General features: G+C 44.7%; 2 protein-coding genes across 3 annotated transcripts; both read right to left on the bottom strand.

The window, feature by feature from the left end:
- Positions 1–36491: 36491 nt before the first annotated feature.
- On the bottom strand, positions 36492–39174 carry LOC125541632 (glycerophosphodiester phosphodiesterase GDPD2-like). Its single transcript, XM_048704988.1, has 8 exons — positions 38934–39174; positions 38646–38839; positions 38002–38061; positions 37793–37873; positions 37498–37698; positions 37308–37403; positions 36998–37194; positions 36492–36911 (listed from the first exon to the last, which is right to left on the bottom strand). The coding sequence occupies exons 1-8, from the start codon at positions 39013–39015 to the stop codon at positions 36665–36667; spliced, it is 1158 nt and encodes a 385-aa protein (XP_048560945.1). The 5' UTR covers positions 39016–39174; the 3' UTR covers positions 36492–36664.
- Positions 39175–62788: 23614 nt separating this feature from the next.
- On the bottom strand, positions 62789–66710 carry LOC125537678 (U11/U12 small nuclear ribonucleoprotein 25 kDa protein-like). Of its 2 annotated transcripts, XM_048700997.1 has the most exons (4): positions 66016–66710; positions 64471–65903; positions 63829–64032; positions 62789–63046 (listed from the first exon to the last, which is right to left on the bottom strand). In XM_048700997.1, exons 1-2 carry the CDS (start codon positions 66278–66280, stop codon positions 65845–65847), a joined length of 324 nt encoding a protein of 107 aa, XP_048556954.1. In that variant the 5' UTR covers positions 66281–66710; the 3' UTR covers positions 62789–63046; positions 63829–64032; positions 64471–65844. The 2 variants fall into 2 exon arrangements, with proteins under 2 accessions (XP_048556954.1, XP_048556955.1); XM_048700998.1 differs by lacking the exons at positions 62789–63046; positions 63829–64032 and having other exon boundaries at positions 64039–64563.
- Positions 66711–72089: the final 5379 nt, after the last annotated feature.

Here is a 72089-nt window from a genome sequence, read left to right as displayed (position 1 = left end):
CTAAATATCAAAATTGGGTCAGTCGATTTTTCAGAGCTCGCTGGAGTTCGCCGGTGCGAATGAAGGGGCTCGTGTGGGGACGGTGGTTTTGGCGAGCGGTGGTGGGGCCTCGCCGAACGAAGAAAACTCGACGCGGGTCGGGGCGGGGGTGGGGTGGTGGAGGAACACAGGTGGTGGGGGAGGTTCAGGGGAGGGCAGGGGGTCGGGGCCGGCGGCCCGTGCGGTCTTCTGTATGGGAAGAATCACGGACGACGAAGAAGAATTGTTAGGAGACGTAGGATCTTCATCCAACCACCTGAAATGGTCGACTGACCCAAATGACAAAAGTCACGCGACTTGCATGCAGACATGCCGAATATGCTTCATCTTCTGTTCTTTAACATGTTCCTCTTCTGTTCTTCTTTGGTAAGCATAGTATGTTCCTTGTCAGGAAGGGGAGCAGGGACATCTGCAGTCGACACCTCTACTGGGCCGGTTCTGCTAAATGATTTCGCACTTTGAGTTGGTTTGCCATAATACCCCGGAAATGGTGGGAGCCGCGTGGTCTTTGATAGACTAAACTGATAGTAACAGCTGTGCACCTTCAGATGAATAGAGCTGGCCTGTAGGTGATCGATAGGCTGCATATTAGTAGCGGCAAAACCCTATGTTTTCCAGCCAGTTTCGCTTTCCCTATTTATTTATGGTGGTTATGGTATACCCCTATTATCTACACTATGATCTGCCTACTGGCTCTGCGCTCTCGTTATCATGGTTTGGCAATAAACTTTCTATACGGTATATTATGAACCTATCGTTTGCCAACTATCCTTACATCTGGGGCCCCCAATAGGGAGCTTATTTTTTGTGTAGTTGTGCCAGATTATATTAATCTACTCACCATATTACAGCACACATGGGCTCTCTCATCAGAATCCAGTGATAGCACACAAGGGTTTACAGGGAGCCTCTATTATATTACAATATCCTCTGCATTACAAATATAATCTCACTACTATTTGTGTTCTCATGCTTTACAGATATTGTACGTAATCACAATGAATATAAGAATGCGCACATCAGAATAATATTGCGGAACAGTTCATTGGGTAACAAACTTGGCATCAAGGGATTGAGGTCCATTGTGGAAGCAATGAAACCCACATGCTCCCGACCTATAGATTCATATTCAGAATATGATCCTAATGACCATTCTGAGCTCAAAGAGTCAAAGGCAGATGGCCTATCCTGTTCACCCAATAAGGTGCATGTTCTAATTTGGCAAGGTTCTATTGGTTGCACATATCTTGCATAAGGTGTCTTGCATTTCTTTTGCTTCGTTGCACCGCCATCTGCTTAGTTTACTCATGATATATGTGAAGATGCCATGCCCATCCATTGTCAACACCTATTCCATTTGTCGTCATACCATGTTTTTCCATTCAAATATTGTTCTTGTGTTTCAGACATCCAAAAGGAAGAGGGTGATTGCAGAACCTGAAGGAGTACAAGCAAAGTCCTTGAAAAAGGTGGTGCTACCGGAGAAATCACATAGCACCCGACATATATTGGCGATAGAACCAGCGCAGCAAAACCTAGGATATCGCAACTATGCTGGTCGCTTCTTTGCTCTTGTGAGTACGTATTGTCCTATCACTGTCCTTACATTCATACATGGTGGATTATGTGACATCATTGTGCATTATAGCTTGCTTATCCATTGTTCGCTCCAAATTATCAGATCTATATTAATGCTTAAATTAATGTAAAATAAACTCAATGCCTATGAAGAAATTTAGTCATGCATTGTTCTTGTAAGTATTTGTTCTCCTTCATCACTGTACTTATATTTGTTAGCTAGTTCTTCATGTACACTTTGCAGCTTATTTTCCCTTGTCCTCCATTTTTCTACACATTAGATCTACATTTACTCTTGCTAAAATATTGAATAAAACCAATGTTACTGAAGAAGTTTAGCTCCGCACTGCTCTTGTCAGTGCCTTCTGCCTGTATGCTGTATTTACATTTGTACTCTGCATCTTAAGTTAAATAATTGCCATTTGTTCCTATATTTTCATATCTACATTTACTCTTAACAAAATGTAGAATAAAGGAAATACTCTTGAAGAAGAGTGTGCGGTAAACTTCTTGAATTGCCCCCCCCCCCCACCATCAATATGAACAAGGCCTTTATAGAGCCTGTCTTCACTACTAATGTAAGTTTGTCCTCCTCCAAACTTCAAACTTTGTTGTTTATATTTGGATAGCTATGAGTGCAAATGCTGTTTATTTTTGTCGTCTGCATCAAATTGCTTGTTCAAAGTTTATAAAGAAGAAGTACATAAACATAAGTTTGTCCTTCTCAATTTTAGTCTTTAGTTATACAATCTAGTTCCTTATTCGTACCATGTAAATTAAACTAAAAATAGCAAGTTATCTTCCTTAGCACTATGTGTATGCTTGTGTTTTTGATCTGTAATCTAGTGGTGTGGTGAGACTACCAACAACAGCACAATGTCATATCCTGCTATGTCTCAACTATGAACAATGCCATATTATATTAATGTTATTTAAATCGTGTTTCTTTATTTACCAATCTGAAATGGTATAAATTGACAGTGCACTCACCATTCATGCTTATACGTTGTTTAGAACTACATCTATGCTTGTGTTCTTGATCTGTAATCCAGTGGGCTGGTGAAGCTGGCCGCTCCTGCACAATGCCATTTCCTGTCGTCTTAACTATGAATAATGCCTATTATGTTAATGCTATCTTAAACTATGTCTCTTTATTTCTGACAAAGAAATAATATGAATTGACAGCATTGATGCTTATACGTGCAAAACATGCTATCTACCTACATGTTTCTCTTTCAGGGTGACAACACTGCTAAACTGCCACAATGATAGTGAGACGAACACATTGTTTGTCCCTCTAACACATATTCCAGAGGAGAAGGCAACACATATTGAGGGTAGGGATACAACCACGAAGTCACATCTTGATGTAGTGTCAAACTTACTCAGTGACACAAGCTCGATGAAGTCGTCGCCTGAATCTGTTCGACTTCTTCAGTCTGAAATTCAAGCAGAAATACATGCTTCTGCTCAAATACGAATGGAACTCCAATCTCTATGCAAGATTAACCGTAAGTACAGGACGTTTATTGATGCTATGCAGCTTAAGTTGGTGGATATGAGCGCCAAAGAAGCGCAGTCTCATCAGGTTGCTAAGCTGCTTGCGCTGCAGCTCCTGGGCCGGGCTAACCTTTCTTGAACTGTGTTGAAGTGATGTCGGTTCTGTCTATTATTTTGTCCACCTGTTAAGTAGACATGTAATCTGCTGTCTGGTTTCCCTTTACTATCACTTGCGGCGAACTTTGATGCCGAGAGGATGTAACATGCTGTAATTTCTTTGTTGTATAGTCTAGGTTTATTCTAGGTCAGTATGTTGTAATTTAGGCTATAAGGTTCAGTGGATCTCAGTGTTGTCGGTCTTTAGGCCGGCCCGTTACTCATATGGGCCAAAACCTGGGCCTATAATCATCTTCGGCCATTAGCAGGTCTAAACCTATAGTTGTTTCCTGCCTTTAACAAGCCGAGTAAAGTTCTGTCCAACTGGGCCAGAGAATACCATGGGCTTTTAACAGGCTAAAACCTAGATTGGGCTAGCGTTGAGCCGAAAAATTACGGGCCAATACAGGCCAAAACTGCCAAAGGCCCATGTTTAGCCCAATAGGACGAGCAGTTAACAGGCCTGTTTGGCGCAATAAAATTATGGGCTTTAAGTAGGCTGGTATCTACGTGGGCCATAGGCCTAAAAGTGTCATGGGCCATTATCAGATGGGTTGTAAGCAGGCCAGATTCAACGCGGGTTGTAATTAGGCCCAACTATTACACGGGCCATTAACAGGCCGACAGGCCAGTTGCGCTGAAATTTATCCACAAAGTCTACGGGCCGTTAAGAGGCCTAAAGTTACTTCGGACAAGAATAGCCCAGTTTCTGCATGGGCCGTTAAATGGCCTAAAGTTAAACCGGGCCGACAACGTCCCAGATGCACCATGGGCCGCTAACAGGCCGAAACTATTATCGGGCCGAACTGGTAAACGGGCACTTAACAGGCTGAAATATAACCATGTCTTAGTATGGGCCCAAAAGAACAGTGGCCTGTTAACGGGCCTGATTTGATATGGGCCGTAATTTGGTCCAAAACACGGCAAGCTGTGAACGGGCCTTATCTGATATATATGGGTCGTAATTTGGCCCAAAACACGACAGGCTGTGAAAGGGCCTGGTCTGGTATGGGCCTCAATTTGGCCCAAAACATGGCAGGCTATTAACGGGCCAGCCCACTAGTGTTTGAAAAAACATGGTGGGCCTTTAGCTGGGCCGGCCTTTTCATCGGAATGGGCCTCTCTTGGGACGTGCCACGTGTCGACGTATCATAGGCGCCTCCTATCTAATGAGTGGATGACATCTGTCCGAATGTTGAGCCGACACGTGTTTCCTCCGGCCAATCAGAATTTTACACGTGGAAAATTCCCATTGGTCCTGCCTGTTAACGGGTTATCGGATCCAAAACCGGACCCGATAACTTAACGGCGTCCCGTTACGGTGGATTCCACGTGTGGGTCACCCTTGAAGAAAGCACTTCTATGACGCGTGATTTATTGTCATGGAAGTGGACACTTCCGTGATGATAATTTTGGTAATGTCATGGAACACTTCTATGACAGCACAGGTCTGAATATCTTGATTCTGTCATAAATTTGTCATGGATGTACATGCATGACAAAAAATGTGACCTACTATGACAAACACGTATCATCACGAAAGTGTATTTTTTTGTAGTGGTGAGTCGGGGATGGTTAGGATGGTGCGGATCAACGATGGTCGTTGTGGATGTCCGAGGTTGAAGAAGAGTCGGTTAGTATGTTTTTCTTTGTTTTTCCCCTTCTCTTCTTGCGTTATTTCTTTCTTTCACTGTTTTACATTTAGATTGTATAGTAAATATATTTAGCTGCTTATGAAACTTAGGACATAAATATTAGACCATGCAATGACCTAGCACAAGAAGTTTCAAATATATTTGAATAGCATAAGTATTTGTTTATTTTAAGAGGTTAAATTAAACGTTGCTTGTTCCTGTTTTAATTATCTTAGAGGCATATAAACATTACCAAATTGTTGTTAGATGTTTGTTAATTTGTTAGTGAATATTTACAACCTTTTGAACATTTTTAATTCACTGTTTTATGAAATTATAATTTGACTTGTTATTTGAATTTGAAGTTGATCTCAGTTTGAAACAAATAGGGTTTAGCAAAAGTTTAATTATGATGACCTGTCATGATTAGCAAGGGTTTACTGTAGCTTAACTATTCGGGCATCACAATTCTCCTCCACTACAAGAAATCTCATCCCGAGATTTAAGAGGTGGGGTAAGGGAGAAAGTTCTGGTTACGAAATTCTAACGAATCTTCTCAGTCTTGGTTGCTCTTCTCGAAGAGGTTGACTCTTCTCGTTTATGTATTCATTTCTCTACTCCAGGTCATCATGATGAAGCCGACATCCTATCTTCAGGATCTCCATCGTACTTACGATAGAATGAGGGGGGGTATTCTGGGAGGACGGACCTACAAGGTTGACTATCTGGTAGCTAACATCGGGGGAAGGTGGCGGAAAGTAACTCTCAAATTGAAACTTAATAAATTATCGAGAGCAAAGTAAGGAGGTATCATGGGAAGTTTTGTGCGGCTAGGCAATCGTTCGATGCCTGTTACTGGGCGTGAAAGGGGTTCAAGAAACGGGAATAAGTATTGTCTCTGATACCAGAATTAACGATCTCTTAGAAGGTGGCTCGTGAATTACATATGAGGCCATGCGCAAGGAACAACCTTGGGAACAGGGGGTGTACACGAGAGTCAAGTTTTGATCCTGTGGAACTGTGGGTTATGGGCCCACGATGTGGGTTAAAAGTAGGAAAGCGGTGATGTCTTGCACGATCATGTAGGCAAGGCATGTCATAGGATAGCCTGTCAGTTACGCCGGCAACAACATCGGTACCAAGGTCGAGGGACGAAGAGAACCATTTTCCTGCTCGTTGAACGAGGCGGACCAATAGGCAAAGTTCTCGTCCATCGATGGCTACCGGAATGTCATCAACAATAGTAATAGGGTCTTACTGACAGAATTGTACATCGAGGTGTTTACATAAGTAGGAGAATATTACTACTTAGATCATTAGATCACAGGAAAGGTTTAAACCAAACAATGGAAAGGAAAATGTGTTTAAACACATATTTCAGGGGTATATCCTTTTCAAGGACTAGCAGAGCATGGTATCCATGACAGGATAGAAGTATAAAACCATTTAGGTAAGGGGAGAGGAATTTGATGACATTACCCAAACAATGGTGTTAGGATAATTGATAAAGAAAATTTAGCATTTGTGCTTCAAATGTTCTTATTGAAGATGGGATTACCATAGACATGCTTCGAGATAGCATTGACATGGTCATTGGGTAAAGATCGGGCTATGGATACACAAAGGATCCATCAGGAACAACCCATGGGATCAGCCTTACAATTTCTCATGGAAGAATGGTTAACCTTGCTAAAGAGGATACTATAACAATAGGTCCTCCGGCCAGGTGTGCTAGGCATGACATCACCTTACCGGGTTACATAACGACCAATGCTATGGCTTTTGGAAAATGTTCCAACCATCATATTAGACCGAGATTCAGTTCTGCTTGGTGTAAGGATACCTCAGACTCAGGATGCCTAAGAAGAAAAGATGCAACACAAATTGACGAGATGACATTGTAAGATTCTTGGGAAGTGAAATATGGAAGCGAGTTTCAAAACATGAGTTCGTCGTTAATCTAAGGAGAGGATGAGGAGGTGGCTGATGCACTTAGCGACAATTCATCGAGATTTTCAAAAAGATGAATTTCCACAATTATGTGAACAAAGAGATAACATTTGTCAGATCAAATGGTATAATGATGTATGCTTGAGTAAATCATACACCATTAAACATTGGTTGAAAGGTGCACCCAAAATATGGGCTTAGGTAGAACGATCAACGTTAGAATGATGGTTCAATAATCAATAGTCTAAGAACGAACGATTGACCATTAACTTCAAAGCAATAGGGTTGCTAGAAGGGCAGAATCCAAACAGCACAGTTCACCTGTTGGCATCCCGGTTAGAATCAATACGAGAACCAGGAAATGGATGGAGATGGCGAGAAGTATTACTATATCAATAATTAATAGTTGAGGTAATTCCCTCAACATTCTTGACATAGCATATGGTAATAGTCCAAGAGAGAATCATAATATAAGTTGGATAGAAAGGAAACTACACAAAACATGACCAAGTTTTGTGTTGGAGGGAATGCGAGAATGTTGTTGATGTTAAATAAAAATCATCGAGGGGGCGAAGATGGTATTACTCATCCTGAATTCGACACACGACTTGGAAGAAGTCAAATTGTTGACAATAGTCACGAAAAATTTGTCAAGAGGTTTCAAGAAGATGTAATCGATCAATGACTTCATCAAGCAAAAGGACGGATGCAGTGAAAGATTATTGGGTCCACGGATATGACGCCAACTCGGAATCAAGCTTGTTGTTCAAGGTGGAATGATAAGACGAGGAAATCGACGTAAGCTTAGCTCAACGTCAAAAATTGTGCTCCGGGAAGAAGGACCAGGTAGCACAGTTAAATTTAGCACGATAATGGTGTAGCCGATCAGGCTAGGAATGACTTGAAGGATTATTAAACTCACAAGCAAAGAATATTGCTAAGAGTTGTAGAATTCGTAGCGCGGACTCGACTTAGTTATTAGTTCTCTCAAGTGACTAACAACACAAAACCCATGGTAAAACTGAATTAGTGAGAAGCAATACTTGACGAAACCTCATAAGTATAGCTGTTCTATGATATTCTCGAGGTACCATAGGGTATTATTCGAAGGTAGAGCATAATAGAGGTTGGACAGGTGGATCAATCTATAGAAGACAAGTACTTTAACTTTTCCGAGAAAAGGAATCAAGGAATAATATTATGGCCGGAACCATGATTGCAAAAGACCAGATCCAAGATATAAGATGAACTTATTCCAAGGAAATAATTACTTTAAGAGAAGCTTCCATGATAAGATCTACATAGTGTCCATGGGCATGAACTCAAGTTCAAGGTAGACTCCCATTTCTCCAATGCACAACTTTTCATTCACTTCTCACTTTCGAAGAAGTGTTAGTGTTGAAATTTCATCTGACGAAAAGCCAGCAGAGTATAACTCGCATAACTTACGAGTTCACACATATTAGGGAAGGCATAGGTTTAACCCATCTGGCATATTAGGAAGATTTACCATGAACTTCAGGATCTGTTAACACATGCTCGAAGCAGAGCATGGTTGGCAAAGGCATAGGATATAAGTTACCAAAGGTAGAAGACACAATTTACCAAAAGCATTATGTATCAGGGGAGAAACTCTCAAGGTTATTGGATATGAAGGACACTGTTAGATACTAACCAAGCAATTGGTCTCGCAAACCACAAGGAATCTAATGTGAGTATCCTTACTCAATCAGAAGGAGAAAGAATGAAAAGGCATCAGGTCATAGAAACAACTGACTAATTCGAAGCTCAAATGCAAAAGAATTATGATTTCCAAATCAATGGATCAGAAGCAAACGCTCTGATCATGGATCGATAAGTTGAGTAGGCTTAGGGGTACAACTGATGACAAAGATTGGTCGAGATCCTGCTCATGTTAAAAATGACGTCTAAGCCAGAAGGATGAATTCTAGGATCTGATTGAGGATTGCGAGCATTCGCAACATATTGAATCAATGGACTCAAAATGATACTCACAAAGGATGCCAATAAGGTTACCATACTTATGGGATTAATCATAATGCTAGCAAGCAAGAATTTCAAGAGCATTAGGATGTCGAGGATTTTTAGAAGAACGAATGGTATTTCGAAGACTTTTGTGAAATACATGAATCAACTGGGGGATGAGCGGATACTCGATAGGTGCAAGAAATTATCCGTAGGGGTATACATGTGGCAAGGAACTGCAAGGCAGTAGGCACAAAGTATTCTCGGAACAATAAAGAGAATTTCAGGGTATCTTGTAATAACAAGATCAACGGGGAATGATTGTAAGAATGGCAAGTGTACGTGGTTATCCATAGGGGTTTATCATTGGAAGGGAATTGCAATAGCGATGGCACAATGTCTTGAGAGAATATCGAAGGGTATCTTCGGAATCCTTTGATGCACCAAGCAACCATCTGGAGTGAGGGTCTCTTTGGGAGGAAGTAAATACGACAACCTAGAGTTATAATTAGTAAAATTATTTAACCCGGATAGAAGAGAGATCAGAATCCCAGAGTATAGACGAGGAATAAAAGATCCTAATACCACCTAATGGCGACGTGGGCCCGTAAGCCGCACATCCATGTTAGTAAAAAGTTTAGCAATATCTAGACTCGACTTCAGCCAAGGAGTGTGGAAGGGGGATTCCTACAGGCAGTCGGCTCTGATACCAACTTGTGACGCCCCTAATTTGACCGTACACTAATCATATACACAAACGTGTACGATCAAGATCAGGTACTCACGGGAAGATATCACAACACAACTCTAAAAATAAATAAGTCATACAAGCATCATAATACAAGCCAGGGGCCTCGAGGGCTCGAATACAAGTGCTCGATCATAGACAAGTCAGCGGAAGCAACAACATCTGAGTACAGACATAAGTTAAACGAGTTGCCATAAGATGGCTAGCACAAACTGGGAGGGTACAGATCAAAAGAGGCGCAGGCCTCCTGCCTCGGATCCTCCTAAACTACTCCTGTTCGTCGTTGGCACCCTGCACGTAGTATTAGGCACCTCCGGTGTAGTAGGAGTCGTCGTCGGTGGCGTATGGCTCCTGGGCTCCAACATCTGGTCGCAACAACCAGGTATAGATAGGGGAAAAGGGGGGAGCAAAGCAACCGTGAGTACTCATCCAAAGTACTCGCAAGCAAGGATCTACACTACATATGCATTGGTATCAATGAAATGGGTAGTATCTGTGGACTGAACTGCAGAATGCCAGAATAAGAGGGGGATAGCTAGTCCTATCAAAGACTACGCTTCTGGCAGCCTCCATCTTGAAGCATATAGAAGAGAGTAGATGGTATGTTAACCAAGTATCATCGTATAGCATAATCCTACCCGGCGATCCTCCCCTCATCGCCTTGTGAGAGAGCGATCACCGGGTTGTATCTGGCACTTGAAAGGGTGTATTTTATTAAGTATCCGGTTCTAGTTGTCATAAGGTCAAGGTACAACTCTGGGTCATCATTTTACCGAGGGACACGACTATTCGAGTAGATAAACTTCCCTGCAGGGGTGCACCACATTACCCAACATGCTCGATCCCTCTAGCCGGACACACTTTCCTGGGTCATGGCCGACCTCGGAAGATCAAGACGTCGCAGCCCTACCTAGGCACAACAGAGAGGTCAGCACGCCGGTCTAAGTCCAATGCGCGCAAGGGTCTAGGCCCATCGCCCATTGCACACTTGCACGTTGCGAACGTGGCCAGAAGCAGACCTAGCCCCCTTAATACAAGCGCAGGCTTATGGTCCAATCCGGCGTGCGCCGCTCAGTCGCTGACGTCAAGAAGGCTTCGGCTGATACCACGACATCGAGTGCCCATAACTGTTCCTGCGTAGTTGGTTAGTGCGTATAGGCCAGTGGCCAGACTCAGATAAAATACCAAGATCTCGTTAAGCATGCTATTTTGAAGTAACGATGGACACCGACCAAGGGCCAGGCCCACCTCTCTCCTAGGTGGTCTCAACTTGCCCTATCGCTCCTCCACAAAGATCCACTGAGAGGGCCATCGGGACAAATGTCCTTTCAGCCCCCAATCCGTGAATCACTCGCGGGTACTCTATGAGCCGACCCGACTTTAGTCACCACATGTATCATATATTATGTATATAAGTATAAACTCGTGATCACCTCCCAGGTGATCACGGCCCGATAGTATAGCATGGCAGACGAACAAGAATGTATGGCCACTGATGGAATTCTAGCATCCTATACTAAGCATTTAGGATTGCAGGTAAAGGTAACAACAGTAGTAGCAAAGACAGGCTATGCAGCAAAATACGATTAACCGAAAGCAGTAACATGCTACACTACTCTAAAGCAAGCAGTAGATAGAAGGAATAGGCGATATCGGGTTGAACAAGGGGGGGCTTGCCTGGTTGCTCTGGCAAGAAGGAGGGATCGTCAACACCGTAGTCGTATTGGGTAGCAGCAGCGTCGGTCTCGGTGTCTAATGAGAGAAGAGGGGGGAAAACAATAAATATAATGCAACATAAGCATGATGATGCATGACATGACAATGAGCGGTGCTAGGTGGGCCCCGGCGCGGCAGTAGGTGGTACCGACGAAGGAGGGAAACATCCGGGAAAGTTTTCCCGGTGTTTGACGTTTTCGGACAGATGAAACGGAGGTGAAATGTTTCATGTTTGCTATGCTAGGGATGTGTGGCTGACAAATGGACCGCGTATTTAGATTCGTCTCGTTGTTCTGAGCAACTTTCATGTACAAAGTATTTCCATCCGAGTTACGGATTATTCTATATTAATTAAAAAAGAATTTAATCATTTTCTGGAATTAACAGATTTAATTTAATTTAAAATATATTTACTGCATCAGCATGATGTCGGGATGACGTTAGCGGTCAACTATGACCTTTGATCGGTCAAACTGACAAATGGGTCCCATTCGCCAATGACGGTTAACTAATTAACAATAGTTAGACTAATTCACAGGTTAATTAAGTTTAATTAGTTAACCAAACATGATTAATTAATTTAAGAAGTTAATTAATTAGTTAATTATTATTATTATTATTCATTTCTGGGGTTGGGCCCCAGCTGTCATTGGGCCAGGGGCCTTAGCAGTCGGGCTAACGGGCACGGGCGCGGTTGCGGACACGCGACAGGGCGCTGCAGGACGCTGGCAGCCACGGCGCCGGCCAGGCGGCCGAAGCGGCACACGGGAGGGGCGGCCGGAGCGGCGAGAGGTGGCACGAGGACGCGGGCAGCGGGGTCGCTACGAGGCAATGGCGGCACGGCGTGGCCAGCACGGTGGAGGAGGCGTAGGGCATGGGCGGCAGTAGTAGGCGCAGTAGCAGGCGGCAGCGGCAAGCGGGGGGGCTGGTTGGGCGCGCCAGGGCGCGCAGCAGCGCAGCGGCGAGCATGGGGCCGCGGGACACACGGACGGCAGGGTGCACCGACGTCGTCGGGTGCGGGAGCGGCCTGGTGCGGCAAGGCTAGCGGGGAGCGGGAGGCAACGATGATGGGCGCAGGCGTGGCGGCAGTAGCAGAAGGCGGCGATGGTAGCAGCAGACGAGCCGAGCACGACCAACAGAGGGAACGGGGCGAGGTGAGCGGCGACCGGCGCTCGGACCGGCAGCGGGCTCGGCCGAGCCTGGCGGGGCGCGCGTGCAGACAACACGGGTCGTGACAGGGCATGACTAGGACATGCGTGGAGAGGCTAGGGCATGAGGCATGGGCGCGTTCACGGGATGGGGAGTGCGAGCTCTAGGAAGCTCGGCCACGGTGGTGATACAGCACAAATCCAAGGGGGTAGAGGGGGAAATCGAGGGGAGCTCACATCGAGGTCAGTGGGGGACTCGGGTGAGTCGGGGATGGTCGAGATGGTGCGGATCGACGATGGTGGCTGCGGATGTCTAAGGTTGAAGAAGAGTCGATGTCGATAGCTTGGGGAGGTCCCTACTCGGGAGCGTTGTCATGGAGGTAGAGGACGTCGAGGCGCAGCTCCTGGGAGCCTTCAAGCGGGACGGGGTGGTTGGTAGACGAGAGATCGATGAGGGCGCGTCGGTGAGCTCGCTCTGCCTGTGCTCGGGATAGAATGAGGAGGGGAAGAAGGGGGATCGGGCAGAGGGTTGGTGCGGGCTAGGGTTAAGTAGCTGGTGAGGGCGGCTGGGCCGTTATCTTTTCTAGATGGGCCAAGAGCCCAGTAGGCTAGGGTAGGTTAGTTTATTTTTCTTTGTTTTTCCCTTTCTCTTTTTCTGTTATTTCTTTCTTTCACTATTTTACATTTAGATTGTATAGTAAATATATTTAGTTGCTTATGAAACGTAGGACATAAATATTAGACCATGCAATGACCTAGCACAACAAGTTTCAAATATATTTGAATAGCATAAGTATTTGTTTATTTTTAAAAGGTTAAATTAAATGTTGCTTGTTCCCGTTTTAATTATCTTAGAGGCATATAAGCATTCCCAAAATGTTGTTTCATGTTTGTTAATTTGTTAGTGAATATTTGTAACCTTTTGAACATTTTTAATTCACAGTTTTATGAAATTATAATTTGACTTGTTATTTGAATTTGAATTTGATCTCAGTTTGAAACAATTGAGGTTTAGCAAAAGTTTAATTATGATAACTGGCATGATTAGCAAGGGTTTACTGTAGCTTAACTATCCGGGCATCACAGTAATCCAGGAGTTGATCATTGGACAGCGGTTAAGAACATCCTGAAATAACTGAAAAAGACTAAGGATATGTTTATCATTTATGGAGGTGACAAAGAGCTTGTCGCAAAGTGTTACGTCGATGCTAGCTTTGACATTGATCCAGATGACTCTAAGTCACAAACCGGTTACGTATTTATATTGAATTGTGGAGCTGTCAGTTGGTGCAGTTCCAAGCAGAGCGTCGTGGCGGGATCTACGTGTGAAGCGGAGTACATAGCTGCTTCGGAAGCAGCAAATGAAGGAGCCTGCATGACAGAGCTCATATCCGATCTAGGTGTAATACCTAGTGCATCGGGTCCAACGAAAATCTTTTGTGACAATACTGGAGCAATTTCCTTAGCAAAGGAATCCAAATTTCACAAGAGAACCAAACACATCAAAATACGTTTTAACTCCATCCGCGATCAAGTCAAGGAGGGAGACATAGAGATTTACAAAATACATACGGATCTGAATGTTGCAGACCCGTTGACTAAGCCTCTTCCACGAGCAAAACATGATCAGCACCAAGACTCCATGGGTGTTAGAATCATTACTATGTAATCTAGATTATTGACTCTAGTGCAAGTGGGAGACTGAAGGAAATATGCCCTCGAGGCAATAATAAAGTTGTTGTTCATATTTCCTTATATCATGATAAATGTTTATTATTCATGCTAGAATTGTATTAACCGGAAACTTGATACATGTATGAATACATAGAAAAAACAAAATGTCCCTAGTATGCCTCTACTTGACTAGCTCGTTAATCAAAGATGGTTAAGTTTCATGACCATAGACATGTATTGTCATTTGATGAACGGGATCACATCATTAGGAGAATGATGTGATGGACATGACCCATCCGTTAGCTTAGCATATTGATCATTAAGTTTTATTGTTATTGCTTTTTTCACGAATTATACATATTCCTTTGACTATGATATTATGCAACTCCCGAATACGAGAGAAACACCTTGTGTGCTATCAAATATCACAATGTAACTGGGTGATTACAAAGATGCTCTACAGGTGTCTCCGAGGGTGTTTGTTGGGTTGGCATAGATCAAGATTAGGATTTTTCACTCCGAGTATCGGAGAGGTTTCTCTGGGCCCTCTCGGTAATGCACATCACGATAAGCCCTGCAAGCAATGTGACTAATGAGTTAGTTTCAGGATGATGCATTACGGAACGAGTAAAGAGACTTGTCGGTAACGAGATTGAACTAGGTATGGAGATACCAACGATCGAATCTCGGGCAAGTAACATACCGATGACAAAGGGAATGACGTATGTTGTCATTGTGGTTTAACTGATAAAGATCTTCGTAGAATATGTAGGAACTAATATGAGCATCTAGGTTCAGCTATTGGTTATTGATCGGAGATTTGTCTCAGTCATGTCTACATAGTTCTCGAACCCGTAGGGTCCGCACGCTTGAAGTTCGATGACGATTTGTATTATGAGTTATGTGTTTTTGTGACCGAAGATTGTTCAGAGTCCCGGATGAGATCACGGACATGACGACGAGTCTCGAAATGGTCAAGAGGTAAAGATTGATATATTGGACGATGGTATTCGGCCACCGGAAAAGTTTGGAGCATTTCAGATATTTTTGGAGTACAGAGAGGTTACCGGAACCCCTGGGAAAGTAATGGGCCTTCATGGGCCATAGGGGAGAGAGAGGAGAGCCCACAAGGGGAGGCGTGCACCATCCCATGGGCTGTCCGAATTGGACAAGGGGAAGGGGGCACGGCCCCCCTTTCCTTTTCCCTCTCCCTCTCCTTCCCTTTTCCCGTTCGAAAGAAAGGAAAGGGGGGCGACTAGGACTAGGAGTCCTAGTCGGTTTCCCCCCACTTGGGTGCACCCCTAGGGCCGGCCTCCTCCCCTCCTCCTTTATATATGGGGGCAGGGGGCACCCCAAAGCACATCAGTTATTCTCTTAGCCGTGTGCGGTTGCCCCCTCCACAGTTTACTCATCCGGTCATATAGTCGTAGTGCTTAGGCAAAGCCCTGCGCAGATCACATCACCATCACCGTCACCACGCCGTCGTGCTGACAAAACTCTCCCTCGACACTTTGCTGGATCAAGAGTTCGAGGGGCGTCATTGAGCTGAACGTGTGCTAAACTCGGAGGTGCCGTACGTTCGGTACTTGATCGGTTGGATCGCGAAGACGTTCTACTACATCAACCGCGTTAACCTAATGCTTCCGCTTTCGGTCTACGAGGGTACGTGGACACACTCTCCCCGTCTTGTTGCTATGCATATCCTAGATAGATCTTGTGTGATCGTAGGATTTTTTTAAAAAATTGCATGCTATGTTCCCCAACAGGTATTTTATCGTCAACTGTGTGTGTCAACTATTGATCCAGGGACTGGCACAGTAAGCGTAGAGATTCGGGCCCCATTCAGGGACCGGGTCATGACAGGCGCTCCTCGGGAATATTCTGTGGCTACTTTCTCCTGTTAAAAACACCTACATTTTTATCTTTTGAATTGCCCCCTTTTTACTACTATGCCACAATTCACATTCTATCATTTTACCATGTTGGTTATTTCCAAGCGGCGCGTATGCACAACATATTGAACATACCCCATGTTTAGTGTTCTGTCAGCTCCCCTTCTTCCTGCACCTTCTTCCTTAGCTCCTGGTCCTCCTCAGAACATCCATCCCTCTATTTCTTATCCTTCCCTCCCTTGGTTCTCTTGTTCATATTCATTTGCTAAACACTATTGTGTTCTCTTGTTGCAGGTTCGATCAAAAATTGGAACCCTCTAGGCCGATATGAGGTATGACATGATGCAAATTTGTGCACCAATAAGATAGTAGATATGAGTGTGTTAGCATCTTACAAGACCAAAGTAGTGAAGCACTAGGAAGGCATATCTACCATATATTCAAAAGATCGTGCAAATGGTGAAGGTGCCAAGACATGTGTTGAGACTGCTGCAGATCTAGAAGAACCAATTGAAATCCCTCCAGGAATGGTACCAAAGAGACAACGAACATGTGATGCCATTTATGTACATGATTGGAGAAATGAGGACTACTTTTAAGGATGCTTTGAAGACAACTGAGCCACTTCCATTGCCAAAGGTTACTACTCCTTTTGCAATATTTCTTGCACTCGAGTTGATAGAAGCAGACATGTTGCGCTCTTTTGGAAAGTTGTTATTTAATGAGCGCTTGTTTGAAGCTCTAATGGAGCTGCCCATACAATTCATGTTTTGATGCTTACTAATGTTGCTATGCAATTCCATTGTTTGACATTCAAACATGATTCCGTATTGAAACCTCGGACGATTTCGTGAGCCAATTCAATAAACATCCCAATTTATTGTAACATCCCAATTTTTCAATTTGGAATGTTATACACTAGACCATCATTGCATATCATATTTATTGCATTTTGGTTGATCCTAGAAATTTTATGCAACTCAAGGACCCTCAGAGAGAGTTGGGGATTTCGTTATTTTCATAATTGAGTTGTCTCAAATTTTGAAAATAGGATCATTTGATTTTATTTATTTTATCTTCTATTATTTCTATTACAAAAATATGAGAGAGGGAATAAAATGACTTTCCCAAAATAAAGAAATATTGAGGATTTAATAAAAAATCAATTAAGATTTTATTTTGGTTTTATTTGCTATTTTATTTGAATTTAGGAAAAATGCGCGTTTTTCAAAATTGCATTTAGGCCCCAAATAAATGTTCATCCTGTGCGGCTTGATTTTAGAAGCCGGGAAAAATTTATTTCGGGATTTTTGGAGTCCGTTTAGTATTTCTTTTGTTTTTTCTGACCGTAACTATTTTAAAAAAACGCAACCGACCTAACGGGCCGTGTCCGACCCGGACACTAGTCCCGTCCGTCTTTATAAGCCGGGGAGGCCCAGCCGGACCCCCCCCCCCCCCCAACCCCCACCCCCCCCACCCCCCCCCTCCCCCCCTCAAACCCTACCCCCCCCCCTCAAACCCTAGCCGCCCTAGCCCCGCGCCGCCGCTGCCTTTGCCGCCGCCGCGCTGCGCGCCGCCGCCGCCGGAGCACCGCCGCCGCCCCCGGATTCATCACCGGAGGTAGACCTTGCCGCCGCGGGTTTTTTTCTTCCGAAAAACCGTTCAGTTTTTCCGACGGTTTTGTTCTTTTTTTTAGTTATTTAAATAGATCGGTTTTTCGTTTATTTAATTAGCGAGCGTTCGTCCGTTCGTTCTCTAACGAACGTTCGTCGTTTTTCTTTTTCTCGGATTAAATCCGCGATTTTTCTGATCGCGATCTGATCCGATTTTCGTTTTAGTCTAACTTTTCGCTCGTTTATCGGAATCAGGCGATTCAAGCGCCTGGAGTTTCGTCTCGAAACCCTCTTTCCGTTTAACCAACTCAAACAAGTTTTTGCCACTGTAAAAATTGCCCTAGATCCAGAATAGTAAATGAAGCCTGTTTCTTTTGCCGTTTGTCTTTCGTTGCTTCGTTCGATTTGATTCTTTTTGCCAACCGGAGTTCTTAAGTTGAACTTTCTGGTTAGATCTCTTATTTGAGTTTTACCTGTGCATTAGTTGAGTACTTATTGTATGCTTGTTTGTTTGCGATAGAGTACCCGGAGTGCGCCGCTTGCTACTTCGAATCGCTAGGTTTCCCGGATCATCAGCAAGGCAAGTAACACTTTGATCATACCTTCCTACTACCCAGTTTTATTGCATTAGATCAATCCTCACACATTGCATGATTAGGATCTAATTAAATTGTGGGATGGGAAGTAGATGAGGTAGTACCTATTACCTGTTTATTATCAAACCTTTGGGAGTTACTTCTACGTTTGCTTATTATGCCATGCTATGCTAGTAGACGTGGATTGGGTGAGTGATATCCATGACAGATGTGAGATTGTTAATTAATGGTTTATCTAAGGTGGCAACTTAAACACACATCTGGGTGGATTGAGGCACCTGGGTATTCCAGGATGCCTGTTTTCTTTTGGACCGCCACCCAGGCTCAAAGGGATCATGAGATTATTCATGCTAGAAACTTCCGTGTGCAGCCACCAGCTATTATGGGCTCTAGCATAGTTGATTCGTGCGAACTCTTACAGTGGTAGACTAGCAGATGTAGGGGATGTAGGTGGTACGGTCTACCCAATCGTAAGGTGCTAGCGCTTCTGAAAGACTATGTCTCGGTCATCCGTCTTCTCAAACACCATGTAGTGCGAGAAACCAAACGGAGGCATCGAGTCTTGTGGGGAAAAGTGCGCAAACCTCTGCAGAGTGTATAAACTAATCATGGTTAGCCGTGTCCCCGGTTATGGACATCTTGAGTATCTAGTACCTTGGATTATCATGTGAATCTCAACATGTTACTCTAAAATAATTTTGTTGGGTTTTGTTTAATGATGATGCTTAATTGGGATTGAGAATGCTGTCAACCATTCTCAATGTTTAACAACTACCAGATAGTTAAATAAATTTATTCCTTTGACAGTAGGGAAAAATTGGCTTTACGCAAAACTGATAACCATAGAGCTTTCCACCAGCCAAATATGCATATAGTATAGCTGTTTCATTCCATTACTCTCTATGTGTTACTTGCCAGCATATTCCATGTGCTGACCGCATACTCCATGTGCTGACCCATTTCGGGCTGCAACGTTAATGTTGCAGACTTTTCGGACGACGATTAAGGAGTTTTTAGGTCGTGGTTCTATACTCAGTGATGCCGTTGGAGTTGATGGACTCACTTATCTTCCAAGCCTTCCGCTGTTATCGTTATTAGATGGCCTTAAGCCATATTTATTGTAATAAGTTCTCTTTTGAGACTTTCGATGTAATAAGTGTGTGATTGCTACTCTGTTATAAATCCTCCAAGTACTGTGTGGTCTCAGCATTACTGATCCAGGGATGACACCTGAGCACAGAGATTGGACCGTTTGAGGTCTGGTCCTTACAAGATGGTATCAGAGCACACGCTGACTGTAGGACACGACCACTAAGCTAAAGACCTAGATCACTACTCACTCTCTTCTCCTTCTGACTTCTCATCTTTTCTACTCTTTTAGGATGGTGGATGCAAGGAACAAGTTCACGCAACCGGATGAAGATACACCCTTTGGACATCACTTGAAGGAAGTCACTAGATACCTAAAACATAGGAGTACCAAGCTTCATCGGAACCTACAACGCCACTTTACCTGAAGAAGAGCGCTGGATGATTCAAGTTCAAGTTCCAGGAAGGACGTTCATGCCAGTCACTAAGCCCATAGAGTTTTCTTTTGATGCACCAACTTGGAGTCTAGGAAAGAGCATGGCAGCTCACATCGCCATGGGACGCATTGGAGAAGTCTACCGCAATGATCTCAAGGATACTATCTACCAGATTTGTGGGTGCCGAGATGAGCACTGGGAGATGATCAGCACCAGGAAGGATAGATCCATTGCAGCTTTTATCGAGGAGTTAAACCAGCACATTCGATGTCAGGAGAACCAGATGCGCGCCGACATGATAGATCTGAAGAAGGCAAAGACAAGAATCAAAGAACTGGAGGAAGAACTCAAGGCTACTCATGAAGATTATGAAGAGGAAATCGAAGTACTAGTGGACAAGAATGCCGACCTAACAATGAAGATCGGAATATTCATGGGAGGCCCTACACCGGTAGAAGAAGACGAAGAACCCAAGGAGATTCGTCCGGAAGACTACATCATCATCGACGACACCGACTCGGATCCAGATGATAGCGATGATGACTATGTTGATGAAGCTGGGGCAGATATCATGGAGTCTGCAACCGAAGAATATTTCTAGTAGACCACCTCATCAGTAGTAGTAGTCCACCATGTAAATATAGTAGTCCGATCACTTTTGCGATAGTTAGATCGTTTGTATGCCCTTTTTTGATTGATTGAATGAAGTGAATTGTTTGCTATTGCCACATGTGCATATGGGTAGTGTTTTCTCTTTAGACCCCCTCTATTCTTAAATCTCATCTTTTCTAAACCCTCAGATGCCTCCGAGACGTGACCCCGGATTTACCTTTCCACCGGAGCTCACCCAGTTGATCCAGCAGCAGAACACATTGATGCAGTTGTTAGTCCAGAATCAGAATCAGGGGAACAACAACAACCCACCACCACCACCACCACTTGTTGATCACTTAGCCTGTTTTCTTAGGTTGAATCCGCTGGTGTTTTCCAGTAGCACCGAGCCGATAGTAGCAGATGATTGGCTCCGCAAGACAGCAAGGGAGTTTACCACAGCAGGATGCACGGATGCGGAAAAGGTGAAGTTTGCCGCTGAAGGAAATATGCCCTAGAGGCAATAATAAAGTTATTATTTATTTCCTTATATCATGATAAATGTTTATTATTCATGCTAGAATTGTATTAACCGGAAACATAATACATGTGTGAATACATAGACAAACAGATTGTCACTAGTATGCCTCTACTTGACTAGCTCATTGATCAAAGATGGTTATGTTTCCTAACCATAGACATGAGTTGTCATTTGATTAACTGGGTCACATCATTGGGAGAATGATGTGATTGACTTGACCCATTCTGTTAGCTTAGCACACGATCGTTTAGTATTCTGCTATTGCTTTCTTCATGACTTATACATGTTCCTATGACTATGAGATTATGCAACCCCCGTTTACCAGAGGAACACTTTGTGTGCTACCAAACGTCACAACGTAACTGGGTGATTATAAAGGTGCTCTACAGGTGTCTCCGAAGGTACTTGTTGGGTTGGCATATTTCAAGATTAGGATTTGTCACTCCGGATATCGGAGAGGTATCTCTGGGCCCTCTCGGTAATGCACATCAATTAAGCCTTGCAAGCATTGCAACTAATGAGTTAGTTGCGGGATGATGTATTACGGAACGAGTAAAGAGACTTGCTGGTAACGAGATTGAACTAGGTATTGAGATACCGACGATCGAATCTCGGGTAAGTAACATACCGATGACAAAGGGAACAACGTATGTTGTTATGCGGTTTGACCGATAAAGATCTTCATAGAATATGTGGGAGCCAATATGAGCATCCAGGTTCCGCTATTGGTTATTGACCGGAGACGTGTCTCGGTCATGTCTACATAGTTCTCGAACCCGTAGGGTCCGCACGCTTAAAGTTCGACGATGGTTATATTATGAGTTTATGTGTTTTGATGTACCTAAGGAGTTTGGAGTCCCGGATGAGATCGGGGACATGACGAGGAGTCTCGAAATGGTCGAGACGTAAAGATTGATATATTGGACGACTATATTCGCACATCGGAAAGGTTCCGAGTGATTCAGGTATTTTCGGGAGTACTGCGGAGTTACGGGAATTCGTATTGGGCCTTAATGGGCCATACGGGAAAGGAGAGAAAGGCCTCAAAAGTGTGGACGCACCCCTCCCCATGGGCTGGTCCGAATTGGACTAGGGAGGGGGGCGCCCCCTTCCTTCCTTCTCCTTTTCCCTTCCCTTTCCTTCCCTCCTACTCCTACTACTTGGAAGGGCTCCTAGTTCAACTAGGAAAGGGGGAATCCTACTCCCGATGGGAGTAGGACTCCCCTAGGGCGCGCCATAGAGAGGGCCGGCCCTCCCCCTCCTCCACTTCTTTATATACAGGGGCAGGGGTACCCCAAAGAGATAACAATTGATCGTTTGATCTTTTAGCCGTGTGCGGTGCCCCCCTCCACCATAGTCCACCTCGATATTACTGTAGTGGTGCTTAGACGAAGCCCTGCGTCGGTAGAACATCAACATCGTCACCACGCCGTCGTGCTGACAAAACTCTCCCTCAACACTCGGCTGGATCGGAGTTCGAGGGACGTCATCGGGCTGAACATGTGTTGAACTCGGAGGTGTCGTACGTTCGGTACTTGATCGGTCAGATCGTGAAGACGTACGACTACATCAACTGCGTTGTGTTAACTCTTCCGCTTTCGATCTACGAGGGTACGTAGACAACACTCTCCCCTCTCGTTGCTATGCATCACCATGATCTTGCGTGTGCGTAGGAATTTTTTTGAAATTAGTACGTTCCCCAACAGTGGCATTCGAGCATGGTTTTATGCATAGATGTCATATGCACGAGTAGAACATAAGTGAGTTGTGGGTGATATAAGTCATACTGCTTACCAGCATGTCATACTTTGGTTCGGCGGTATTGTTGGATGAAGCGGCCCGGACTGACATTACGCGTACGCTTACGCGAGACTGGTTCTACCGACATGCTTTGCACACAGGTGGCTGGCGGGTGTCAGTTTCTCCAACTTTAGTTGAACCGAGTGTGGCTACGCCTGGTCCTTGCGAAGGTTAAAACAGCACCAACTTGACAAACTATCATTGTGGTTTTGGTGCGTAGGTAAGAACGGTTCTTGCTAAGCCCGTACCAGCCACGTAAAACTTGCAACAACAAAGTAGAGGACGTCTAACTTATTTTTGCAGGGCATGTTGTGATGTGATATGGTCAAGACATGATGCTAAATTTTATTGTATGAGATGATCATGTTTTGTAACCAAGTTATCGGCAACTGGCAGGAGCCATATGGTTGTCGCTTTATTGTATGCAATGCAATCGCCCTGTAATGCTTTACTTTATCACTAAGCGGTAGCGATAGTCGTAGAAGCATAAGATTGGCGAGACAACAACGATGCTACGATGGAAATCAAGGTGTCGCGCCGGTGACGATGGTGATCATGACGGTGCTTCGGAGATGGAGATCACAAGCACAAGATGATGATGGCCATATCATATCACTTATATTGATTGCATGTGATGTTTATCTTTTATGCATCTTGTCTTGCTTTGATTGACGGTAGCATCATAAGATGATCTCTCACTAAATTTCAAGATAAAAGTGTTCTCCCTGAGTATGCACCGTTGCCAAAGTTCGTCGTGCCCAGACACCACGTGATGATCGGGTGTGATAAGCTCTACGTCCATCTACAATGGGTGCAAGCCAGTTTTGCACACGCAGAATACTCGGGTTAAACTTGACGAGCCTAGCATATGGAGATATGGCCTCGGAACACGGAGACTGAAAGGTCGAGTGTGAATCATATAGTAGATATGATCAACATAGTGATGTTCACCATTGAAAACTACTCCATTTCACGTGATGATCGGTTATGGTTTAGTTGATTTGGATCACGTGATCACTTAGAATATTAGAGGGATGTCTTTCTAAGTGGGAGTTCTTAAGTAATATGATTAATTGAACTTAAATTTATCATGAACTTAGTCCTGGTAGTATTAGCATATCTATGTTGTAGATCAATAGCTCGCGTTTAGCTCCCCTATTTTATTTTTGATATGTTCCTAGAGAAAACTAAGTTGAAAGATGTTGGTAGCAAGGATGCGGATTGGGTCCGTGATCTGAGGATTTTCCTCATTGCTGCACAGAAGAATTATGTCCTTGATGCACCGCTAGGTGACAGACCTATTGCAGGAGCAGATGCAGACGTTATGAACGTTTGGCTAGCTCAATATGATGACTACTTGATAGTTTAGTGCACCATGCTTAAACGACTTAGAATCGGGACTTCAAAGACATTTTGAACATCATGGACCATATGAGATGTTCCAGGAGTTGAAGTTAATATTTCAAGCAAATACCCGAGTTGAGAGATATGAAGTCTCCAACAAGTTCTATAGCTAAAAGATGGAGGAGAATAGCTCAAGCAGTGAGCATGTGCTCAGATTGTCTGAGTACTACAATTGCTTGAATCAAGTGGGAGTTAATCTTCCAGATAAGAGATCAATTGACAAAGTTCTCTAGTCACTATCACCGAGTTACTAGAACTTAGTGATGAACTATAATATGCAAGGGATGACAAAAGTAATTCCCAAGCTCTTCGTGATGCTGAAATCGACGAAGGTAGAAATCAAGAAAAACATTAAGTGTTGATGGTTGACAAATACCACTAGTTTCAAGAAAAGGGCAAATGGAAGAAAGGGGAACTTCAAGAAGAATGGCAAGCAAGTTGCTGCTCAAGTGAAAAAACCCAAGTCTGGACCTAACCTAAAACTGAGTGCTTCTACTGCAAAGGGACTGGTCACTGGAAGCGGAACTACCCCAAGTAATTGGCGGATAAGAAGGATGGCAAAGTGAACATAGGTATATTTGATATACTTGTTATTGATGTTTACTTTACTAGTGTTTATAGCAACCCCTCAGTATTTGGTACTAGTTCAGTTGCTAAGAATAGTAACTCAAAACGGGAGTTGCAGAATGAACAGAGACTAGTTAAGGGTGAAGTGACGATGTGTATTGGAAATGGTTCCAAGATTGATATGATCATCATCGCACACTCCCTATACTTTCGGGATTAGTGTTAAACCTAAATAAATGTTATTTAGTATTTGCGTTGAGCATAAATATGATTAGATCATGTTTATTGCAATACGGTTATTCATGTAAGTTAGAGAATAATTGTTGTTCTGCATGAATAAAACCTTCTATGGTCATACACCCAATGAAAATGGTTTGTTGGATCTCGATCGTGGTGATACACATTTTCATAATATTGAAGCCAAAAGATGCAAAGTTAATAATGATAGCGAAACTTATTTGTGGCACTACCGTTTAGGTCATATTGGTGTAAAGCGCATGAAAAAAATCCATGCTGATGGGTTTTTGGAATAACTTGATTATGAATTAGTTGATGCTTGCAAACCATGCCTCATGGGCAAGATGACTAAGACTCCGTTCTCCGGAACAATGGAGCGAGCAAAAGATTTGTTGGAAATCATACATACTGATGTATGCGGTCCGATGAATATTGAGGCTCGCGGCAGGTATCATTATTTTCTGATCTTCACAGATGATTTGAGCAGATATGAGTATATCTACTTGATGAAACACAAGTTTGAAACATTTGAAAAGTTCAAAGAATTTCAGAGTGAAGTGGAGAATCATCGTAACAAAAATAAAAGTTTCTACGATATGATCGCAGAAGTAAAATATTTGAGTTACGAGTTTGGCCTTCAGTTAAAACAATGTGAAATAGTTTCACTACTTACGCCACCTAGAACACCATAGTGTAATGGTGTGTCTGAACGTCGTAACCGTACTTTATTAGATATGGTGCGATCTATGACGTCTCTTACTGATTTATCGCTATCGTTTTGGGGTTATGCATTAGAGACAACTACATTCACGTTAAATAGGGCACCATCAAAATCCGTTGAGACGACACCGTATGAACTATGGTTTGGCAAGAAACCTAAGCTGTCGTTTCTTAAAGTTTGAGGTTGCAATGCTTATGTGAAAAAGTTTCAACCTGATAAGCTCAAACCCAAATCGGAGAAGTGCGTCTTCATAGGATACCCAAAAGAAAATGTTGGGTACACCTTCTATCACAGATCCGAAGGCAAGATATTCATTGTTGAGAATGGATCCTTTCTAGAGAAGGAGTTTCTCTCGAAAGAAGTGAGTGGGAGGAAAGTAGAACTTGATAAGGTAACTGTACCTTCTCCCAGATTGGAAAGTAGTTCATCACTGAAATCAGTTCCAGTGATGCTTACACCAATTAGTGAGGAAGTTAATGATGATGATCATGAAAGCTTCGGATCAAGTTACTACCGAACCTCGTAGGTCAACCAGAGTATGTTCCGCACCAGAGTGGTACGGTAATCTTATTCTGGAGTTCATGTTACTTGACCATGACAAACCTACGAACTATGAGGAAGCGATGATGAGCCCGGATTCCGCAAAATGGCTTGAGGCCATAAAATCTGAGATGGGATCCATGTATGAGAACAAAGTGTGGACTTTGGTTGACTTGCCCGTTGATCGGCAAGCCACAGAAAATAAATGGATCTTCAAGAGGAAGACGGACACTGATAGTAGTGTTACTATCTACAAAGCTAGAATTGTCGCAAAAGGTTTTCGACAAGTTCAAGGTGTTGACTACGATGAGAGTTTCTCACTCATATCTATCCTTAAGTCTGTCTGAATCATGTTAGCAATTGCCACATTTTATGAAATCTGGCAAATGGATAAACAAAACTACATTCCTTAATGGATTTATTAAAGAAGAGTTTTATAAGATGCAACAAGAAAGTTTTGTCAATCCTAAAGGTGCTAACAAAATATGCAAGCTCCAGTGATCCATCTATGGACTCGTGCAAGCATCTCGGAGTTGGAATATACGCTTTGATAAGTTGATCAAAGCATATAGTTTTATACAGACTTGCAGTGAAGCCTGTATTTACAAGAAAGTGAGTGGGAGCACTACAACATTTCTGATAAGTATATGTGAATGACATATTGTTGATCGGAGATAATGTAGAATTATTCTGCAAAGCATAAAGGAGTGTTTGAAAGGAGTTTTCAAAGAAAGACCTCGGTGAAGCTGCTTACATATTGAGCATCAAGATCTATAGAGATAGATCAAGACACTTGAGTTTTTCAATAAGTACATACCTTGACAAGATTTTGAAGTAGTTCAAAATGGAACAGTCAAAGAAAGAGTTCTTGCCTGTGTTACAAGGTGTGAAACTGAGTAAGACTCAAAGGCCGACCACGGCAGAAGATAGAAAGAGAATGAAAGTCATTCCCTATGCCTTGGCCATAGGTTCTATAAAATATGCCATGATGTGTACCAGATCTATTGTGTACCTACACTGTTTTTGGCAAGGGAGTACAATAGTGATCTAGGAGTAGATCACTGGACAGCGGTCAAAATTATCCTTAGTGGAATAAGGATATGTTTCTCGATTATGGAGGTGACAAAAAGGTTCGTCGTAAAGGGTTACGTCGATGCAAATTTTGACACTGATCCAGATGACACTAAATCTCGATCTGGATACATATTAAAAATGGGAGCAATTAGCTAGAGTAGCTCCGTGCAGAGCATTGTTGACATAGAAATTTGCAAAATACTTACGGATCTGAATGTGGCAGACCCGTTGACTAAACTTTTCTCACAAGCAAAACATGATCACACCTTAGTACTCTTTGGGTGTTAATCACATAACGATGTGAACTAGATTATTGACTCTAGTAAACCCTTTGGTGTTGGTCAACAATGTCGATGTGAACTATGGGTGTTAATCACCATGGTGATGTGAACTATTGATGTTAAATCACATGGCGATGTGACTAGATTATTGACTCTAGTGCAAGTGGGAGACTAAAGGAAATATCCCTAGAGGCAATAATAAAAGTTATTATTTATTTTCCTTATATTCTGATAAATGTTTATTATTCACTAGAATTGTATTAACCGGAAACATAATACATGTGTGAATACATAGACAAACAGAGTTGTCACTAGTATGCCTCTACTTGACTAGCTCGTTGATCAAAGATGGTTATGTTTCCTAACCAATAGACATGAGTTGTCATTTGATTAACAGGGTCACATCATTGGGAGAATGATGTGATTGACTTGACCCATTTAGCTTAGCACACGATCGTTTAGTATTCTGCTATTGCTTTCTTCATGACTTATACATGTTCCTATGACTATGAGATTATGCAACCCCCGTTTACCAGAGGAACACTTTGTGTGCTACCAAACGTCACAACGTAACTGGGTGATTATAAAGGTGCTCTATAGGTGTCTCCGAAGGTACTTGTTGGGTTGGCATATTTCGAGATTAGGATTTGTCACTCCGAATATCGGAGAGGTATCTCTGGGCCCTCTCGGTAATGCACATCACTTAAGCCTTGCAAGCATTGCAACTAATGAGTTAGTTGCGGGATGATGTATTACGGAACGAGTAAAGAGACTTGCCGGTAACGAGATTGAACTAGGTATTGAGATACCGACGATAGAATCTCGGGCAAGTAACATACCGATGACAAAGGGAACAACGTATGTTGTTATGCGGTTTGACTGATAAAGATCTTCGTAGAATATGTGGGAGCCAATATGAGCATCCAGGTTCCGCTATTGGTTATTGACCGGAGACGTGTCTCGGTCATGTCTACATAGTTCTCGAACCCGTAGGGTCCGCACGCTTAAAGTTCGATGATGGTTATATTATGAGTTTATGTGTTTTGATGTACCAAAGGAGTTCGGAGTCCCGGATGAGATCGAGGACATGACGAGGAGTCTCGAAATGGTCAAGACGTAAAGATCGATATATTGGACAACTATATTCGGACATCAGAAAGGTTCCACGTGATTCGGGTATTTTCGGAAGTACCGGGGAGTTATGGGAATTCGTATTGGGCCTTAATGGGCCATACGGGAAAGGAGAGAAAGGCCTCAAAAGGGTGGCCGCACCCCTCCCCATGGGCTGGTCCGAATTGGACTAGGGAGGGGGGCGCCCCCTTCCTTCTCCTTTTCCCTTCCCTTTCCTTCCCTCCTACTCCTACTACTTGGAAGGGCTCCTAGTTCAACCAGGAAAGGGGGAATCCTATTCTCGGTGGGAGTAGGACTCCCCTAGGGCGCGCCATAGAGAGGGCCGGCCCTCCCCCTCCTCCACTTCTTTATCTACGGGGGCAGGGGCACCCCAAAGAGATAACAATTGATCGTTTGATCTTTTAGCCATGTGCGGTGCCCTCTCCACCATAGTCCACCTCGATATTACTGTAGCGGTGCTTAGGCGAAGCACTGCGTCGGTAGAACATCAACATCGTCACCACGCCCTCGTGCTGACGAAACTCTCCCTCAACACTCGGCTGGATCGGAGTTCGAGGGACGTCATCGGGCTGAACGTGTGTTGAACTCGGAGGTGCCATACGTTCAGTACTTGATCGGTCAGATCGTGAAGACGTACGACTACATCAACCGCGTTGTGTTAACTCTTCCGCTTTCGGTCTACGAGGGTACATAGACAACACTCTCCCCTCTAGGTGCTATGCATCACCATGATCTTGCGTGTGCGTAGGAATTTTTTTGAAATTACTACGTTCCCCAACAGCCGCACATCAGCTTGAAGGACCCACAACATCATGGTGGGAGAATTTCACAGCCACTTTCCCTGTCGACACTGTCACATGGGACTAGTTTCAGCAGGCTTTTCGAACTACCCATGTTTCAGCAGGAGCTATGGCCATGAAGAAGCGAGAGTTTCGCAATTTGCGCCAAGGAGGACGGACAGTTGGCCAGTATGTGGAGGACTTTAGTAAACTAGCACGTTATGCCCCAGATGACGTTGCTACGGCTGCAGCTAAGCAGGAGAAGTTTCTGGAAGGACTGAATGATGAGTTGACCATGCAGTTGATGGTAGCAACCTTCAACAACTACCAGGAGTTGGTAGATCGTGCTCTCATGATTGAAGGGAAGCAATAGCAGATTGAGAATCGCAAGAGGAAGTATGGACAAGGGAAGCACAATTCAGGAGCTCAGCAGAAGCCACATTTTACCCCTAGACCGGGAGGACATTTTCAGCATACCCATGGAGGAGGTAGCTCGCACAATCACAACGGCACCAAGAATGGTAATGGGAATGGAGGAAGCAACGGCCAGAACCGCACCAACCCATCGACCCCAGCAAAGAGAGACCTGAGCCAAGTCACTTGTTTTAAGTGCCAGAAGACCGGACATTATGCCAATGAATGTCCTGAATCCTAGAATGGAAATGGCAATGGAAGCTCTGGGAAGAAGCTGAACCCTTTCAACAGGGGACAGGTGAACCACGTTAACGTGGAGGAGGTTGAAGAGCAGCCGGATGCAGTAATCGGTAAATTTTGGTTAAGTCATTTACTGCACTCGTTCTTTTCGATACTGGTGCATCGCATTCATACATATCAAGGGGATTTGTGGATAAGTATAACCTGCCCACCAAAGTTTTTAGAACACCTATGTTAGTAAGCTCACCAGGTGCGGAGTATATGGCTAGCCAAGGATGTTTTCAAGTGCCATTAAGTATAGGTAGGCATGTATTTCCCTCGGATTTGATAATATTGGAATCACAAGGTTTGGATGTAATTCTGGGTATGGATTGGTTGTCGATGTATGGAGGAAACATCGATTGCGCCAGTAAGTCAATATTGCTTACCACCCCAGAAGGAAGAAGGATCAAGTATGTATCCCGGCATGTGCCGAAGAGGACTCAAGTAAATTGTCTAATAGGAGTTGTGCAGGAGGAAGTACCAGTAGTGAAGGATTTCCCCGATGTATTTCCGGAAGAGTTGCCAAGCATGCCACCGGATAGAGATATTGAGTTTTTGATTGAACTTTTGCCAGGCATAGGGCCAATATCAAAGAGACCATATAGGATGCCCGCAAAGGATTTGGTGGAAATCAAGAAGCAGATTAAGGAGTTACTGGATAAAGGATATATTCGCCCAAGTTCATCGTCTTGGGGATCACCAGTACTTCTAGTGGAGAAGAAGGATGGATCGTTAAGGATGGTTGTTGATTATCGAGGTTTGAATGAAGTAACCATCAAGAACAAGTACCCTCTACCCATGATCAATGATCTGTTTGATCGATTGCAAGGAGCTAAGGTATTTTCCAAGATCGATCTGCGATCAGGATACCACCAGTTGAAGATTCGAGAACAGGATATACCTAAGACAGCTTTTACCACCAGGTATGGGCTGTATGAGTATACCGTTATGTCATTTGGTCTGACCAACGCACCTGCATATTTTATGAACATGATGAACAAAGTATTTATGGAGTTTTGGATAAGTTCATCGTAGTATTCATTGATGATATTCTGGTTTACTCAAAGAATGAAGAGGAGCATAAGGAGCATTTGCGTTTGGTACTTGGTAAGCTCAGAGAACATCAATTATATGCCAAATTTAGCAAATGTGAGTTTTGGTTGAAAGAAGTTGGATTTCTCGGACACGTTATATCCGGAGAAGGTATAGCAGTAGATCCCACTAAAGTTGATACTGTGACCAAGTGGGAAGCGCCAACAACAGTTGGAGAGATCCGGAGTTTTCTTGGACTCGCAGGATACTACCGGAGGTTTATTGAGAATTTCTCAAAGATTGCGAAGCCTATGACGGAGTTGTTGAAGAAGGATACCAAGTTCATATGGACTGAGGAATGTGAGGCTAGTTTCCAGGAGTTGAAGAAACATTTGGTTACCTCACCGGTGTTGATTTTACCGGATCAGACCAAGGATTATGAGGTGTATTCTGACGCTTCACGTCGAGGACTTGGAGCAGTGCTTATGCAGGAAGGAAGAGTTGTTTCCTATGCCTCACGACAGCTTAAGCCTCATGAGTTGAAATATGCTACGCATGACTTGGAGTTAGCAGCCGTAGTGCATGCATTGAAGACTTGGAGACATTTTCTGATTGGAAACCATTGCGATGTGTACACGGATCATAAGAGTTTGAAGTATATTTTCACACAGAAGGAGTTGAACCTCAAACAAAGGAGATGGTTGGAGCTCATCAAGGATTATGATATGAAATTGCATTATCACCCCGGAAAGGCTAACATAGTAGCTGACGTGTTAAGCCGTAAGAGCCATGTCAACACCCTAATGACGGGAGATTTACTAAGGGAGTTAGCCGAAAATCTTCGAGAGCTATGTTTGGAAATAGTTCCAAGAGGCCATGTAGCAGCATTGGAGATTCAGTCTACCTTGATGGATAAGATCAGAGAAGATCAAAAGACTGATAAGGAGATTGCCGCTATAAAGGAGAAAATGAGCAAAGGAAAGGCTAAGGGATTTTGTGAGGATGAGCACGATACCTTATGGTTTGAAGACCGTGTCTATGTACCAAATGATTCGGAGATCAGGAAGTTAATTTTACAAGAGGCCCATGATTCACCGTATTCGATTCACCCAGGAAATACCAAGATGTATTTGGCTTTGAAGGATATTTTTTGGTGGACCGGAATGAAGAAGGATATTGCAGAATATGTACCGGTTTGTGATGTATGTCAGAGAGTAAAGGCAGAGCATCAGAAGCCAGCAGGATTGCTACAGGCATTGTCGATACCCGAATGGAAGTGGGATAAGTTAGGCATGGATTTTATTACCGGATTACCCAGAACACGTTCAGGCTATGACTCGATATGAGTTGTAGTCGATCGTTTAACAAAGGTAGCTCATTTCATTCCAGTGAAGACTACCTATACCAGTGCAAAGTTGGCAAAGATATACATGACTAGAATTGTTTATCTGCATGGAGTTCCAAGGAGCATAGTATCAGATAGAGGAACCCAATTTACCTCAAAGTTCTGGAATCAGTTGCATGAAACTTTGGGAACCAGACTGGAGTTTAGCACAGCTTTCCACCCGCACACTGATGGACAGACTGAGAGAGTCAATCAGATTTTGGAGGATATGCTAAGAGCTTGTGCGCTAGATTACGAATCTAGCTGGGACGAGAATTTGCCATATGCAGAGTTCTCTTACAACAACAGCTATCAATCCAGTTTGAAGATGGCCCCTTTCGAAGCCTTGTACGGAAGGAGGTGCAGGACCCCATTACCGTGGGATGAAGTTGGAGACCGCCAGTTGTTTGGACCAAATCTGATTAAGGAGTCAGAACAGAAAGTGAAATTGATTCATGATAGGCTCAAGGTAGCCCAGTCCAGGCAGAAGAGCTATGCAGATTCTAAACGCAAGGAGACAGTTTACGAAGTTGGAGACAGATTTATCTTCGAGTATCACCACTTCAAGGAGTTAAGCGCTTTGGAGTTAAGGGAAAGTTAGCGCCACGTTTTGTAGGCCCATACAAGGTTTTGGAGCATATGGGAGAAGTTGCCTATAAATTAGAATTGCCCGAAGGATTGTCAGGAATTCACGACGTGCTCCACGTTTCCCAGTTGAAGAAGTGCCACGCAGAGATGGCTGATATACCGCTGAGAGACACAGTGCCGCTGGAAGCAATTCAATTGGACAGTGATTTGACCTATGAGGAGAAACCAGTTAAGATTCTAGAGTATGCCAGTCGAGTCACCCGCAGCAAGGTTATCAAGTTTTGCAAGGTTCAGTGGAGCCACCACACGGAGGACGAAGCCACCTGGGAACGAGAGGAAGAATTGTTGAAGGACCACCCTCACCTATTTTCTAGCCAACCCGAATCTTGAGGGCGAGATTCATCTTAACGGGGGGTAGGTTTGTAACATCCCAAATTTTCAATTTGGAATGTTATACACTAGATCATCATTGCATATCATATTTATTGCATTTTGGTTGATCCTAGAAATTTTACGCAACTCAAGGACCCTTGGAGAGAGTTGGGGATTTCGTTATTTTCATAATTGAGTTGTCTCAAATTTTGAAAATAGGATTATTTGATTTTATTTATTTTATCTTCGATTATTTCTATTACAAAAATATGAGAGAGGGAATAAAATGACTTTACCAAAATAAAGAAATATTGAGGATTTAAAAAAAATCAATTAAAATTTTATTTGAATTTAGGAAAAAAATCGCGTTTTTCAAAATTGCATTTAAGCCCCAAATAAATGTTCATCCTGTGCGGCTTGATTTTAGAAGTCGGGGAAAATTTATTTCTGGATTTTTGGAGTCCGTTTAGTATTCCTTTTGTTTTTTTCTGAGCGTAACTATTTAAAAAAACACAACCGACCTAACGGGCCGTGTTCGACCCAGACACTAGGCCTGTCCGGCTTTATAAGCCGGGGAGGCCCAGCCGGACCCCCCCCCCTCAAACCCTAGCCGCCCTAGCCCCGCGTCGCCGCCGCCTTTGCCGCCGCACCTCGCCGCCGCGCCGCCCCTCGCCGCTGCGCCACGCCGCCGTCGGAGCACCGCCGCCGCCCGCCGGATTCGTCGCCGGAGGTAGACCTCGCCGCCACCGGGTTTTTTTCCGAAAAACCGTTCGGTTTTTCGAAAAACCGTTCGGTTTTCCGATGGTTTTGTTCGTTTTTTTAGTTTCAGTTTTTTTAAATAAATTGGTTTTCCGTTTTATTTATTTAGCGAGCATTCGTCCGTTCATTCGTTTTAACGAACGTTCATCGTTTTTCTTTTTCTCGGATTAAATCCGCGATTTTTCTGATCGCGATTTTCGTTTTAGTCTAACTTTTCGCTCGTTTATCGGAATCAGGCGATTCAAGCGCCTGGAGTTTCGTCTCGAAACCCTCTTTCCGTTTAACCAACTCAAACAAGTTTTTGCCACTGTAAAAATTTCCCTAGATCTAGAATAGTAAACAAAGCCTTTTTCTTTTGCCGTTTGTCTTTCGTTGCTTCGTTCGTTTTGATTCTTTTTGCCAACCGGAGTTCTTAAGTTGAACTTTCTGGTTAGATCTCTTATTTGATTTTTACCTGTGCATTAGTTGAGTACGTATTGTATGCTTGTTTGTTTGCGATAGAGTACCCGGAGTGCGCCGCTTGCTACTTCGAATCGCTAGGTTCCGGATCATCAGCAAGGCAAGTAACACTTTGATCATGCTTTCCCACAACCCAGTTTTATTGCATTAGATCAATCCTCACACATTGCATGATTAGGATCTAATTAAATTGTGGGTTTGGGAAGTAGATGAGGTAGAACCTATTACCTGTTTATTATCAAACCTTTGGGAGTTACTTCTACGTTTGCTTATTATGCCATGCTATGCTAGTAGACGTGGATTGGGATGAGTGTATCCATGACAGATGTGAGATGTTAATTAATGGTTATTTAAGGTGGCAACTTAAACACACATCTGGGTGGATTGAGGCACCTGGGTATTCCAGCGATTGCCTGTTTTCTTTTGGACCGCCACCCAGGCTCAAAGGGATCATGAGATTATTCATGCTAGAAACTTCCGTGTGCAGCCACAAGCTATTATGGGCTCTAGCATAGTTGATTAAGTTGTGCGAACTCTTACAGTGGTAGACTAGCAGATGTAGGGGAAAGTAGGTGTACGGTCTACCCGATCGTAAGGTGCTAGCGCTTCTGAAAGACTATGTCTCGGTCATCCGTCTTCTCAAACACCATGTAGTGCGAGAAACCAAACGGAGGCGATCGAGTCTTGTGGGGAAAAGTGCGCAAACCTCTGCAGAGTGTATAAACTAATCATGGTTAGCCGTGTCCCCGGTTATGGACATCTTGAGTATCTAGTACCTGGATTATCATGTGAATCTCAACATGTTACTCTAAATTAATTTTGTGGGTTTTAATGATGATGCTTAATTGGGATTGAGAATGCTGTCAACCATTCTCAATGTTTAACACACCATGATAGTTAAATAAAATTTATTCCTTTGCAGTAGGGAAAAATTGGCTTTACGCAAAACTGTAACCATAGAGCTTTCCACCAGCCAAATATGCATATAGTAGCTGTTTCATTCCATTACTCTCTATGTGTTACTTTGCCAGCATATTCCATGTGCTGACCTGCATACTCCATGTGCTGACCCATTTCGGGCTGCAACGTTAATGTTGCAGACTTTTCGGACGACGATTAAGGAGTTTTTAGGTCGTGGTTCTATACTCAGTGATGCCGTTGGAGTTGATGGACTCACTTATCTTCCAAGCCTTCCGCTGTTATCGTTATTAGATGGCCTTAAGCCATATTTATTGTAATAAGTTCTCTTTTGAGACTTTCGATGTAATAAGTGTGTGATTGCTACTCTGTTATAAATCCTTCAAGTACTATGTGGTGTCAGTATTACTGATCCAGGGATAACACCTGAGCACAGAGATTGGACCGTTTGAGGTCTGGTCGCTACACTTATGCTTTGAGAGCAGTCCACTTTTTTCTTGAACATCAGTACAAAGACAAACACTCATACACGCGCATACACTCACCCCTATAAACGCACACACGCACACCCTGTCCCTATGGGCACCTCCGAAAGATTAAGATGCGGATACCATAGTCCCTCTAACCATCCAACTACAAGTTGGTTCGCGTTTTGAGAGCAGTCCACTTGTATAATGGGGTTGTGGCTTGGTTGCCCTTAAGGGCCAAGCATGTAACATCTTTTATCTGGGTTTTCGTTAATTAAACGGACAATTATGTTCTCCTTAATATTAATTTACAAGGCAAAAATTTTGCATCCGTTTTGAAAAAATAGCAATACAATACAAAACACTCAATGGCCACACGCCCAAGATTTACACATGCACACAGAAACTGGTGGATTTCACCTTGATGCAAACAATCGGACGGGTCGTGGTGGCCCTGATTTACATGCCGCATCCGGGCCTTGGGGTTTCAGTTCCGAGGTGTCAAAGATTGGTCAACCTACACGGGCGCACCGTGGATATTACAGTACTATCCGAGAAGAAGACGCGCTACTGTACGAGCTCGGGTATGAGCCTCAGCAGGAAGGAAATCTCCCGCTGCGAGAAGTTGGGCGTCTTCTTCGCCGGCGCAGCCCTATCCGGTCCCAACCTCCCGGCCTGGCCTTCTTCGGGGCTGGGCTCCGGCGCCACCACGGCCGCGAACTCCGAGACGGCCTCGGCGATCTCCTGCACCAGGTCGACGATCACGCCGTCCACCCCCATCAGGTGCTGCATGTACACCGCCTCCGGCACGTTGCTGCACCAACATCGGATTCAGTATCTTCTACAGTCGCAGATAGACAAACTAGTCCGGTGCAAACTTGCGGGTCGCTGCAGGCTTACTTGAGCTGCCCGTAGGTGAGCAGGGAGAGATCGGACTCCTTGACCCTGGCTACCGCCGACGGGTGCCGGAACACCGCCCTGGCCTCCGACACGATGCCCTGCAGGCCGCCGGCGCGGCACAGCCTGACAGCCTCCTCCAGCGAGTTCCGCCGTGCGTCGGCGTGGAGCTGCGTCCCTCCAACCGTCAGGAAGTAAACCTGGTAAATCAGATTTGCACGGTAGCTTTGGAAGGTCAGTCACTGTTCGCGGCCCGAAAATGCTATGCTATCTGCAGGGAATTTTGATTATCTTGTACAGTAAGTTCACTTACAGGGTACTGGTCTTGCAGTCTTCGCATAAGCTGCGCGGCGTCGGGCTGGAAGCTGGAGAAAATGACGGGCCTGTCCTTGGCATGCTCAAAAACAACCTGAACGAAACAAACAGACCACGGTTGTTAATCGACATGTATCTTCAGACCATTACAGAAAGAAAAGATGGTCATTATGCTGCTAGCTTCTTGCCTTTAGGATGGCTTGCAGGACGCCGGCGAGCTCCTCCTCCTGGTACACGAGATCATCGTCAAACTTGAGCTCGACATTGAAGCCGACGCGCGTGTCGACGCCCTCGAACGCCTCCCGCAGCGTGCAGAGGGGTTCGTCGGAACGCACGTCCCACCTCAGTATCCTGCCGTCCTTGAGCTTCCGCAGCAATGGCCTCCCGACCTGAATCAAGATGCTAGTCAGATGTCACGGTTGTCCAGAGGGTGCGTGTCGTCTGTCATATGGTTGCAGTTCTCGGTTGTTCTGTTCTGTGTACCTTGTCCTGGTCCTTCTGAGGGCCGTAGGAGAGGAACTCGACCAGTGGAAGATCAGTGACGCGCTTCCCGCAGATTTTGCCCTGAAATTACGGTCATTGTTTCGTGAGACCTCGCAGTCGCAGCATCGATCCGCCATCGGGATGGTGCATGCTTCTTTTCTTCTTCTTCTTTTGTGCAGTGAAAAGTTGGTCGGAAGTTGGAAACTTACATCTTGTTCGGTGAAGATAAAATTGTCGTGGAAGACGACCGGGCAGCCATCTTTGGTCACCTGAAGAACAAAATGGAATGTGACGTTTTTAAAAACCGTCACACTTCACGCTTTTGCAGTTGCGGGAGAAAATGAAACAACGCATATATGCATGTGAGATGTGACGCGTCTATAGCTTGCCAGGTCTGTTTGAGCGCAGGAATATCATAAAATAAGTAGTAATAAAAAAAGCCCTGGAGAGTTTCAAAAAAAAAAAGCCCTGGAGAGAAGGAGAAAAAAAAAGCTCTCGAGCTCCACACTAGGCTAAAAATAATCCGGATGGAATGGAGTCTCTTCTGTGCTGGACCGAACTAATAAAGGAAATACACGGTCAAATTAGGAGCCCGATCTTGTTTCAAAAAAAAATTAGGAGCCTGACAAATGTTATCCATGGCCAGATACTACGTCGCCTAATTTGTAGTGCTGTACACGCGCGTCGCCAGCACCTGGAGACAGCCTGCCCCGGCCCGTGCCACCCACCGCCCAAGGAGAGGACCGAGCTGCACATGGCACCGCTCACCAACGCCAGCTCGATCGAGACTTCCGTCGGGGTTCGGCTAATGCCTAATCCTAATGGGTACGTGGTTGCGGCTGTAATAGTTTACCTGGACGTCGAACTCGACGTAGCCGACGCCGGCGACGCGCGCGGCGTCGTTGAAGGACCGCACCGAGTTCTCCTTCACCTCGCGCAGCCGCTCGTCCGGGGACGCCAGCGCGTTCATCCCCTTCCCACGGTGGCCGACCACCACCAGCGGCGGCCTCCCCCCGGCAGCCGGCGCCGCCATCATCGACTCGGCGCCTGCATGGCAACACGGACAAGATATACAATGAGGCTATACATCCACCGACGACGCACGCATGCATTTCAGTCACGCGCACGCTGACGCACGTACCGTTGATGCACGCGGAGGCGAGGTCGAGCTGCGCGGCGATGTCCGGCACGGCGGCGGCGCGCACGGCTTTGGGCTGGGCCATGTGTGTACGCCGACAAAGCCGAAGAAAGAGCGTGCTTCGGCTGGCCGCGGCGACGTGCGACCGCTGACTCGCGCCAACCGGGGCTGATCGAGGCGGTTAAACGACGAATACTTATGGACCCTTGCGTGGCCGTGGATGTGGGAGAGGCGTCGGGGAGGACGCAGGCTATATATACACACGCTTTGCCTGTTCCTTCGTGTCTAACGTGCAATAAACGTGAGAATAGAAAGGGGCGGAGGTTAAGCGATAAGATTTACACATCTCCGGGACAGGTCGCGTTAGGTTTGGATGTTGGACGCGAATCGGAGCTGACGGGGACGAGCATCGGAGGTTTATGCCGCAGGATATCCTCTCCCAGTCCGAGTCCCAGGCGACTGGAGGCATGCAGGGCGCGCGAAGCTTCTCCCGCTGACGCCGGCTTTCCTTGCAGTTTTCTAGATGGCGGCAGAATGGACGGCCGAGGGTACCGGACGCGCCCATCGGTGGTTTTGAGTGCAAGATATGTCATTCGTACGTAAACCCGGAGCAAAGTGTTACTTTCACGAAGGCGCTTTGTACCATTACCCTTTTCAAGTGAGGCCAGTACCTAATCAACTTGTAGTTGGTTGGTTACGAGGACAGTTGTATCCTTGATTATCGGTGTATAAATCCTAAATTTAACATCGGTGCTTGCATTTTTCTGATTTATTTCAGTTTTTTTGGCAATGTGCGTTTAGTGAAAGGAGGCGTTCTCGTTGACTACGAAGACGTTTGTGATACTTGGTTGATCTCAAGATGATCTGTTGGCTCCGTCTCTCAAAGATGCTCATATGATAGGGTTTGCATGCGTGCATTTCATAGGGTGTGTCCGTGCGTTGCAACCAAAACATAAATATTCTGCTATTAGGCTGGTCCTGTGATTTACCAACCTATATTATTTTGATTATGTAAAGGAAATATAATTATAAATCTGGTAAAAACTTGTCAGGTAACCACTTTATTGGCTTATCAAAAAATATATTTGCTAAGTAATTACAATGTGGGGTAGTTGAGGTGGTTTTCATGGAAAACCGGTGGATAAAACTGTATATGGGAGGAAAAAATTTATCCGGTTTATACATAAGGTAGGAGAGAACATTTTCCTTTATCCGGTTTATTTTTTTGACTGCTTTGGTCCCCTTTCAGGCATGACACGTGTCTCTTGTGGGCCAGCCGTACACTTAGCCAGTCAGCCTTGTCTTCTCCCCCAACGAATCTCATCCACATCTTCCCCCCTCATGCCTTCTTCTTCACATGCTTTCCATTGTCCCCACCACCATGCTCCTCCAGCCTCCCTTCGTCGGCAACCATCCCGCTAACAGAGTTCTACGACCCAACACTACTAATGTTGCAAAAACATGTGTCTGCATCAGCATCATTGTTGCAAAGGAGAGAGGGTGGTATCAACCACCGCCTCTGCACCCCCTTCACTGCAACGTCCACTGCGCTACATGTCGGAGGGTAACACAACAACCACTACGACATCCCTCGCCACGCAACATCATTGTTGTTGTAAACGGGGAGGGATGACGCCGAGCAGCGCAATTGTGCGCGGTGCCGATGCCACAAATTGGTCGAAAGTTGCGGCTAGGGTCGATGTTGCAGCCGCATGTCTCCTAGTCGCCAATGTTGTGAGGATGACATGCTATCGAAGTCACAAAAGGTGATGTTGCAGAGGCCCTGTGCTGCTGCATGGCCAATGCAACTGCTACAAGGAAGATATGCTTTGATGCCATGGACCGACATGGATCGGCGTGTACGAGTGACTGCCGGGGAGCCAGGGGCAACGGAGCGTGATGTTGTGGTGCTACAGCGAGAACAGGATGAAGTTGTGGTTGTGTTGGTGAGAACGACGTGGAGGACATTGTGTTGATGACCCATCCAATGGCTATGCAGCACGGGATCGGACGGCTGGCACAGAAATCAATCGGTTGACGTTGCTTCTCTTATTATTTTTAAATAGTTTGGAGAGTGGAATGATGCTGACGCAGCGTCTAGTGTGTTAAGAGGATCTCACCTGATAGGGTGTTTTGCGTAAGGGATTGATGTTGATGCAGCGTCTAGTGTGTTTACATGGTCTCACCTGACGCTTTCTTCAATCCAAAAGAATTGGCGGCCCCTAGGCGCCATCCGGATGCCATGCAGCGGAACAACATCCGCCTAGTCAGCCGTTGCATGCACGTCATCTCAGCCATCCGTTCAAGCTCCCACATCCACGAGCCCATGACTCAGTCGTCGTCTTTCTCTATCTGTGCAACAAACAACTCGACAACATCCCAGCGGCACCAGATCGAAGCTTTGTCGGAGCCTCGCCGGAGTGTCGCCGCCCGGTTTGCAGCATCGGCCTTGCAGCATGGCGGCACCGTCGCAGCACTGCCTCACAACACGTTGCCGGTTGTCGCAGGCTCGTAGCATCGGCTTGAAGCACAGCGGCGCTGTCACAGCACATCGTCGGTCGTCGCGGCACCGCTCGTAGCACGACGTCTGGTCGCAACATCACCGGAGTATCCTGAGCCGTCGTGATGTTTGTTGAGTCGCCGTCGCAGCACTAGTTCGCAACACGGCGGCTCCATCATAGTATCGTCGGAGCAGCTCGAGCCGCCGTCGCAGCACTAGTTCGCAACATGGTGTCATCGTCTCAAACATCAACATTGCTGCCAAAGCCACCATCACAGCATCCATCGCGCAGTTGAGCCCCGCCGTCGCAACATTGGTTTATGACTCGGCCGTGCCGTTGCAGCAACGCCGGACCAGCCTCACGCCGCCACCGCGACAGTATCCTGGCTACTTTGATGATTCTACAATGACATGCTTTGACGACTGCGGTGATGCTACGAGGCATGTTACGACGACCGTGACGATGGCACGATGACATGCTTTGAAACGCGTGTGGTGTGCTTCGACAACCGTGGCAATGCAGTGATGACATGCTTTGACGTCTGCGGTGATGCTACGAGGCATGTTACGACAACCGCGACAATGGCACGACGACATGCTTTGAAACGCCCATGGTGTGCTTTGATAATCGTGGCGATGCAGTGATGCCATGCTTCGATGGCCGTGGTGATGGTACGATGCGTGTTGTGACGGTCGCGACGATCCCATGGTGACATGCTTTGAATACGCGGGATGTGCTTCGACGATTGTGGCGATGCAGTGACGACATGCTTCGATGGCCGCCATGATGCTATGATGCGTGTTGTGATAGCCGCGACGACGGCACAGTGACATGCTTCGAATACCCGTCGTGTGCTTCGACAACTGATGAATGCTACGACATCATGCTCTGAAGGTCAAGGACATGATGCGGGATCGTGCTTCAGACAATCGTGGCGATGTTGCGATGTCGTGCTTCGACGACCTCGGCGATGCTGTTACGGAGGCCCGACTACTTCAATGGTGTTGAGATGGCATTCTTCGTGATCACGACAGTGTTGCGACGACGACACGGCTGCTTCGACGATGTTGCGACGCCATTCTTCGACGGCCGTGGCGATGTGGCAATAACGGCCGGCCTACCTCTAGTGATGCTGCGATGTCATGCTTCGAAGAGGGCGGCGGCGGCGTTAGGATGCTTCTCTGAGTATTGCTAGAGGGGTGGGGATAAAGAAAAGGAGCCACGATTTTATGTGGAATTGTGGTAGCGCTATATCCAAACAACCTTTACTACATGAGCTTGCTAGTATCAGGTCAAACCAACACCTGTGAAGATGCGGTTTTACAGTCCTCGTTTGGTGCTTGCTATGCGCTCCTCTTGAGATTATTTGTGCCATTACATGTATAGGTACATGCAAGCACTACCTGCGAAGTATAAGTGTAAAAAAGGACCTAAGGCTGTCACGGGGACCATCAGCTTCATACGCGTGGCAAAGAGTAAGATAGATGCACTATCTTCACGTGCCAGACACAGAGGCGCTGCGCCACACGATCGGATGGGATCGGATGGCGCCGGACCCGGCTGGCAATGCCTGAAAATCATCCGACTGTTTGTAAGCATTTTCCAAAAGAATTAGTACTAGTATGTATCTTTCTGCAGAGGGCAATAACACTACGGCTACGGCGACGAATCGGAAAGTCGGTGTGTTGTTTATGAAGCGGATGTGCACAAGCAAATATCAAAGACACCTTTGCCGCCAAGACTGAATCCACAATCGGTTGAAAGTAGATGATGAGCAGTACATTAAAAGAAAGTTCACCCGCAACACCAGTAGCATTTTGCCTTTGCCCTTCCGACGCCTCTTCACGTAATGGAGACCAAAGGGAAACTCGTAATGCCAAATTAGTCATTACGCCGTGGATGATTGGAAACGCTCGTAATGGCTAAGTGTCTCGACAGAAACACACCATTGGTGATTATAAACATCAAAAAGGTGATTACACACTACCGCATGTTGGTCCTAAGGGCATCTCCAACTCCGACTTTTAAACCTCCTGTGACTGTCTGGACCGCGAAAATCATCGAACATAGTCTTGTATCGATGTGCGGCGTGGTCCAAATGTGTTTTCTCCCGTAAAACCGGGAAGGTTTGCTAGAGTCCGGACTCCGGACCAATCACCCGCCCGTTTCTGACCACCTTGACCTACCAAAAATTCTTCCCCCTCCCACGTGATTTTGGTCAGCGCCCGCATTCATGCCCTGCCAGAGCAGACGCGATCGCTCACTGATGCCGGTATTTAAGCGGTGCGCCGGCGGAGAGAGCACCGCTCGCGCCGCTTCCTGGTGCAGGCGACTGTCGCGCATTCAAACAACACGACGACCACCCGTCCGTCTGTCTGCCACCCGCATTGATGGCACGCGGTTGCCGAGGCGTCGTCTCCTCAGGCACCACCCCCCGTCCCTCTGCCGCCCACTATTGCTATAAAAGTCAGTGCCCTGACCATAGCCGCAGTCATCCATCTCTGATCCCTCTCTTCCCCACTCCCACCATGGATCCCTCCCCATCAAAGTTCTCTATGACGGGCTGACGTCGGACCAGAAGAAGGAGATGGCCATCATTGTTGCCGGCTGGCTGACCGGCATGCAGCCGGAGGACGATGACGTCCCAATGGAGGACGCTGCCGACGATGAACTGGCGCCACCCTCCTCCTCCGCAACACCATCCTTCTCCTCCATGCCACCCTTGCTGGTGCATTGCACCATGACCATTGGCGAGGCCCGTGCGGCTGTGCCCATTACATGGACATGGTGCGGGAGGAGCAGTTTCGGGAGGCGCAAGCTGACGCCGTCTACAACCACCACCTCCTCCAAGAGCATTTGTGGGCGGAGGAGCAGATCGCCGCTGGCAGAGCAGTCGCGTCAGACGCGGACATGGTGGAGCAGGAGGCGATGCTCGAGTCCTACCACTCCGCCGGCGAGATCCGCTTCGCCTGCTGGCAGTACCGACAATGGGTGGCGGAGGTGGCGTCTTATGGCAAGGAGTGCGACAACTATGCGGGTGAGGCGGTGTTCGGCGAGATTGACGAGGAGGAGAAGGAGGACAACGCCAAGGTTGCGCCCCACCACCACCTTAAAGAACCCGGCACGTGCACGGGCGCCGCCGGCAGCAAGCAAGAGTAGTGCATGGTAGGTCTCCACCGCTCTAGTCCTAGAAAGGCCACCGCTCCTCCCCTCCCGTTGACGCCAAGCTTGGTGGGTTGAACATCTTTGGCCGATCAGGCGCTTGGCGTCGATGTGGAGGCGGACAGCTTCACTTCTCGGGCCTTCGGAGGTGAAGGTTACGAAGGCAGAACTGAAGAGCGTCAAGGTGGAGCTAGAAAAAACAAAGCTTCAGTTCTCTTGGTTCATGGCCGAACACGAGAAACGGGCGCCGATGACTATACCTGACCAGATGGGCCGGCCCAGCACAACACGGCCCGCGCTGGGTTATACGGGCCTGGCACAACACGGCCCGACTAGGCACACGAACTACACGGGCCATGTCGGGCTGGCACACGTGCTGCCTTATGTGGCCCATGCACGGCACTAATATTAAACGTGTCGATCCAGTCATCAGCCCATCTAGTATTTAGCCTATTAGGCTCCCTATTAGCCTATATAAATAAAAATAAAAACTAAATGGGTCATACCGGGCCGGCACGCGTGCCCAACCTCCAGGCCCAGGCACGGCCCTAGGCGGGCCATGTGCCGAGCACGGCCCGATTAATCACGTGCCAGGCCAGCCCATCACGGGCCAGACACGCGTGCTACCGGGCCGGCCTGCAAGGCATGACCCAGTTGGCCAGGTTTGTCGGCGACCATTTAGACCTAGCCGAACGAGCTCCGCTTAGTTGATGTAAATGTAATGAAATCCTTAATGTATAAATGAAATCCGTCAAGTTTAAATGAAATCTGTCATGTTTATATGAAATTTGTCGTGTTTATATGAAATTCGGTCGTGTTTAATCGAATTTCGTCCAGTTAGTTTGAGTTGTTGTCAAAATGTATGCGGTTAGCGTTGGATGGGCGCCTCTCGCATCCGTGTCCCTAGACTGGTCCCCTTGTCCGCGGACGGATGCATGAGCAAATTTGCGGGTTGCCTTTGAAGATGTCCTAATACAACACATGTGTCGCACACCATTCGATGAAACTGTGTATGATGCACAAATCGTAAATAGTAATAAAATATAATCATGTGCCAGAAAACAAAACGTGTGCAACAACCAATCAATCAGGCACAATGTTGGTATCCAGACCGTGTGCAATACGGGGCAAATGATTAAGTGTAAAATTACGTGTGCCATATGTTGTCATAACGCAGACGATTCCAGATTTGTAATTATGGGCGTTAAACACTTTGCAAAAACGAGATATGTGCAATGACTTAAAGCATTGCACACGTTGGACTATAAGATTATGCGTGTGTGCTGGGTTCAAAGGTACACAAACGGACGGTTTTGAGGGACACTCTTGTGCGATAATTCTCGGCAGTGCATACGGTTGTCTGTTGTCAAATGTGTGCTCTACATGCACACAATTGAAGCAAATCAACTGTATGTGATACTGTGTACAACTTGTCTTGACGAGGACACTTTCTTGCCACCCGTTGGCTTCTCATCACCATCCTCCTCCTCCTTCCACCATATTCCTCATCCTCCTCATTGTCATCATCTTGGTCCTCCGGTTCTCCTCGTCGGTCTGGTTGACGTCTGACGAGTGTGGTAAGAGATTGGAGTGGATATAATTTTTCATAATTCAACGAAAAAATACCTATGGATTGTAATCATATGAATCAAACTAATATATGAAAGAAATATAAGTATTGAAATCCTTTAAAATTTCAGAAATAGTACTACCAATATGCGAGTCTAATACTACAAGGTTCAAATTTCAGAATTACAAGTCTAAAATTCAAATATTACAAGGTTCAAATTGATATTAAAAATGAAATTCAGCTTCTGCAGAGCCTTTGTCATGCAGTTGTAGATGCATGCGCTGATCAGCTAAACATGAACATATAAAAGGTTTCAAATTGATATTAAAATTAGTTTCACCAGTTTAATATTTCTGCAAAGGGATCAGCCACTAACAAGTCATGGATCAGCTTGACATAATGACTTTCAATAATTTGTCACCTGAACTTCCAAAATAAAATTCAGTTTCTATAGAGCCATTTTCATTCAGCTGTAGACGTTGGTGTTGATCAGCAACCATTCATTTTTGCGCACTAAATAGAGGGAAAACCTCATTACCTTGAGCATACTTGCTTCCAGAACAAAGAACGTGTCAAATTTAATCTCCGGTTTGGTGCCTCGGTAAGGCTTCAAAGTAATTTCTGGGAGACGGAGAACATGTGGAGATATGCCCTAGAAGCAATCATGTGATGATGATATTTCTCTATGTATTCATGAATCTTGTATTGTTTGCGAACATCATCAATGATACCTATCAATAATTATGTGACTTGGTTGTGGAACTTTACATTGTATGATGATCGTTCTAATAGTCCCTAGTTGATAAGGTTATGCGGACACATACCTTTTGACTAGTGTATAATTTGGTTGATTACTATGTATCACAAGTTATGGGCGTAGAGATGCTAAACCGATAGTATGGACTCGGAGATGGAGATCTGTTGGAAATATGCCCTAGAGGCAATAACATTGTATTATTATAATTATATATTCATAATTAAGAGTTTATATTCTATGATATAACTGCTATGCTCCTAGAATATGTGATTCAGTGGAAAATTCATATGCATGTGTGGAATGATAAACGGTAAAATAAGATTCCTAGCCTCGCCTCTAAAACTAGCTCAAGTGTTTTATGGTCATGTTTTTCGGATCTTAGGATATCGTTAAGTGTAATGGTAGTCCTAAAACAACATTAAGAGTGTGACGTTAGAATAACAAGCATATTGAATCAACACAAACTTGTTTGTTATACTTTGAGATAATATTGTTTGAAGTCAATTGTTATAACACGGAGTGTTAACATGTGTTTTAGTTCTTTAGATCATGAGAGTATGTAGTCACTTCTTACCATACAATGAACTTTGGGGTTGCTCAAACATCATCTGTAACACGGTGATCATAACGACAACTTACAGGTTCATCGGAAAGTTTGACAAGGGACTAGATAGCTTGAGAGTGGCATTTGCTCCTTCGATGATGGAGATATATTCTTAGGGCCCTCTCGAGGTGATAGAATCCATCATCGTCTGGCCAGACACAGGTGACTATGCCACGAAGATGCTGGAACATGTCAATGAGAAAGAAGAACAATACAGGTAACGAGGAGATCGGTATAGTGGGAATTTGTATGGCTTAAAAGGATAATGATATATCTCACCTCAGATTTTGTAAAGTATCATGAAGCAAAGGGAATAACAAATGATAACCAAAGGTTCACTCGAATGTCATTCATGTACTCATAGGGACCGATATGGACGTCCACGGTTCCGCTAGCGGTCATTGAACAAAGGAGTTTTGTTCATGTCTATGTTTTACCGAACCTATAGGGTCACAAGCTTAAAATAATCATGATCTACTGAGTGTTAGTAGGACGAGAATAATGAGAATATATTTTTGAAATAATTTCACTAATATTTGAAACGGTTTCGAGAGGAACCAGAAGCGTTTTGGGGTCACTGGTAGGGTTTCAGAGTTTATCGGGAAATACCGAGTATTTCCAATAAATAATATATATATACGTGGAAAATGTTTCCGGAGAAGTTCAATTAATAATAAAAGGCTCTAATAATAGTTAGGAGGCTTTTATATTTAATCAAATTGAAGGAAATATGCCCTAGAGGCAATAATAAAGTTGTTATTTATATTTCCTTATATCACGATAAATGTTTATTATTCATGCTAGAATTGTATTAAACTAGAAACTTAGTACATGTGTGAATACATAGACAAACAGAGTGTCACTAGTATGCCTCTACATTGACTAGCTCGTTAATCAAAGACGGTTAAGTTTCCTAACCATAGACATGAGTTGTCATTTGATGAACGGGGTCACATCATTAGAGAATGATGAGATTGACGTGACCCATCCGTTAGCTTAGCACTATGATCGTTTAGTTTATTGCTATTGCTTTATCCATAACTTATACATGTTCCTATGACTATGAGATTATGCAATTCCCGAATACCGGAGGAACATGATATGTCTCTAATATATCTATAATTTATGAAGTATTCATGCTATTATATTATCCATCTTAGATGTTTTATATGCATTTATATGCTATTTTGTATGATTTTTAGGACTAACCTATTAACCTAGAGCCCAGAGCCAGTTTTCTGTTTTTTCCTTGTTTTTGAGTTTTACAGAAAAGGAATACCAAATGGAGTCCAATTGACGTGCCAATTTTTGACGATTTTTTGTGGACCAAAAGAAGCCCCCGGAGTAAAAGAGTTGGGCCAGAAGAGTCCCGGGCTGTCCACGAGGGTGGGGGCGCACCCTACCCTCCTGGGTGTGGGCCCCTATTTCGTAGATGATTCGGAGACCCCCCCCCCCTGACGTGAAACCGACGCCAAAAATTCCTATAAATACAGAAACCCCCAGAAAATAACCTAGATCAGAAGTTCCGCCGCCGCAAGCCTCTGTAGCCACGAGAAATCAATCTAGGCCCTCTTTGGCACCCTGCCGGAGGGGGCCATCATCACTGGAGGCTATGGAGGAGGATCCCGGAGGGGCCATCATCACCATGAAGGCCAAGGACCAGAGGGAGAACCTCTCCCCATCCAGGGAGGAGGCCATGGAGGAGGAAGCACAAGGGGGAGAACCTCTCCTCCTCTCTCTGGGTGGCGCCGGAATGCCATCGGGAGGGGAATCATCGCCGCGGTGATCGTCTTCATTAACATCACCATCATCGTCACCATCCTCATCTCTTTTACGCGGTCCACTCTCCCGCACCCCGCTGTAATCCCTACTTGAACATGGTTCTTTATGCCACATATTATGATCCAATGATGTGTTGCCATCCTATAATGTTTTGAGTAGATATCATTTGTCTTTGGGTTGATTGATGATCTAGATTGGTACGAGTTGTATGTTTTATTTTGGTGCTGTCCTATTGTGCACTCCGTGTCGTGCAAGTGTGAGGGATTCCCACTGTAGGGTGTTGCAATACGTTCATGATTCGCTTATAGTGGGTTGTTTGAGTGACAGAAGCATAAACCCGAGTAAGGGGGTTGTTGCGTATGGGATAAAGGGGATTTGATGCTTTAATGCTATGGTTGGGTTTTACCTTAATGATCTTTAGTAGTTGCGGATGCTTGCTAGAGTTCCAATCATAAGTCCATATGATCCAAGAAGATAAAGTATGTTAGCTTATGCCTCTCCCTCATATGAAATTGCAATGACGACTATCGATCTTGTTAACAATTGCCTAGGACAATTCTGCACACCGACCCATCATTATTCCACACTTGCTATTTATAATATTTAGTAATATATTCTAACTTTATGGTAACAGCACCTACTTTTATATTTTATCTCTCCGATATCATGCAAAGTTATCCTCTTCATACCCACAACATAGTTTCATTTCTCGTTTCTAGTTGGAAGCAAACGTTCGGTGTACGTAGAGTCGTATCAGTGGCAGATAGGGCTTGAGAGAATATTGATCTTACCTTTAGCTCCTTGTGGGTTCGACACTCCATACTTATCACTTTCACCTTTGGGAATTTCTACGATGATTCCCTGCACTTGGGGATTATCAAGCTCTTTTCTGGCGCCATTGTCGGGGAGCAATAGGTGGGGTTGATATTCTTCTGTATGCTTGTTTGCTTTCTTTACTAAGTAGATTTTGTTTTTCCTTTTTTGTTTCTGTTTAGTTGTGGGTGAAACATACAATTTTGTTTAAAAAAATAATGAAAATACAAAAAAAATTACTTGCCTCTCACACCTAAAAAGTTTTTTAATAAGAGAAGTGATTGGAAGGTTATGCATTGGAGAAGTGAGGGTCGACCTTGAACACATGTGTTCATGATCATGGAAACAATATAAAAAAATTCATGGAAGCTTCTCTGAAAATAATTATCCCCTTGTATATATCCATTGTATTATAAAAATAATGTGCCAAGCTTTGGTTTTAGGATGATTAGATTGCTTGTTTACTTTGTGCAGTACAAAAACAGAAACTTTGTCTGTAGTGCGTGATTTTACATTTTTTACTGGAAAGTCAAATGGGTCTGAAACTTTTTTTCACATTACTTTTGTACAAATTGTTTAAATTTTCATATGTTTTTAGAATTTTTTGGATTTACAGAAGTTTACTAAACTTCCAGATTACTACAGACTGTCCTGTTTTTGACAGATTCTGTTTTCTATGAGTTGTTCGCTTATTTTGATGAATCTATGGGTAGTGTCGGGGGGTATGAACCACGGTGAAGTTGGAAATACAGTAGAAATGGTTCTAATATGAAATTGGAATAAGTTTGAAACAGTACCTAAAGGTAGTGATTTGCTTTATTACACTAACGGATCTCACAAAGTTTTTGTTAAAGTTTTGTGTGGATGAAGTCGAAGATTGAGGAGTTATCAATATGATAAGAATAAAGGGAGGCAAGAGCTCAAGCTTGGGGATTCCCAAGGCACCCCAAGTAAATATTTCAAGGATACTCAATCATCTAAGCTTGGGGATGCCCCGGTTGGCAATCCCATCTTTCTTCTTCAACAATTATCGGTATACCGCGGTTTTTGTTTTGTTCACATAATTTGTGTCCTTTGTGTTTTTTTTTCATTTAAGAACTATGCTAGTATGAGATAGCCCTTTATTGATTTATAGAATACTTCATGTGCTTCACTTATATCTTTTAATTATGATCTTATAGAATTTCTCTTTGTGCGTCACTTAAATCTTTTGAGTATGGTTTTATAGAATGCTTCGTGTGTTTCACTTATATATTTTGAGCTTGGATATTGGTTAGTCTATATTAATTGTAGAATGCTCCATGAACTTCACTTATATCTTTTGGAGTATGAATAATACTATCATCTAAAGTGGATTTAGAAGAAGTTTGCTCCCACTATTCCGAATGAGGAGAATTTTGCTTATGTGGAGACTAGTGAAATTTCTATGCTTGTGGATCATGAACATAATGCTTTATGTGCTGGTTATATTGTTGAAGTCATTCATGATGCTACTGAAAATTATTATGAGGGAGGAATACATGCTTGTAGGAGTTGCAATAATATCATTCCTCTCTATGTGCTTAAAGTTCTGAAGTTATACTTGTTTTGCCTTCCTATGCTAGTTGATTCTTGTTCCCATAAATTGTGTGCTCACAAAATCCCTAGGCATAGGAAGTGGGTTAGGTTTAAATGTGCTCTCTTTATGTTTCAATTCTTATTTTTTATGTGAGCATCATTGAAATCATCATGCCTAGCTAAAAGGCATTGAAGAAAAACGCTTGTTGGGAGACAACCCAATATTTACCATTACTGTTTTTGTGTGTTCTCATGATTAAGATACTGTAGTAATAATGTATTATAGCTTTTGCTTCAATGAAGTGCCAAGTAAGACCTTTGGGAAGACTTGGGTGAAAGGTAATGTGATCTTGCTGTAAAAAACAGAAACTTTGCGCTCATGAGATTAGCTGTCATTTTTTACAGAAGAGTGCGATTGAGTTGATTCTTTTTTCAGAATATTAATAGAAAAATTCCTCACGTCCACCAATTTATTTCATAATTCTTGGAGTATCAGAAGTATGGTTGGTGTTTAGATCATTACAGACTGTTCTGTTTCTGACAGATTCTGTTTTAATTGCATAGTTTGCTTGTTTTCTAGTTTCTATGGCTTATATTTCTCAATATAAATTGTAGAAATGATATGGTACAGTAGGCATTGTGTAATAAAAATTATGAACCTTGTCTTTGATAGTACCAAAGTGAATGGTTTACTCTTTATCATACTAACCTATCTCACGAAGTTCCGTTAAGTTTTGTGTGATTGAAGTTTTCAAGCTTTGGGTGAGATATCGATATGAGGAGTGGAAAGACCCTAAGCTTGGGGATGCCCAAGGAACCCCAAGGTAATATTGAAGGAAGACTCAAGCTCCTAAGCTTGGGGATGCCCCGGAAGGCATCCCCTCTTTCGTCTTCAAAACTGTCCGTATACCTTACTCGGAGCTATATTTTTATTCGTCACATGATATGTGTTTTGCTTGGAGGATATTTTCAATTTTACTTTCTGTTTGAATAAAATCATTGGATCTGAAATCTTGAATGAAAAAGAATCCTCCCATGTCTATTTAATTATTTGACTACTCATTATTCTTCACTTATATCTTTTTGGAGTAGTTTGTCATTTACTCATGTGCTTCACATATATCCTATGAGTAAATGGTTGAATGAATTGAATATCATAAATCTGAATTTATATACGTTTCATATGCTTACAACATGGGGAGTAATGACTTCACACATAATAAGTATAGGTAGTAAACTTATGGGAAGTTAGCAAACACAGAATTGGTCACTTGAACAATTCATGAAAGAATATTGAAGGAAGAGAGATTTCACATATAAATATACTATCTTGGACATCTTTTACAATTGTGAGCACTCATTAAAATATGAAATTCTAAAAGGTTGATGTTGGACAAGGAAGACGACTTAATGGGTTATGTTTTCCTATATCCGAAACGTTATATTGTCTTGGATCATCCAACATGTCGAGCTTGCCTTTCCCTCTCATGCTAGCCAAATTCTTTGCACCATGTAGAGATACTACTTGTGCTTCCAAATATCCTCAAACCCAGTTTTGCCATGAGAGTCCACCATATCTACCTATGGATTGAGTAAGATCCTTCAAGTAAGTTGTCATTGTTGCAAGCAATAAAAATTGCTCTCTAAATATGTATGATTTATTAGTGTGGAGAAAATAAGATTTATACGATCTTGTGATGTGGAAGAAATAAAAGCGACGGACTGCATAATAAAGACCCATATCACAAGTGGCAATATAAAGTAACATTCCTTTGCATTAAGATTTTGTGCATCCAACCATAGAAGCGCATGACAACCTCTGCTTCCCTCTGCGAAGGGCCTATCTTTTACTTTTATCTTCTACCCTTATACAAGAGTCTTGGTGATCATCACCTTTCCCTTTTTACACTTTTTCCTTTGGTAAGCACTTTGTGTTGGAGCGATCCGGATATATATATCCACTTGGATGTAGGTTTTCATAAATTAGTATTGTTGACATTACCCTTGAGGTAAAACGTTGGGAGGCGAAACTATAAGCCCCTATCTTTCTCTATGTCCGATTAAAACTTTGAACCCATAAATATCACGTGAGTGTTAGCAAGTGTGAAAGATTAAATGATAGTTGAGTATGCGGAGTTTGCTGAATCAAAGCTCTTACATAGACCCTTCCCGAAAATAATATGAATTGCAATTGTTTGATGACTAAGAGCACAGTTTGTTAGTTTTCAAGAAAGTTTATGATCTATACTTTAACATGTGAATAGCTTGTTACTTGATCATGAAAAGTTTTATGAGATGAGCTACTGTTATGACATATAATGATGCTAGAAAAGGTGATTGAAAATTATCATTGATCAAACTTGTGCACCTGCTAGCATTCACACTTCATAAATTATTTCTTTTATCATTTACCTACTCGAGGACGAGCAGGAATTAAGATTGGGGATGCTGATATGTCTCCAACGTATCTATAATTTATGAAGTATTCATTCTATTATATTATCCATCTTAGATGTTTTATATGCATTTATATGCTATTTTATATGATTTTTGGGACTAACCTATTAACCTAGAGCCCAGTGCCAGTTTCTGTTTTTCCTTGTTTTTGAGTTTTACAGAAAAGGAATACCAAACGGAGTCCAATTGACGGGCCAATTTTTGACGATTTTTTATGGACCAAAAGAAGCCCCCGGAGTAAAAGAGTTGGGCCAGCAGAGTCCCGGGCTGTCCACAAGGGTGGGGGCGCGCCCTACCCCCTAGGCGTGGGCCCCTATCTTGTGGACGATTTGGAGACCCCCCCTGATGTGAAACCGACGCCAAAAATTCCTATAAATACAGAAACCCCTAGCAAATAACCTAGATCAGAAGTTCCGCCGCCGCAAGCCTCTGTAGCCATGAGAAATCAATCTAGGCCCTCTCTGGCGCTCTACCGGAGGGGGTCATCATCACCGGAGGCTATGGAGGACGATCCCGGAGGGGCCATCATCACCATGAAGGACAAGGACCAGAGGGAGAACCTCTCCCCATCCAGGGAGGAGGCCATGGAGGATGAAGCACAAGGGGGAGAACCTCTCCTCCTCTCTCTCGGTGGCGCCGGAGTGCCATTGGGAGGGGAATCATCGCCGCGGTGATCGTCTTCATCAACATCACCATCCTCATCTCTTTTATGCGGTCCACTCTCCCGCACCCCGCTGTAATCCCTACTTGAACATGGTGCTTTATGCCACATATTATGATCCAATGATGTGTTGCCATCCTATGATGTTTTGAGTAGATATCCTTTGTCTTTGGGTTGATTGATGATCTAGATTGGTACGAGTTGTATGTTTTATTTTGGTGCTGTCCTATTGTGCCCTCTGTGTCGTGCAAGCGTGAGGGATTCCCGCTGTAGGGTGTTGCAATACGTTCATGATTCGCTTATAGTGGGTTGCTTGAGTGACATAAGCATAAACCCGAGTAAGGGGGTTGTTGCGTATGGGATAAAGGGGACTTGATGCTTTAATGCTATGGTTGGGTTTTACCTTAATGATCTTTAGTAGTTGCGGATGCTTGCTAGAGTTCCAATCATAAGTGCATATGATCCAAGAAGAGAAAGTATGTTAGCTTATGCCTCTCCCTCATATGAAATTGCAATGACGACTATCGGTCTTGTTAACAATTGCCTAGGACAATTCTGCACACCGACCCATCATTATTCCAAACTCGCTATTTATAATATTTAGTAATATATTCTAACTTCATGATAACAACACCTACTTTTATATTTTAGCTCTCCGATATCATGCAAAGTTATCCTCTTCATACCCACAACATAGTTTTATTTCTCATTTCTAGTTGGAAGCAAATGTTCGGTGTACGTAGAGTCGTATCAGTGGCAGAAAGGGCTTGAGAGAATATTGATCTTACCATTAGCTCCTTGTGAGTTCGACACTCCATACTTATCACTTCCACCTTTGGGAATTGCTACGATGATTCCCTACACTTGGGGATTATCAGAACACTTAGTGTGCTATCAAACGTCACAACGTAACTGGGTGATTATAAAGATGCTCTACAGGTGTCTCCGATGGTGTTTGTTGAGTTGGCATAGATCGAGATTAGGATTTGTCACTCCGATTGTTGAAGAGGTATCTCTGGGCCCTCTCGGTAATGCACATCACTATAAGCCTCGCAAGCAATGTGACTAATGAGTTAGTTGCGGTATGTTGCATTACGGAACGAGTAAAGAGACTTGCCGGTAACGAGATTGAACTAGGTATGACGATACCGATGATCGAATCTCGGGCAAGTAACATATCGATGACAAAGGGAACAAACGTATGTTGTTATGCGGTTTGACCGATAAAGATCTTCGTAGAATATGTAGGGACCAATATGAGCATCCAGGTTCTGCTATTGGTTATTGACCGGAGATGAGTCTCGGTCATGTCTACATAGTTCTCGAACCCATAGGGTCCGCACGCTTAACGTTCGATGACGATCAGTATTATGAGTTTATATGTTTTGATGTACCGAAGGTAGTTTGGAGTACCGGATGTGATGACGGACATGACGAGGAGTCTCGAAATGATCGATACATGAATATTGATACATTGGAAGGTTATGTTTGGACACCGGAATGGTTTCAGATGAGTTCGGGCATATACCGGAGTACCGGCGGGTTATCGGAACCCCCCGGGGGCTTAATGGGCCTACATGGGCTTTAGTGGAAGAGAGAGGAGGTGGCCAAGAGGTGGGGGCACCCCCCCAAGCCCAATCCGAATTGGGAGGGGGGCCGGCCCCCCTTTCCTTCTTCTCCTCTTCCCCTTCCTTCCCCCTCCTAGTAGGACTAGGAAAGGAGGGAATCCTACTCCTAGTAGGAGTAGGAATCCCCCCTTGGGGGCGCACCATGAGGCCGGCCGCCCCCCTCCTCCCCTCCTTTATATACAGGGGAGGGGGGCACCCCATAGACACACAAGTTGATCTCTTAGCCGTGTGTGGTGCCCCCTCCACAAATTTTCACCTCGGTCATATTGTAGTAGTACTTAGGCGAAGCCCTACGTCGGTAACTTCATCATCATCGTCAACACGTCGTCGTGCTGACGAAACTCTCCCTCGGCCTCAGCTGGATCTAGAGTTTGAGGGACGTCACCGAGCTGAATGTGTGCAGGTCGCGGAGGTGCCATGCGTTCGGTACTTGATCGGTTGTATCGCGAAGACGTTCGACTACATCAACTGTGTTACTTAATGCTTCCGCTTTCGGTCTACAAGGGTACGTAGACACACTCTCCCCTCTCGTTGCTATGCAACCCTAGATAGATCTTGCATGATCGTAGGGATTATTTTTTGAAATATTGCGTTCCCCAACAGTGGCATCCAAGCCAGGTCTATGCGTAGATGTTATATGCACGAGTAGAACCCAAAGGAGTTGTGGGCGTGGGTATATACATATTGCTTGCCGTCTGATACGTCTCCAACATATCTATAATTTTTGATTGTTCCATGCTATTATATTATCAACCTTGGATGTTTTATATGCATTTATATGCTATTTTATATGATTTTTGGGACTAACCTATTAACCTAGAGCCCAGTGCCAGTTTCTGTTTTTTCCTTGTTTTTGAGTTCTACAGAAAAGGAAAATCAAACGGAGTCCACTTGACCTAAAACTTCATGGAACTTATTTTTGGACCAGAAGAAGGCCATGGAGTAAAAGAGTTGGGCCAGAAGAGTCCTGGGCTGCCCAAGTGGGTGGGGGGCGCGCCCACCCCCCTGGGGGCGCCCCCTACCTCGTGGCCACGTCGGGGACCCCCTGACTTGTTCCTGACTCCAACCTCTTATATATACCCAAACTTCCAGAAAGAAACCTAGATCGGGAGTTCCGCCGCCGCAAGCCTCTATAGCCACCGAAAACCAATCTAGACCCGTTCCAGCACCCTGCCGGAGGGGGGAATCCCTCTCCGGTGGCCATCTTCATCATCCCGGCGCTCTCCATGACGAGGAGGGAGTAGTTCACCCTCGGGGCTGAGGGTATGTACTAGTAGCTATGTGTTTGATCTCTCTCTCGTGTTCTTGATTCGGCACGATCTTGATGTATCGCGAGCTTTGCTATTATAGTTGGATCTTATGATGTTTCTCCCCCTCTACTCTCTTGTAATGGATTGAGTTTTCCCCTTGAATTTATCTTATCGGATTGAGTCTTTAAGGATTTGAGAACACTTGATGTATGTCTTGCATGTGCTTATCTATGGTGACAATGGGATATCACGCGATCCACTTGATGTATGTTTTGGTGATCAACTTGTGAGTTCCGTGACCTCGTGAACTTATGCATAGGGGTTGGCACACGTTTTCGTCTTGACTCTCCGGTAGAAACTTTGGGGCACTGTTTGAAGTTCTTTGTGTTGGCTGAATAGATGAATCTGAGATTGTGTGATGCATATCGTATAATCATACCCACGGATACTTGAGGTGACATTGGAGTATCTAGGTGACATTAGGGTTTTGGTTGATTTGTGTCTTAAGGTGTTATTCTAGTACAAACTCTAGGATAGATCGAACGGAAAGAATAGCTTCATGTTATTTTACTACGGACTCTTGAATAGAACGATCAGAAAGGATAAATTTGAGGTGGTTTCGTACCCTACCATAATCTCTTCGTTTGTTCTCCGCTATTAGTGACTTTGGAGTGACTCTTTGTTGCATGTTGAGGGATAGTTATATGATCCAATTATGTTATTACTGTGGAGAGAACTTGCACTAGTGAAAGTATGAACCCTAGGCCTTGTTTCCTAGCATTGCAATACCGTTTGTGCTCACTTTTATCATTATCTATCTTGCTGTTTTTATATTTTCAGATTTCAAAAACCTATATCTACCATCCATATTGCACTTGTATCACCATCTCTTCGCCGAACTAGTGCACCTATACAATTTACCATTGTATTGGGTGTGTTGGGGACACAAGAGACTCTTTGTTATTTGGTTGTAGGGTTGTTTGAGAGAGACCATCTTCATCCCACGGCTCCCACGGATTGATAAACCTTAGGTCATGCACTTGAGGGAAATTTGCGACTGTCCTACAAACCTCTGCACTTGGAGGCCCAACAACGTCTACAAGAAGAAGGTTGTGTAGTACTCCCTCCGTCCAGAAATACTTGTCATCAAAATGAATAAAAGGGGATGCATATAGATGTATTTTAGTTCTAGATACACCTCTTTTTGTCCATTTTAATGACAAGTATTTTCGGACGGAGGGAGTAGACATCAAGCTCTTTTCTAGCGCCGTTGCCGAGGAGGTTAGCGCTTGAAGGTATATCTTTAGATCTTGCAATCGAATCTTTTAGTTTCTTGTTTTATCACTAGTTTAGTTTATAAAAGAAAAGTACAAAAAATGGAATTGAGGGTACCTCATATGCTTCATCTTTTTAATATCTTTCGTGAAAATAAGGATTCTGATAATTATGCCAAAATGTTAGAATAAGAATGCATTAAAATGTTTGGCACTAAATCTTTGAATGATGAGCATGATGGCAAAGGTGTTAGTATGAACTCTTTGAATACCCATAGTACTAACGATGATTGTGCTAGTCATGATGAAAATGTCTCTTATAAGCATGTCAATTTTTGTGGAGTGCAGAGAGTTTGCAAGTACACACCAAATAGGGAATATAGATTGTCGGCGTCAAAACCGGCGAATCTCGGGTAGGGTGTCCCGAACTGTGCGTCTAAGGCGGATGGTAACAGGAGGAAGGGGACACAATGTTTATCCAGGTTTGGGCCCTCTTGATGGAGGTAATACCCTATGTCCTGCTTGATTGTTCTTGATGATATGAGTATTACAAGAGTTGATCTACCATGAGATCTTAGAGGCTAAACCCTAGAAGCTAGCCTATGGTATGATTGTATGTTGTCCTACGGACTAAACCCTCCGGTTTATATAGACACCGAAGGGGGCTAGGGTTACACAGAGTCGGTTACAAGGGAGGAGATCTACATATCCGTATTGCCAAGCATGCCTTCCACTCTAAGGAAAGTCCCATCCAGACACGGGACGAAGTCTTCAATCTTGTATCTTCATAGTCCAACAGTCCGGCTAAAGGATATAGTCCGGCTGTCCGGAGACCCCCTAATCCAGGAGTCCCTCAGTAGCCCCTGAACCAGGCTTCAATGACAATGAGTCCGGCACGCGGTTTCGTCTTCGGCATTGCAAGGCGGGTTCCTCCTCCTAATACTCCATGGAAGATTTCGAACACAAGGATAGTGTCCGGGTCTGCAAAACAAGTTCCACATACCACCATAGAGAGAATAATATTTTCATGAATCTAATCTGCTGACACGTTTTGACAGCATGACATCACGTCATGGCCCGGTCATTATTCAAACCGTTTTTCTCAACTAGCACCGAACATATCGCGAGGCGGTTTTCTTGACACGTCTTGTCAAAGTAGAGATCGTGTCCCCCTTATTACGGGATTCTCATCAATACGGACGTGGGTAACCCAATCGTGCCATCAATTACGGTGCTTGGGGAATAAGCGATTTTACCAGGCAAGTGGGGAGGCGCATCGCCTCTTCCGCCCTTATAAAGGGATTAGGATTCACTCTTTTCACCCACGCCTTATTCCTCCTTGCTTACCCATTCTCGCACACTCGAGCTCCAGCGCCCAAGTTCATATCTCTCTTCTCAAACCACTCCAAGCATGTCCGGAGCGGGAGGCAAGTGGATGGTCTCCTCCGTCACGGAGGAGAACATCACAAAGTTACGGGAAGCCGGATATCTGGCCACGTACATCGCGCACCGGCTACCGGATGCAGGGCAGATCATCCCTACACCCGAACCCCATGAGAGGGTAGTTTTTCTTACCCACTTCGTCCGCGGACTGGGATTTCCTCTCCACCCATTTGTCCGTGGGCTCATGTTCTACTACGGGCTGGATTTTCATGATCTGGCCCCCAATTTCATCCTCAACATCTTGGCGTTTATCGTCGTGTGCGAGGCCTTCCTCCGCATTAGGCCCCATTTCGGCCTGTGTCTGAAGACCTTCAATGTCAAACCGAAGGTGGTGGTTGGCCAGCAAGCAGAGTGCGGATGCGCCATGGTGGGCAAAATGACTAACGTCACCTGGCTCGAAGGCTCCTATGTGGAGACCATAAAGGGGTGGCAATCGGGGTGGTTCTACATCACCGAACCGCGCGACACCAACTGGGTGGCGGCCCCTAAATTTCATTCCGGAATCCCCACGCGGCTCACTTCCTGGAAAGAGAAGGGTCTGTCCTGGGGTTCTTCGATAGAGCTGACCGGACTCCAGACCTGCATCAAGAACATGATGAGCAAGAAAATCAAGCTTGTCAACGTGGTCCAGGTCATGCTCTTCCGCCGGATTCTCCCGTGTCAACGACGGGCATTCAATTTGTGGGAGTTCGACCCGGCCAAGCACCAGACGCTGCGAGAGCTCTATGACACGACACACAAGGACGTCTGGAGGGTGCTGTTCAAGGTCGCCGAGGTACCTCCTTCCCTCACTGAGGACCGCGGACTCAGCGCAAAGCGCCATGCCAATCAGGTAAGTTTTTATATCTCATAGGGTATTTATTTTCCCTAGTTAAATCATGTGCGGGATCTAAGCTTACATGCCATTAATAGGACTGGATAAAGACAGCGGAGCAGCTCGATTGCCTTGCCCCCCTGCCTGAAGATCCTGCAGATGCTCTCCTAACGGAGATGCTGGCTCCGGCACCTTACGAGGTGCTGGTGAAGAAGACCAAGAAGAAGGCCACGGGGACCCAAAAGGGTCTCCGGCGCAAGGTTGTATCGGACTCATCATCCGATGACTCCGACGCGCACTCCTCCCACGAAAACAAGGAGGAGGAGGAAAGTTCTCCCCCCCAGCCAGGGGAGAGAAGAAAAGGAAGGCCGACCCAATCGGGGAGGCCGAAGGGTCCAAGAAGGGAAAGACCCTCCTTCCGGACTGCTCCACGACGGCCGCCTACAGCGGCGACGAATGTTTACCTAGGGAGAAGCCCCTGGCGAAGTCGTAAGTATCCGGACATCATGGTAATTCATGGTATGTTTTATTGCATTGTTTATCATTACGCCGCGTATGATTATGTAGTCCGTCCCGAGCTCATCTCGACGTAGATTCGTCAGACGGTTCATTGGACTCGTCGGATATGAATAGTGATTCACTTCCGACCGCCTCCACCCCTTGCCCTACGGACAACGTCGAGGTGTTGTCCCGAAAGGCACCGAGCCGAGGGGAGGTAGTCCTGGGGGCGCCTCGAGGCGACCTTCCAGACCCTAGGCGCAAAGGGAGCAAGACTCCCACGGGCTCCAAGTTTGGCCCCCAGTCGAATACTGCTCCGGAACCTTCGGTGGTTCTGGACTCCGGCAGGCGATCCCCCGTTAAGGGGGCAAGCCACTCGTGTCGGTGTCCTCTATCCATCCAGAGGCACCCGACAACTTGCTAGGAGCGCTTCACGGCGCTTCCATCGATGAAGAGCACCACACTATCATGAGCGCGGTGATCGAGAAAGTTCAGTCCGCCAAAAACGGACTGACCAAACACTACAAGAAATATGCTATCTTGTGACCTCCACTATTGGTCACTGAAATGTCATAGTTTTTTATTTGCGACCTTTTTGTGACCAAAAACAGAAGGTCAAAAGCTGGCGGTCGTAAACTGAAATTAACGACCTTCTCTGTGAGAAGGTCGTGGACGTTTTTGACCAAAGTATGCCTATTGTTTTGTTTTGGTCACTAGCAGCCTCCCCAGGCCACGTAGGCATCAGACATGGCAATCTGATGTGGCACAAGAATCAGCCCGGTCCAATTCGATTTTCTACATGGGCCTAGCCCAACAATTCAGCCTATTTGTGTTTTTTTCTCTCTGTCAATTTTTGGTTGGGTTCATGGGCCAAACCCAATATTGCAGCCTTTTTATTGTTGGGTTGTGGCCTTTTTGTCTAAACGAATTTAGTTTTTCTTTTTTCCCCAAAAGAAGGGTCCACTAGTCAGATGGGTCCCAGTTGTCAGGTTCTAGTAACAGGTTCCCATTGTCATGTTGTGGTAAGTGGGTCCCATCAATTCAAACTCATATTCTTCATATTTCAAGCATTATTTAGATTTTCGGAGACAAAAACACACATGATACTTAAATAAGAGCAACCAGATCACATGATACAAGCTCTATCCATTCCAATACAGAAGACCATACTGCTTTACAAGCTCTACAAGTGTAACAAGCTCTACAATTGTAATACTAACAAGCTCTACAAGTTCTTAGATTCAGACTCCTAACAAGCTCTACTAGATGAACAACATGCCGGATTCGCTCGACGACCATAGTCAACGCTGGGAACAAACAAAACAACATGGCTTCCACTGTCATCCTGTTACATGAATCAGAGAAGAATTAAAATGAGGCATAGAGCAGAAAAATGAGATATATATATTCATGATCTTCACAACATGAATCCAAATCCTACGGCTGATAGTGGCCCTTTTTATACTACAAAAGACACCTGTACACGACCATTGACACTGTTCAAGAATCACAACAGCACACTAAGAACAATGACATGCTCCGCAAGCCTGTGACATACTGTACACGGCAATAGGAGCAAAAATCTAATAAGTTCATTACAGGCTTGCCAATAAAAATAACAAGTTACCTACACACAAGGAAACATAAACTTGAGAGGTTGAGATCAAGGCCTATCAACTACATCATATATATATATATATATATATATATATATATATATATATGCATCAAAAAACAAGGCCATATGGACCAATGCATCATAATTATCAGTTTTAAACACTACAGGATCAGACCGACTGACCGAGCCTGATGAATCAATAGGTGTGAAATGCATTGACACTTTGCTCTATCTTAAAATTGACAGCTATATTAATTTATATTTATACTCATTAGAGATAGTCATAATATTGGGACGTGGACACTCATCAAGATAACTCCAAAAGAGTTTGACAAGATATGCAACCGAAGTCATAGATCCAGAACAATAAAAATAATCACATTCTATTCTGATGAACACTTATTTACGCTGGATCTCGAATATCACAGACACTGTAGTTGCCGGGCAACTCTATCTACACCATTCTAATGCTTAAACACTGTCTACATGAGCATTTTAATACCACTCACCGTTTCATTTGACCACACAAATAATCTGGCAAGCACGATGCAGATGCCACCCAGGTAGGCGATCAGTTTTTCTAGACAATAGACAATAGAGCAATCATGCCCTGTGCAAGTTAACAAATGCAAGGGAAACAAGAAGCTTCAGCAGCTTTTAGCTGGCAAACTCTCAAGGTTGACCTCCCCAACAGCTTCAGCAGCAGCTTTTAGCTGGCAAACAAATCAAGTCAGTTGGTTCGACAAAGGAAAACAAAGTAAGCTTATTTTCTTGACTATTTACAGAACTTGTAATAGAAAAGTAAAGTGTTGGGCATGCAGAAAAGGGCAAAGAAGAAAGTCGATGCCAATCACAACTTCTATAGATGGAGATAAACAGAAATAGATAACATTTCTTACATATCTAGCTACAGCCCAACTTGTTCATCATATTCAGTCATGTCACAGTTGAGAGTAAATGTTGACAGTTTATGGACATTTTGCTAGAAGGACATGTCACACTTGTATTCACATGCACATTGATCTAATGGATCAATTGAAGGCAATTTTTATTTATTCGCATGCACTTTAAGTCAAATGGGATAATCAAGGATAGACACTCTCTATCCAAGTGATTTTAGTACTAGTGCCCGGAACCAACAGGTGGTTTACCTGATTCAGAAATTCATCCAGCCTCCTAACTAGCCGTATGATGCTTCCTTCAAAAATGTCAGTCATTTCTGTCACCTCTCTGAAGGTGGCGCCCTATGAGGAAAATGTTTCAGGACTCTACATAGAATATAACTACAAAAACTGCAGCAGCAATACAGATGCAGAGTATGATTGCATCAGATGTCGAGATTATGCATGATAAGAATCGATGTCTCAACCTTTGACCAGCAGTATATGACGTCCATCAGGTAGGGTTTACAAGTTGGTACTTTTGGGGAATACAATACAAGCCTGACGGCTATTATACAGCTGAAGAGGTAACATTGTGATAGAACTTAGAAGGCCATATTATTAAGCATAGCTAACATTCAATAAGGTAGGATCTCTAACTAGTTTTACACTTATGCAGCTGAAGCTTTTTAATTACAGAACACGTATGTCGGCTCGTAATTTTCTACAGTTTATTTTTCCCAGCATCTAGTAATGTTCTGTCTGCACAGCAATAAATTAGTTGAGCCTTCCCAAATCTACAATTTATTTTAACAACACTACAATCCTCATACTACACAGTAGCCTTTCTTGGATGAATAGGTATAATACTTTCTGACAATTTAGCGTTAACAAATACTGATGCCAAGAACTCTTTGCAGTGAGTGCTCTCGTTATATCAGACAGGCAAACAATGTAGTGTCCTAGATAAACTTATAACCACATGACCGAAGCTTCATGGAGTCACAGAAATGGGATCCTAGTTTAGAATATAGATACCAGTGTAACATCTTAGAGAGAAAATTCTTTCTATGTTGAGCTCATACTTCTTTAAGAGGACAATCTTCGAACATTATATTCTCCTTAGCTTAACTGAAATAGATTAGTTAAGATAGGGACCTTCATTCAAATGGGTTTGACTAACCTTGTGTACACACATTCAGCTAGTCAATACCAGACAGGTCAAGTTCAGTGCAAAATCAAACTAAAAATTAGAATAAGTTCCAGCTTGGAATCTAATTCAAGCAGGCTTGAATAACCTTATGTACACAGATTCAACTATTCAATACACAGTGCAAAGTCAAACTAAAACACGACTTCAGCTAGGATTCTCAACATCTCGAGCCTACTAAGAATTCAGGTTAATACCATACATCTCGTGACCCTCAGCTTATTTAGATAATCACACCCATCTAAACTAAGAAAATTTTGGTGGATCAACAGTGCCTTAGTGCCCATCATAGGATATATTAAATAGCAAAGACAAATCGGCAGCATTTCGAAGGATGTCAACTAATTAGATCAACACATGTCAGCATGAATGAATTAGATGACATGAATGTCAGAATTCATCCTTCCACAGTTTCAGACAAATAAATCTGACTATCACTTCCTGATAGCCAGCTTCAAATCCTTGAGCGTAGCAGTGTTCAACACCGCGACATCTGTATCACTCACCACAACGACAAGAGGAACACGAATTGAGATGTGGGATAAACGCACGGTAAGTGATTTGGACAAAAATGTGGGCAGGGTTCGAAGAGGGCCATATTATACCAAACGAGGTGTTGTCCAGCTTGACGACGGTCACCCTCATGGCGCTGCCGAGCTCGAGGTTGATGAGCGTGTCCACGTCCGCCAGCGGGGGCTTCCTCGGGAGGTCGGCTAGAATGGGGTCGTCGAGGAGCGCCGCGAGCATGGACTGCAGCCTCGCCTGCTTGGCCTCGCTGCTCTGGTAGGCAGCCACCTCCTCATCGGGCTTCGAGGCGCCTGCTGAATCCATCGCCTCTCCGCCGTAGAGCACGATTGGCTCGGGACGCATCGCGGACCCCTCCGGCGGCGGGTGCTCAACAGCGGCGGCGGCGCTCGGGGAGATGCGGTTCCACTGGAGAAGGGGTTAGAAGGGGTTAAGGGGTGGCAGCGGGTGGATGGATCTGAAGGGAGGAGGAGAAGAGGAGGTGGCGGCGGCGATGGATCTGATGGGAGGAGGAGACGGGGGAGAAGGGGCGGCAGCGGGTGGATGGATCTGAAGGGAGGAGGAGATGAGGAGGTGGCGGCGGCGATGGATCTGATGGGAGGAGGAGACAGGGGAGAAGGGGCGGCTGCTGGGTTGGATCTGCCGCGCGCCGGCGTTGGGGTAGGAGGTCGCAAGCGGGGCCGGAGGATGTGGAGCGGAGGTCGCGCCGGCCGACCGGAGGATCGGGGGAGAGGAGGTCACGGGAGGGAGGGAGAAAGAAAGGAGGGGGGTGGATGGAAAATGTCCACGAGGACTAGGGTTTTGGCTTAGGTGGGCTTAGGGTGAGGACTGCCGTTGGATCCGCGAGCATCCGACGGTGTTCGATCCACGATCCGTGTGAAACGCCCACAGACCAATCAAAATGCAGCACACGGGTACGATGTCATGACCATTTAAATTGGTCGCAGTTGACTAAAAAATTGGTCATGGTTGATTAAAAATTCATTTTTCATTTTTGAATGCACAATTGACAAAATGGTTGGGTGTAAAAAGTTTTGACCCACCTCTGGTGAGAAAGACAAATTTCCGCCGATTCAGATGGAAGCGAGTCAAATTTGAACTGCAGCTGCCTCATAGTTTGCTATTTATTTTTTTCCAAAAATCATTTCTAGATACATAAGTATCAATTTAATCATAGAAACACCAAAAAATTCTAAGATTCAACCACTAGCTAGGAACGGTCAAGCCCGTCGTTTTGACCGCATTTTGAAACGGGCATAAAAAATTCAAAAAAAATCAAAAAATTGGAAAACCTTCACATTGTGTCATTATATGTGACCAAGTTTTCAGGAAAAATAACAAACTTGTAATACGGCAATTATTTTAAAAAAGTGTTCTCAGAAACGAGCTATCACGTATGGAGATCAATGGCTTTCAAGCCAAATGATCAATCTTATGGCCACATTCATGGCATAGTTTGTTCAAATGATCCCATATTGTGCACAAGGGTGCATATTGGAATGGCAAACAATGTTGCCTAAGGAAGCTTTCATTTTCTTTGGACGAAAAAACCATTTTCCATTTTTCGAGTGCCCCAAAGGAGATTTTTTTGTGAAGGACCTCCCAAATAATTGTTGCAAAATTGGACCAAATCAATTTTCTAAAATACTAGGCCATATTTAATGCACAATTGACAAAATGGTTGGGTGTAAAAAGTTTTGATCCACCTCTCATGAAAAAGACAAATTTTCGCCGATTCGGGTGGAAGCGGGTCAAATTTGAACTGCAGCTGCCTCATAGTTTGCTATTTATTTTTTTCCAAAAATCATTTCTAGTTACATAAGTACCTATTTAATCATAAATACATGGTTTGGTGGCGATACGTCGAGGTTTGGGCGGTGGCCGAGGGCCCCAACTCTAGAGCGCGTAAACTCGCATGCCTGGTGCGTGGTCACCGCGTGACCTTGGCGTTGACATGCGTTCTGGGAGGCCTAGCCATGTCTAGTGGGTTGGGCACTCCCCGGGTAGGTGGTAGGAAGAAAATTACAACATAAGATTCTCACGAGGAGACCGGTCGATGCTTAAACATGAAATAGCAGCCAAGTGTTTGATTGGCGGTACGGGAAATGTACATGGCTAATGGGCGTGAGTTTTGGCTGAGGATGATCGGTTACTAAGAAGAATTTGTTCGCAAATTTTCAGCTCAAAAAGGAGGAGCCTAGGTGGTACTTGCTTTGCAAAGTACCACACTGGACATAAATACGAATGTTGAAGCTGGGCTCAAAATAATTAATGGATTGAGCTGGCATTTGGTGTAGGATGGTTATTTGGGCATAGGAAAGCACTGTAGAAAATGGATACTATTTGGGCATGCCAAAGTGGTACTTCCTTCACAAAGTGCTGCTTTGAACAGAATAGGAAAATGAATATTGTTGAATTATTTTTGAACTAGGCAAGGAAGGTTTTTGACATATTTGATGAAGATACGATCCAAACAATTTATGAGAATTTTTTGGGAATTTTTGGAATAACAGAAATATAGGTTGCTTCACAACCTAGGGCAAAAATTGACACATGAACATGACACATAGGCAAAACTGATGAGATGACGCCTAGTCATCGCAACCCACCATAATTTACAAGGCTATGACCATCTATATTGGTCGTTAACAACTAGAGATAAGGCATCAGACTAGCATTGTTTGCTTTATGACCATTTCGGATAAGGAAATTATGACCTTTCTAACCAAAATGGTCGTAATGGTTTAGGGTTTGGAGCCCCCCGAACAGCTTTTGACCAATTGGTCTCAAATGGTCATAGATCTATGACCAATTCTTCCAGGGTCACTGACAGAAAGTCACTAGTTGACATATTTCTTGTAGTGGAAGCTTGCGCCAGCCTCCTAACAGGCTTTGAGGTAAGCAATCAAAATATAAGAAAACATCACCGCATAGAAAGTAGCCCCTGATGCTCTATTCGGCGTTCGCAAAGAAAGGCCGAATAGAGGATCAAATGATGACCCAAGAGTCTAATCAGAACATGTCTATGTGTATGTGCAGGCTTCACTGCTGGCCGTTGCCGCACGTACTGCGGAGGTCTCTGCACTGAAGCAGGACCTAGAGCGGTCCGAGAACGAGCTCGGCCTTACCAAGAGGCAGCTCGAGGAGAGCAAAGGTAAGCAATACCTTGTCTATATATTTAAAAAAGAAGTTCGGGTGTGAAGTAATAGGATCATCATGAATTTGCCAGGTGCCACGACCGAGGTGGCGACCCTGAAGAAGGCACTGTCCGAAGCCGAAGACAAAGTGGCCAAGGAGCGCCTTGAGCGGGAAAAGTAAGAAGCCCGGGTAGGCGAGGTGCAGCAAGAGCTCGAGGCTCTCGCCAAAAAACATGAGTCCTTGGAGATTGACTCTAAGACGCGAGAGTCTGAGCTTGCGAGGGCACTCGAAAGCGCACGGAGCGCCAAGGCTAAAGCCCACAAGGCCCTCCAAGAGATGGATGCGGTGAAGAAGATAGCAGTGGGTAAGGCATTCATTATGCAAAGCAAGCATGTGAAGGAAACTTTCCTTTTACTTACCCGAGTTTGGAGCTCTCCAGGAGCGTTCACGGATCTTCCCCGCAGTGTGCTGGATGCCGCGGAATTTTACCAAGCTGAGGAGGGGAGCTCTACGGAAAAGTTGTTCTGGTCTCAGTATACTGGGACCAAACACCCAATGCCCTTGAGCGACCAGCTGAAGCAACTGGTCGAGCTTCACAAGGCGGCCGAACAGGCCATGAAGGGTCTTATAGTCCGGATATGGCCTGGCGAGCCCCTGCTCGGCAGCTACTTCAGTCTGGTGAGGCGGCTTGTGGATGCCTGCCCACGGCTTGAAGTCATAAAGCGGTCCGTCTGCATCGAGGGTGCGCGCCGGGCTTTTGCCCGGGCGAAGGTGCACTGGGCGAAGCTGGACGCCGTGAAGCTGGTGAAGGAGGGGCCGCCGGAGGGCAAGGAGCATCGCTGCCCCGAAATGTATTATGAGAGTGTCCTGAAGGGTTCCCGCCTTGTGGCGGATGAATGCGCCCAGAGATGTAATTTTTGAATGAACATGCTCATGTGATCCTGTAATGTGAAACAAGTTCATTTGCGCTATGCAACGCTTTTTTAATTTAAAATATTACCTTCTGTGCGGCCGTTTATAAAATCTGAGAGTTGGCCAGTCGTCGGCTTCTGCCCCCATGTAATTAGTACTGGGATGTTCGGGATAAACCTGAGCACTCTTTATCTCAATTTTGGGTCCTTCGAGGGAGGTGTTCAGCACAACGAACCAGGCAATCGGACTATAAGGCTTTATCACTCTCACTTAGCCATATAAGTCTATAATTTTAAATTTTGGCGAAGCCCCTAGTATTCGGAAGGCCGAATTTGGGGCGCTATGCACGCCTAAATCGAGCAAGGCCGACTCCTCGCCCGAAGCGGAAAAAGTCTTTAAGGACTTGAGACCTCTCGAACAGCAACCAGCTCTCGCCCTATCATGACAGTCAGTTTGCGGCTTTCTCTACTGAGGTGCTCGTCTGGAAGAACCGGTACACAATCACAGTAGTTCTCCCAGCGCTACCTTAGCCGATATAGCGGAACGTAAGGTACCAAAGCATGGGAGCCATGCAAACCCAACTATTGACACAAGACATGATTCGGAGCTGATGCATATAATGCTATAAGTTTGGGGTGCCGCACTGTCAAAAGTGTTCGGACTTCTCACACCGTATTATGGGGTAAACGAAAGCCCCTGGCGTACTGACCGTAGCAGAATGTACGGGTGCAAGTTGTCGTAAATGAGCATATAAGAAAAAAGGATGAATAATGAAATAATAGACTAATGCTATGGATTGTTATTTTAAATAATACGTCGAAGCGCACTGATACAAGTAGTGCAATAAGCAGAAAATAGGACTATTTGACATGTCCTATCCAAGGGCAAGCTGCGTACGAATAGTAGAAAGCGGGTATATCAATTCTTATTAGAGACCACCTGTGGGTTCCCGTGTACGTCTTAGCTTCTTGCCTCCTTGGATGTTCCTTCCTGTAATGTGTCCGGCAATCGTACTGCCGGAAAGGGCTTCCAGGGAGTTAGGTCCTGAAAGAGAAAAAATGATAAAGGTATACATCCCCTAGGGCGGTTAAGCCGCATTGCGGGACGTGCCCTGATCGTGCCCCCACCTATGCCCATGGTATTTTTAGTGCGTAATTATGTACGCGCGGCACGGATTTCGTCGCTTGGCTGGGACTGGGATGGGGGCTGAATTGCTAGGCGAGCTCTGAACGTACCAGGCGATCCTGTTGCAGTTTACTCCGGACTCGCTTGATGGTGCCTGGGGGCTGTATCGTCGAATTGGTGGTTTGCCTTAAAAGGCTGCTTTGTGCTTCTGCTGCGAGGGACGCAGTGTGCTCTTCCGTGCGGAGTGAGCATTCTGTGTTTCCATTGACTGTTATGACCTCCCTAGGTCCTGGCATCTTGAGCTTGAGGTATGCGTAATGCGGTACCACATTGAACTTTGCAAATGCGGTTCGCCCGAGCAGTGCGTGATAGCCGCTGCGGAACGGGACGATATCGAAAATTAACTCCTCGCTTCAGAAGTTGTCCGGAGACCCAAAGACCACTTCCAGTGTGATTGAGCCCGTGCAATGGGCCTCTACACCTGGATGACGCCCTTAAAGGTGGTTTTGGTGGGTTTGATCCTTGAGGGATCTATACCCATTTTGCGCACTGTATCCTGATAGAGAAGGTTCAGGCTGCTGCCGCCGTCCATAAGGACTCGAGTGAGGTGGAATCCGTCGATGATGGGGTCTAGGACCAGTGCGGCAGATCCGCCATGACGGATACTGGTGGGGTGGTCCCTGCGATCAAAGGTGATCGGACAAGCGGACCATGGGTTGAACTTTGGGGCGACGTGCTCCATCGCATAGACGTCCCTTAGTGCATGCTTCCGTTCCCTCTTGGGAATGTGGGTTGCATATATCATGTTCACCGTCTTCACTTGTGGGGGGAACCTCTTATGTCCTCTCGTGTTCGGCGGTCGCGGCTCCTCCTCGTCATCACTATGCAGCCCCTTGTCCTTGTTTTCGGCGTTTAACTTGCCGGCCTGCTTGAACACCCAGCATTCTCTATTGGTGTGATTGGCTGGCTTATCGGGGGT

This window comes from Triticum urartu, chromosome 2 (assembly GCF_003073215.2).
Source record: "Triticum urartu cultivar G1812 chromosome 2, Tu2.1, whole genome shotgun sequence".
Classification (NCBI taxonomy): domain Eukaryota; kingdom Viridiplantae; phylum Streptophyta; class Magnoliopsida; order Poales; family Poaceae; genus Triticum; species Triticum urartu.
The sequence above is the reverse complement of the archived record's forward strand: the minus strand, read 5'-3'. Positions and strand labels throughout refer to the sequence as shown.

Bases quoted from the DNA above. Each gene is read 5' to 3' on its own strand.
- LOC125537678 (XM_048700997.1), bottom strand. From the start codon at position 66,280: ATGCGTCCCGAGCCAATCGTGCTCTACGGCGGAGAGGCGATGGATTCA. The intron at 65,904-66,015 runs GTATAATATGGC...TGAGTGATACAG, and splicing joins GCTGGACAACACCTCGTTTG to ATGTCGCGGTGTTGAACACT.
- LOC125541632 (XM_048704988.1), bottom strand. From the start codon at position 39,015: ATGGCCCAGCCCAAAGCCGTGCGCGCCGCCGCCGTGCCGGACATCGCC. The intron at 38,840-38,933 runs GTACGTGCGTCA...GTTGCCATGCAG, and splicing joins CGCCTCCGCGTGCATCAACG to GCGCCGAGTCGATGATGGCG. The intron at 37,874-38,001 runs GTAAGTTTCCAA...CCGTAATTTCAG, and splicing joins TTATCTTCACCGAACAAGAT to GGCAAAATCTGCGGGAAGCG.